Below are 72089 nucleotides of genomic sequence, written 5' to 3' on the forward strand. Positions count from 1 at the left end.
CTTGATTATTACTTGACACAACACACAAAAAGAAACTCAAAATAGATCATTGTCATAAGTGTAAACTTATGATAAAACTTGGAGAATAAAACAGGAAAAAAAAAATCTTTGTGAAATTAGGGTAAGCTAAGATTGCTTGTTACACAAGAAGCATGAACCATAAGAGAAAAACAGCAAATTGGACTGCATCAAATTAAAATTTTTAAAAAAATCTCTTTAAAAGGCATTATTAAGAAAACAAAAAGGTAAACCACAGAGTAAGAAAATATTAGCAACACATATATACATCAGACAAAAGAGTTGTATCCAGAATGTAAAAAAAAATGCAATCAATAAGAAGGCATACAACCTCATAAAATACGGGCAAAAATTTGAATAAAGGTTTCACTAAAGATATGCAAATGATTAATAAGCACATGAAAAGCATTTAAATATCATTAGTCACCAGGGAAATGCTAACTAAAACCACAAAGATACCAACACCTATTGCTGGGCAAAGGGGAACCAGAGTGTCCCGATTTAACTTTTGGAGGTTTTTTTCCTGTACTTTAACATCAGGTCTTTTTAATTCTCATGGGCAAGTGTAATCAGGAATTTTAGGAAGCTAATCTGAAGGGGCATGAGGGCATACAAGATTTCATTAGGACAATTAACAAATTATAATTCTAAAGATACTGTTCTTCTTTTTCATAATGAACTTGGGAATTTCAGGATGCTCAGTTTTGTGTGTCATTTCAGGCTGGAATAATGGGCTCCACTGGGTCCTGCCTCAGTGATGCTACATTTCTCTCAGACGGGGAAACAAATGACACCAACTCACACCCCTGGCTTTGTCATATCCATATGTGAAGATGCTTTTATGTAGGTGACTCCAAAAATATGAGGATTTAACTTCCACTGCTCGAATAATTGTCTCGGAGAAGTGGGATTTTTAGATATTTGATTGTGAGGCTGAGAGGATAGAAAAGATGAAAGGTATTTTTAAATAAATGTCCTATTTCTGCTGTTGGAATAGATATATCATCATCCTGGCTGTCACCAGTCACCACTAAATGAGCGTGCATTTGTCACGATTCATTTAGCGGGCTTTCAGGACTGGCTGGGCTTGAGCCTAGCCAAGATTGTAGACTGCTTAAAGTCTCTAAACAAGAGTTCATAATAAATCCCACCACAAAGCCAGGGCAATGAGCGAAGGGAGCCAGGTTATTGTAGGGCTTCGTGAAGGGGATAAAGATGAGATCAATATTGCAGAAAGGGGCTAGGGAAAGGAAAGAAGAAAGGCAGAACTTTTCTGTAGATCAATCTATACAGATTTTTCTATTTCTGTATGAGCCTTACTAGCTTCAGGAAATCACTATCATCGCTCTCATCGTTATCATCAAGAGCAGCCACTAAAGGTAACGGAAACTGTGTAAATGCCCAAGGAATTGGAAGGAGTTTTTACAAGGGGTGCTGGAGCAGGAAGAGTCATTATAGCTAGTTTATAAATAATACCTGCAAGAAAGTGGTGTGATTCTTTCCTTGAAATCAATTAGAATGTTTTACAGTAGAATGTGCAGATGCCTACTACAAATCTAGAAAAAAAAAAAAAAGATATTGTTTACCAAGCAGCTGATCTCATCTTGAATAGTCTTCTGAGCAGTTAGAATTAGGAGAAGATCCCATCTCAAATCTTCTACATTGTGATGTGGATTTCAACACTGGCAAAGATGTATAGAGTCAAAAAGTAGAGGGGAATCCTCAGGGTGTTTGCTAGAAAGTATGGATGGATGCCAGGTTCTGGTCTGTGAAGCTAGAGGGAGGTCAGATATAAACAATTAAAAACTCTATGGTGCAGCAAAGACTGGGACAAAGCCAGGTACAGGGACCTGTCCAAATCGAGTCTGTAGGGATGGTAAGCCAGAGTAGAAAGAGACAAGTGTAAGGAGTGGATGGGACATAAATAATGTCAGGAGGAGAGGATATAAGGGGATCCTGTAGGTGGACAGACAAGATCATGAAAGCTTCACATCTCTGCTGAGTTTCAACTTCATGCTGAAGATAATGGGGAGATATGGGAGAGCCTTACGACATTAAAGGGTTATAAAAGTATTATAAGGAAATAGTTGTACTTATAGGGTAGAAAATGGATTAGGGAGAGCAAATTTAAAGGAAAGGGATATTGGTGAAGATGGCTACACTGATCCAGATATGAACTGATCTACTGAAGAAAAAGAGGTAGAGAGAAAAAAAGAAGGAGGGTTCAAATTTATTCACATCCTCTTCAGTGATTGTTATCTGTTCTTTTAATTACAGCCAGTTCATTCTAGTGTATGTGAAGTAGCACCACATTATGGCTTCGATTTGCATTTCTTTAATGATTAATGATGTTGAGCATCTTTTCAAGTCCTTATTAGCCATTTGTATATCTGCTTCAGAGAATTGCCTATTCAAATCCATGGCCCATTTTAAATAGGGGTTCTTTGTCTTTTTATTGTTGAGTTATAAAAATTCCACACATTTTTATTGGGTATTATTTTATGAATCAGGTGACATACCAGAAATTGCAAACACGAACATAAAAATATAGGCCAATTCCTGTTTTTATGAACTTACATTCTAATGGAGGTGTACATAACAACAACAACAACAAAGAAAAACAAGAAATGAACAAGAAAAATGAGGACAATAAATGTTCTTGGGTACATTAAATAATGGAAAAATAGAGGTATAATAGTGATGAGTATAGTGGGAATAACATAAAATATGGTGGATATGGAAAGATATTTTGAGTTGAGATGTGTAGCAATAGAAAGTACCTATCATGGGAAGATAAACTACTATCGAAAAGACGTACCAAGATTTCAGCAGCATGGACAAAAAAGAAAACTGTATTCCAAAATAAAGTGAACTACATAGCTGAAAAAAGTCCCTTTTAGCTAGCTTAGTGACATGGCTGGTAGAATTTCTGGTCAACTTGGCCCTAATTGTAAATTATATAGAGATATGTAACTCCTACCCAAGATTCCTTTTACATGTTAACATGTAGGCAAATTATGCTTTGATATATTTTGAAAAAATATTGTACCTCTTGAATTTAGGGCCCACGCAGTGGTTTTTTGTTTTGTTTTGTTTTGTTTTGTTTTTTACAGTTTTTTGGGTAAATATATATCTATTAAATATTTACAGTTCAAAGCTAGTCACCACCAGTTTACAGTAATGAAGCCAAAGGGCAAGGTATAACTTTAAATTATCCTATATATTAAGAAAATAGATGACATGGTAGAAAATTAGACATTTGACAATGTTAGAGCTAGGTTCTATGTTTCTAATACTAAACTTTCTTTAAAATCATTTTCCAAAGCAAATCCGTAAAATATTAAGGTGACTGATTCCTATTTGCAAACAATGCATAAAACATAAAGTAACAGGTACAATATTCTCATTTTAAAAATGCAATTTGGAATGTAGCGCTCCCTTGCTTGTTTTGAAGCCAGCTGCCAGAGGATATGAATAACAAGATGAGAAAAATCCAATAAAAGATAAGAGTGCTTGTGGGTAATTCCCCCTTATTTGGGTGTAGTTCCACCTAGATCAAGGACAGATAACTGAAACCACTGCACACATTTCACTGGAATCTAAGCATGACAAAACAAAACAAAGACAAAACAAACAACCAAAAGGCCCTCTGTTCAAAAATCCAGACTAATACAAGTTGAACTATTCAAATGAACATTCAGTAACACCCTATTATGAAGGCTGGTGCTTCAACTATATTTATTAAGGGCAGAAATTCAAAACTAGAAGTTAACAATGCATCGAGAATAATTAAAATATGAAAAATAATATCTATTATTAGTAGTTATTGGGAAATTTTTTAAACAGCTATTTATTGGCTTCCTACCATGTACCAGATACAATATATAGATGCTGGATTCCAAAGATGAGAAAAAGACAAAATTCGTTCTTAAAAAAGCTTACATTCTAGTGGAAGAGTCAGAAATAAATAAGAGAACTTTGGAACATAGTAAATGCTACAAAGGAAAAAGAATGAGGTTATATATAGTGATAGGAAGAGTTGAGTGGACCAAGATTATATAGGGTGATTAGTAAAGATGTCTGTAAATTTATAAAATCTGACTTGCGATTTGAAAGATTAAGCTTGAATATTTCATGTTGTATTTTTGTATGTCGTGTGTGTGTTTAACTTTGCTACAATTAAAGAATAAACCTAGCTTGTGTTATTTTTCACTACTTTTCTATTCTCATGGTTAGTGTTATGGACATCTAAAAAGCCTCAAAATAATTACTATTATTGGAAAAATACTAGCATATTGAAATATTTTATAAAATCTAACTCTATCATAACGAATGTTGTCCTGTTCCAATGCTTAAAGAATTTGCTTGCTTACTTTCTGGATCAGTTAGCTATTGCACAATAGTGCTATGTAGCAAACCACCCCAAAACTCAAGTGTTTAAAACAATTCTTTATTCTGGTTCGTGTACCTGTGAGTAAACTGACCAATTGGCTTAAATGGGATTGGCTCAAAGCTGCATAATAGATACAGGCCTATCCCATAAGTTTCTCATCCTCCTTAAATCAGTAGCTACCTGAGGCAGGGTCTTTTCTTGTAGAAATGTAGATTCGCAAGAGACCAACAGCATGCATGAAGCACATTTCAAGCACCTGCTCGTGTCACATATACTAACATCCCGCTGAGCAAAGAAAGTCACATAGCCAAACCTTAATTCAAGTGGTGGGGACTATATCCTGCCTATGATGTGGCCTGAGGATGTCTCATTGCCAAGCTCATCAGTGGGGCACAGAAGTAACCCCTCTTTTACAGTAAATGGAGGAACAAATATTTGCTATACAATAACCTAGTCTGTTACACATATCATTTACCAAATATAGAGCAGTTAGTGCATTCAAAACACTGTTATATACTGTGGGGTATAAAACATAAAATAAGAGTACAATCTATGTGCAAAGAAACTCATTTAGGTATGCTTATTTGAGTCAATAACACAAGGTAGCAAGTGAGAAATGTATTCTCAAAGACTCAAGTAAAAGGTTTTGGACATTCAGAGAATGAAATTACAGCTATTCCTCAACTTACATTGTCTTTTCAATACAGAATATCTTAAGTTGAAAAAAACGTGCATATACTCACTACCATGTCTACACATAAACACACACAAACTCATGCATATATGATACATATTACTCAATGTTGAGCATATTTTGTTATAAAAGATGCTGTCGGTGTCCCATGCATTTCCCCTTGACACTCACCTCCCAGTAAGTACCAATGGATTCTTGTTGCAGAAACCTCCAGCCCTCTATCTAAAGGCTTTGTCTGCCCCAAGATGCATGTACAGCCTGTGCATGGGATTAGCTGGAAGGGCCATGGACTTAAAGCTCTGGGAGCTGCCCTTGACCAGTGATGACAGATTTGATGAACAAAATACCTCTCCTTGGCTAATAAAAACTTTCCAGCAGGATAGAACCCTAGTCACTCACAGAGGTACCTGGTTTACGGACCCAACTTCTGTTGGACCCTTCCCTTCTCTTCCCCATCTCACTTCCCCAGTCGCTGCCACTTTGTTTCAGGAGATCACTTCCCAAATAAATTACTACTTGTACTCAGATCCTCTTTTGAGAGTTCGCTTCTGGGTAATCAGAACTAGAATCATGAAATAAACAGAAATAACTCGAATCGATGGTGTTGGACTCTATTTAACCCATTTCCCATGTTCCAGGAATAGTCGCCAGCAGCAGTTGTGGCTCTAGCGTTTACCCTGAGATAACTCGTGGATTACAGTCCTAAACTTGCTTGCAAAGTTTGCCATGAAATATCTCACTTTTATTATTATTTTTGCATCACTCTAGTATATTGTAGTCTTTGGAAACAAATGACATCGTCTGTTTATAGCATTCTGTTTTTAGTAGTTCAATCCCTGAAAATGTCAAATCCTAGAAAATGTAGCATTCCTATGCTGATGTTAAATGAGCCGGCAGCGATCTGCACATTTTTTTTTTTTCTAACCGAGAAAAGGGTTTAAGATAGAAACAGCACACTAACATCAAAAAGCCTTGAGGCAACCAACGTTTGACTTGGTGTCTGGCTTGGAGCTTTTTATTTGTGCTTAGTTTCTGTATAAAAAGCAGACGTTTCCATCTCTATAGAACATATCATATGCCTTATCAAGCAATGCACTTCAAATTAAATTTGCATCACTCAAAAAAGGTGGTACACATCTAACTGAAAGAATTGGGGATACGTTCTTATGTAAACAGCTCATTATTCATGAGGACTTAATAACACCAGAACCAGGCATCTAGAATCCGATCCTTTTCTTCCCTACCACTATTAATTCTATAAACATTTAGTAAAAATTTACTCTGTGAATAATACTATTCTACTTTCTTGAGATTAATTAGATTTAGGCCTGGTTCCTCCAGCCTTCTAAATATTTATAATCCAGTTAAGAGTCAGGCATGGAGGCAGATAATGAAAATTAAACTATAATATAAACTGTAGCAAATGCTATAATTGAGGAATAAACAAACTGCTCTCTGCATGCACCCAAACTCGCTCTAAAAAGAAAGTTGCTAACAAGATAATCTCAGATAATCAAATATAGGTTAAAAAGGATTTTTGAAAAGAGAGAAAAGCCACTACTGAAAATAAAAAAAGTAATTTAATATAAATAAAAGATATGGCTTAATATTCATTTTTTTGGTCAACAAAAATCTCTTTTTTAAGAGGCAGGCTGGTATTGGATTCAACTTTGTGAAAATTTAGCCAGAAAAACAGAATTTCAGATTTTATTCAGAGTTAGGGCATTGGTTGCCCAGACAGCGGAGAGCAGAGGGGTCTATGAGAAAAATTGTGTCTCACTTGGATACAAGAGACTGCAGAGATTTGAGGGAGGCTGCCTTTGAGGGATGTTGTCTGCTGGAGATAAGAAGCACCCTCTTTTCCTCCCTCCTATCCTCTTTCATCAAGTCTCTTATGGGCTGAACCCAGTGAGAAACTGCTGCAGAGGGAGCCTAGGAAAATAAAGGCTGTGAGGGTTGGCCCCACTGCCATGGGAGTTGAGTCAGGGTAGGGTGAAAAAGGGACTGGAGGGCAACCCAACCCAGCACTGGCACTGGAACTAAATTTCACATCTAGGTTATCACAGGTTTTCTCTGCAAATAGAAGATAATGCCCACGTGCCCACTCCTCCCCTGAAAAATTTACATGTATATAATTTATATTTTTATATTATATATAGTTACTATTTATATTTTATATAATTTATATTTTATATTATATTATTTATACTTGTGAGTAAAAGTTAGGAAATATCTACAGATTACCTAAACTTCACATTATACTAATCAGCAAGCAAAAATAATGCTGATCTTTCCCAAATAAAAACATATGTAAGTACTTTTACATCTTTATGCCTTAGTATGTTGACCTGCTTTATATTTTGAATAAAAGTTGTGTTACCCTTGATCAGGCCGTCTAATAAGTCTGAGTCTTGGTAAAGGAGCAGAGAAGCTGAACTTTTACCAGCACAGCAGTCTTAGCTTGTCCAGGTTTGCTTAGCTTGACCAGATTTGCCATTATACCAAGCCAGTGGATTAACTTTTTCTGATGTATTAGCTGACGCTTGAAGTATTAAAAGCCTGGCAGGTCTATACCCGAGTTGTAATATCACTCCTAATTTAGTTAAAATGTCCTGTCCTAACAAGGGACATTTTTAAAACTCCTGCTATAAGATCTGATCTTCAAATTGGCAGGTCAGTGGTGGAGTAAAATAGTTGACCTTGCTTTTTCCTTCTACTTCTATGACTATCGTAGTTGTTGAGAAGGATTTTTCTGCAAATGCAGGGAAAACAGAATAGGATGCCCCTGTATCTAAAAGAAGTTGAATTTGCTTACCCATTAATGTCCAGTCACCTGGGGTTCCTCGGTAGTGATGACATTCCTGGATGGGGCAATGAGGATGGCCCTGGGCCTCTTCAGTCACACACGATTCCCAGACCTGGGCAACTAGTGTCGGCTGGCAGCCCTCCTCTTTGGGAGTGTGTGTGGTGGCTGAAAAATTGACTCTTACTGGAAATTACTGTTTGACTATTGCTATGGGCACGTAGGCCTATGATTACAGGAACATAACATTCCAAACAAGCTTTCTGATTCTGTAATCCCGCTTACGCACCTGACCTGTGAGTTGACAGGTAGTGAATAGAAAGATAGCCCTTTGTGTTTAGACAGAATGAAGAATAGGATTTGGGGCTTAAAATCCCTGTACCTCTACATTTCAGGGCTGCTTAATTTGGGATCTGCGTACCCCTGGCAGACCCAACTGGCTGAATAAAGAGAGTTTCCTATAACTCACTCACTGAGTTCTGGTGGTCCGTGTGTCTTTCGGGGGCTGGCAGCCACAACATGTGGACAGTCAACTCTCCAACGCCAGTGATTAGTACTGGTTTCTTTACAAGTGTGGCAGGGGATTGGGGGCTTTTCAGTAAAATCTTTTGCCCAATGTCCTGCTTTTTTGCATTTGAAGCAAGAACCCCTTGTCTCTTAAGGGATGCTTGTCAGGTATCAAGAATTTGGACAATTGCAACAGCCATAATGCTGGCTTGTAGTTTTTCTTTACGGTTCTTTTTCCCTCTTCAAGATCTCGATTGTTGTAGACTATGAAGGCCATATCTAGTGATTGATTTTGGTTAGTCTGTGGCCCCATTTGTAACTTTGGAAGTTTGTGTCTTATATCAGGGGCTGATTGGCTAATAAAATGGTGGCCTTAAAAAGCTAACCCCTCAGAGGAACTGGGATCAACATTAGTATACCCCCTAAAGGCTTCTTCTAGCCAGCAATAAAAGCTGGCAGGGTTCTCTTCTTTTTCTTGAGTAATGGTCCTCAGCATCTCATAGTTCACTGGCTTTTGTATTTCTTTTTTCATTCCCCCAATGAAGGCCTCTAAAAATCTAGCATGTCTGGTCATTCCCTCTTGGGTACAACAATTCCAATCAAGATGAGCTAAAGGTAACATCTGATCCAGGGGCATGGCCCTGGGGGTTTCTAACAAAGGCCTCATCTGCCTCCTGACTGCCACTGTTAGAATGCAGTCCTTTTTCAATGGTTAGACAGCAGGTGGCTAAAATAAATTGGATGTCTTTCCAGGAAAGATTGAAGGCCAGAGTCAGGGTTTAAAACTTGTCTGCAAACTTGCTTGGATCTTCAGAATATCTTCCTAATTTTTCCTTACATTGTTAAATGTCAGTGATGGAAAAAGACACTTGCACCCTAATGATGCCTTCTGCTCTAGCTACCTCTCTGAGAGTCAGGATGGTAGAAGGGTGAAATAGAATTCCACTTTGACTATGAGGAGGGCTAAGAATAGCCTCTGGCTCCTGTGGTGAAGCCTTTGGAAGAGGAGAATTATATAGGGGTTGCTGAGCTTCCCTCTTAGGGGCAGGCAGGGTATTAAGTAATGGATCATCACTTATATCTGGCTCTGGTTGTATTTGTCCTCACCATGAGGCTTCTGGTAGTCTAGGCATAAAAATGGATCTTGGTAGAGGGTCATGAAGGCCTGAATATATGGAACTTTTGACCATTTGCCCTTCCTTTTGCAAAATAAGTCTAATTGAAGGGCAGTACTATAATTAAGACTTATATTTATGAACCATGGCTCCTAACCTCCTAGTTTATATTGTGGCCAAGCTACACTACAATAAAAGACAAAGCATTCTGTCTCAAATTATTGGAATTGAATTTGTCCCAATGGTTAAAGATACAGCCGAGAGATGAGTCCAGTGGGGCAAGTGTTGACGGCCTATTTCCCATAGTGGTATGTAACAGGAAGGGAGAGTCTAAGAAGAGTTTCATTACCAAAAACAAGGCTCTCCCACAAGGCATCCCTCTGGGTGGTGACCAGGTCCAGGAGAGGGTCTTCCGGGGTGTCCCCATGTGAAGTCCCTAACTTCCGGGGCATCCCTGTGCGAAGTCGGAAATAAATGGTCCAGAAAAGAAGGTCATTGGGAGTCCTTATCCTAGGGAAACTATACTCAAGGTGGAGCAAATGCTACAGGGCGAATTACAGTAGAAAAGCAGATTAAGGAGGAGCTCAGCCTGAGGTCCCCAAAGAAAAGTAGCCAGATGGTAGAAAAGAGCCAGAGAAGTGAAATCCAAGTGGTACAGAGACGTAATGCCATAAGAATAGAACATCCAAGACAAAGAGAAAAAGCTCTCCCTAGAAAGGGTCTTACATCCCAGCTGCTGGCTTGCCACAGAAGATGTAACCAGAGAGTAGGGCTCCCCTTTTGGCGTGCTGTCCAGGCTTTTGATGTCTCAAACAAAGAATTGAAGAAGACCCTGAAATACAGCAGAAAAGAATAGCTTTATTAGAAGAGAAAGTAAGGCAACAGTACACTTCCAGACGTGAAAGCAAGCCAACCAAGAGAAGCGTGAGCCAAAAGGCTCAAGGGCTTAGTTGCAGAGTAACAGAGTCTTTGGGTTGTTATCCCTATTTGCTATGGGTAGTTACTTTTCTTAGAGGCGTGGGCTTTCTTGATTGATAACTAAGATTGACAGGGCTCAGTAACTTATTTACTTTCTGCGCATGTTCTTTCCCAGAATTCAGTCGGTTATAATGTATTAATAAACTTCCAGGCATTATAATGATGGTACAATGAGGCTCAGGTGAATTGAAGGTTGTTGGGGTCTTCATTGAGCAGGTTGAGAGTGACTGGCTGAAACTAGTACCCAATTATCTGCTTACTCTTTTCTTTGTAGCCCCCAAATTCCCTCTGGCTTGCTTAATTGTGGGCAGAAGAGTGGGCCCTTTCTACAATAAGATGACCTCAGCATCTTTTCAGGTAGACCAAAATCCCATATCTAACTTTCCTGTCTAACTCTTTTCTAAGAGCTGTGAACCCCTTTTCATCAGTATGGATGCTGAGGGACAGGTCTCTGCTTCCATATCTGCTTCCTGCTGAGGAGGGTCATGTTCCCTGCCTATTGGAGTTTATGAAACTCTTTTCTTCTCTGTCTTAGTCAGGCCTGGGTCTTGGGTATCCTGGAGAAGTGCCGTCTTTGTCCGTAGACAAGGATAAAGATACAAACTTGTTACTTGAACCAAATATCTACTTAAGTTTCTATCATTAATTTGCCCATCAAGCAGATAAAAGAAAATAGGCCTGGTTAATACTTTTTGTAAAAGGGAAAAAAGAAAAAGAAAAAAAAAACTTGGATTAACAGTCTCCTCCCTTTTTGGACTCTAAGGGCTTGGTTTTGGCCTAAAGCCATTTCAGTCTTATAATGGGCCAAGGAGAATGCTGAGCTTCAGTGATTCTTATCAATAGCCAGAGAACCTGAGTCACCAGTTTCAAGGTAATTATCTAAGTCTGAGGGAGGGGGTCTTCCTCCAAAGAAAGAAAGAAAGAAAAGGCTTAACTAGGTTTACTAAAAAGGTTAAGAATTTTGCAAATGATGGCTTGTATCACCCTTACTGAATGCTTCCTTGTTCTCATTGTAATCACTTCTGCTTTTTTCTTTCATTGAGTTAATTACTTATTAAACCTATGCAGGATTGAGACCCTCCTCCCATTCACCTGAACACACTGAAATAATTTTTTTTAACCTAAAATAGAAATGCAAAGAGGTGAGGGGTAGGTAGTGGTGTTCAAGAAAAAAAACGTTGTTTAAAAGAGGATCCAAGAAGAGCTACGGGTAAAGAAGACAGGTGTCTTAGGGCCCATCTTAGCTGATACACTTTGGACCAACTCTCCTCTAGACTTTCTTTATTTCTATTAATGAGCCAGGCAGCATTCTCACGAGCCTGTGACAAGTCAATGAATGAAGTTTCATGATCTCCAGGCCACCTCCATGAGGAAACGATTATTTTTACTTATCTTTTCTAAAATCTTCATAGTTTCATCCCCAGTTTTCTTACAACATCTACATGCAGAACACACAACTGTGATTGGCATCAAATGCGGCCACTAAATTTGCAAAGAATTGGGTTTTAACCTCCCTCAGCTCAAGAATAGCAGAGAAGTTCATGAACGAAGCAGCAGCTCATCTAAACACAATTACCCGGCTAGAAAGAAAAGTAATTTCTACATTTTTAATAATAATCACAAAAAAGGAGTAGGGAGATATATATATATATATATATATATATATATATATATATATATATATATATATATATATATATTTTAAATACTAGAGCTGTCCCTGTACTTTTTAAAAATCAAAATCTAATCTGACCTTAGGAGGAGCCTTCTTAACATTTTGTTTTCATCTTCTCAGCTTTTCTAGCTATTGTTTTTGTGAATCGTTTGTGAACAAAGCTTTTATATTTCATTTTAATTGTTGAAGATTCTTCAACAATTCTTGTACAATGTGACCAGGAATTTGCAGTGACATCTCAAACTAAACTGAAATTTCCATCTCAATCTATTTCTTAATAACAAATATCAAGCAAATATTTTAGGACTGTATCTGGACTGGGATCTGGATACGTAACCTTATTTTAACTTTATCGAGATCAACATGTGTTATTTTAACTTTATCGAGATCAACATGTGTTTTATTTTCCAGGTCATTTTTCAAAAGAAATCATCCATTTTGTATCATTTCATATCACTTACTCACCTGTAGCGTTGAGAGAAGAGAGGAGGCATCTGAAAGTAAAAATAGATACAAAGAAAAGGGCCTGCAGAAATAACTGACTCGGCTGGTTAAGACTGCTCTCTCTTCTCTCATTCTGCCCTATGCTCTTCAGTTAACATGTTTTCCACGGCTGCATCCCCCACCTCAAGGATTCTGCAGCCCCTTCCCTATCTCTGTAGCTATATAGGAATGTTAAGACTGTGGAACTGTTTGCTGTGTTACAGCAAGAGCTCAGCCTTTGAATAAGGAACCCCCTGAGCAGCAAGGAACCCCCTGAATGGCAAGGAATCCCCTGAGTGGCAAGGAACCCCCTGAACAGGTGCAGACATCAATGAATTCTGCTCTCTGCCTGTAAGCCTAGGAATGCCATCTCTGTTCAAAAACTGGTAAAGGTGCTGATAATACACCAAGGGCCTGGAAATTCCTCCCCTGTAGCACCCCACCTGAAGCTGCCTCTTCCCATTCTGAGTAAAAAGGGACGTGTAAAACCTCAGACAAAGGAATCACATGCCTCTTGCATGGACACTGTGAGGGTATATAAGCTGGAAGAAATCTAACCAATGGGAGATCATGCTTTGAGTCAGTTGAATGGCTCACACTCTCTACTGACATTAAATTCTTCCTCTAACAAAGTTGTCTGAGCATCTGAATTCCTCCATCGGGTGTTACTTCCTGCAACAGCATGAGTTTCCATGGGTAAGAATGAAACACCTGTCCAGAGCCATAGTGAAGGGTATTTAGTTAGGCTCATTAACTTGCTGAGTAATTTCTTCCTACCTGTCAGCCCGAATGGGTGTGGTTCACATTTTCACCCCAGAAAAATTACAAATTACTACTCAGAAGAGAACTTCAGGGAAGTTCTTGATTAAACAACATTAAATATTAAATCTGTAAGTACTAATTTACTGAAAAGGAAATTTTAGGAATTTTCCACTCAAATGATGAACCTTGTAATCAGCTCTTTGTTCTGCTTCTGGAAACATGCTTGCTGCATAGGCCAAAGGCCAGAGGCGTCTCAAGATCAACTGAATACTCACCCTCCCCTTGGGTTGTTCTGTCTATATAACAGATGTATTGTCTAAGTACCTGTTTGAACTGGCTGTAACCCATAGCAACTCCTGCTGTTTGTGGCGGTTCGAGTTCAAACTGACCAATCAGGTTGTGTAAAATTCTTGCATTTGTGGAATGTTGTCACTGAACACACAGCCCAGATCTTCAGAGCACTAGCTCCTCTGGGACCAAGCGTAATAAACCTGGATTCTCTTTCTCTCTGAGTAACTACTTGGTTTTTCGCTGGTCTGATTTTGGACTGGTTTGGGGAGTTTTCCACAACATTGCTAGTGTACATTGATTGAGCTTTACCTCCTTCTTCACTAAGTGAGGGGATTATGATCGCAGGCTTTGGAATCAGATTGCTTGGATGTGAATCCAGATGACACTGATTACCAAATATGGGAGCTTGAGCAAATTTTTTAGCTTCTCTTGGTCCATGTTTTCCTTATGGAAAGGGATGATGATAATAATACATTGTTATTTGAAATACGCATGATAATACATATGAAAGACATAGAAGAGTACCTTGCCTAAAATAAACACTCAATAAATGCTAATTAATTACCTTCATTTCACCTCACCCTTGGGTTGAACATCATTTCCATGATTTTCTAATGACTATTTCCAAAGCATGTTATCATGTAAAATAGATCAAATGAGTTCTATTTAATGATTTAATTAATTAATCATTTGGGTTTTATTTAAATTAAGTCCTAGACTTTTTAATCTAAGATATATTAATTTGCTCGGCCTATTTCCTGGGCTCTTGTGAGAAAAAATGCTTGAGTAAAATATATCCTTTATCCTTGTCCCAAATTACTCTGACTGAAGGCTCTTGGAAATGACATCTCTGTCAGGCAATTCAAAGAAGTTTGAAAACAAACAAGCAAGCAAACCCCCAGCTTGTCTGGCTATACTCTACATGATAATTAAATGCAGCTTGAACAAACTTCTACTGAGTCAGGGTGCTTTAGCACCTTTTAACTTCTTTAATGTCCACCTAAGATTTTAGTAACTTTTATTTAGACTAGAATGCAGTTTTTAAACCCTGAAGCTCTAATAAAAATGAGTGAAAGTAGAAGAGAAATAATGGGTTGTCAAGCTTTGTGGGCTGTAGATGTGAATTTTCTTGTTCTTTCCATTTTTTTTTCTTTTCGGTAATGAATTCAAAACATTTATGATTTGCCAAGATAATGTTCTCTAAAACTGGAAAAGTAACACAATGTAAGAAAAATATTTCAATCCACTGACTATGTTCTATAATGTCATTTGGGAAAGGAAAAATAGAGATTTTTTCCCAATTTGCTCTAATTTTTTAAGAAACAAAGGGGAATTTTTAACTTTTTTATTTTGGGGCTTTGTTCTTTTACCTTTTATCTTTTTACATATAACTGTTAAAATTTAATAATCTCGTTGGATTTTTTTTTTTCCATAAAGATGTATCTTGAGAGAAACATTGAGAAGTCTAATTTCCATTTCTTTGTTTTTGGAATGAAAGTTGTTTTAATTTATATACTTAATCTTCCCACTGAAGATGCTATTTGGAGGACATACTCTTTATTTCAACACCATCCTCCTTGATAAGACATTCAAGGTGGTTCCAAATAGTCCTATAAAAAAAGACAAGGATTTGAATTTATGTGTGGGAACAGTGTAGAAAGAAAAGAGTACAAGAAACAAAAGAGAAATGAGTTTTTTGATATAAAAAGGACAAGAGGTGGGAGGTTTCTTTCTAAAATGTAAAATTAGTATCGTTTTTTTCTACTCTTCTAAAGCACTGAGTTCTTCTTCAAAAGTGGCATTGTGTCCAGGCCAATGACAACCCAAGAATCATAGATGGCCTACTGTATCTCAGATTGTCTACTTGTTCTTGAATTATTTAGTCAAAGGAAAGCAAAATTCATGGATTACATTTCTCCTGCACATTTGGAGATGATGTCTCTGATCTAAAATTTAATGTCGTATCCTCAGACACCTGGGTAGTTGCAATCACTATCCTCTCTTTGAACAGAGATAAGCGTAGACCAGACCAAACCAGAGAATATCTGAAATACCTATATTGATCAATTTCATCATTAGGAATTTTAAGGAACTCTTCGTCTCAGAAAGAGGCAAAGCATGAACATCCAGATTTCATATATGAAGTGATAGAGAACCACAGAAATTATGAGATTTATACAAGATCCCCCTTATTAGAGATGACGTCATGGGCTATAAGTAAAAAGAGGTACGAGATGCTAAATATCTACAATGTCTCTCCCCCAACACAAAAATAATAAAATGGCACTTTTTATTTTGTCCTATTATATAAGAGGAATTATCCTAAAACATCTTCTAAAATTATGTATATTATTTCCTTGGCAATAAATACCACTTAGTACTATGGAACTTCTTATTATGTTAGTAATTTTTCTTGTATCATACATTTTCATAGGTATTTGTTTATTCACCTAGCATTTTCAAGATATTAATATATTTTTGTACTACTCTGGGCACTTAATGCTATGCCTTATCTAAAGCTAGTTGGACTATGGGCAAATATTTATGACTATTCAATTAATAAAGTTGAAATTGTTAGTAAAACAAAAGAGATCCATCTGCCTGCACGTGTCCAAGTCAAAGAAAAGATATGTACAGGTTTTGTGACAAAACAAGTTAGAATTTATTTTATAGAGTGGCAAGTCCCAGAGATATAGGTAACCTAATAGTCCCCCCTAAAGTCTCTAGAGTAGAGATTATGTAGGGAAAACTCAGTAGTCATGGAAACTAAGGGAGCTGGGGATGTGGCTGCTACTGATTAGACAATTGAATGGGGCTGGGGTAATCAATCATTGTGTTTGGTTCTGGAAATCAGCCATGGCGCCATCCTATCTGATCTTTTGGTCAGGTCCTGTGGCCAGTGGGGTTGTCATTCTGCCTCAATGGGCTTGGCGCTGAAACACAGCTAAGGCTAAGATGTTATACTTAGTGTAATAGAAATTGATTGTTTCCATGACTGTAGATCTGAGGCTCAATAAATCTTATGTCTCAAGGCTTAATGATTAAGGGAATAGGCATACAAAGGTAAAGGGAGTAAGGGTGAAAAAAAGCAAGTGAGTCACAATGCCATTATCTGGGCATTATCTTCAATCAGAAAAAAAAAACTATACTAAAAAAATAAAATGAAGTTTGTGTGCAGTTATAATGTGTTTACAAAATGAGCATGACAAAATTATCACTGGGTTGTTTGAGATTCAGATTATATATAGGTCTATATCTTGTGATAGGCAGGTCACTTCATGTATGTAAACCTGAGGTGCTTTGTAGCCCATAGTAAATGGGCAGATAAAATTGGGTACTCTATGGAAATGCTTCAGTAGCTTCCCTCCTTCACGTTCTTCACCTTACATGCATTCTATCTGGCTTTAATTCTCACTAATTTCTCAGAGATTGAGTTAAATCAATTGAATTTGTTATGTGTTGGGTAGAATGGTGAAATTTTAAAAGTAAGGAACACCCTGGACTGTAGCAATGAGACACAAATATGGGACAGTGAATTTGTTACCACTAATTTAAGTACAAATTCATTTTGACTACACAATTTACGGCTTTATTATAATAGTCTGGATGTTGAAAAAAATTACATTCTTTCTCCTCTTTTACCTCATATAGAATTATCCTCTTTGAGGTAAATTCTACTTATTGTAATGAAGAATATATAGGAAAGCTGAACAATAAGAGCTCATAGACTCTTGAAAAATTCCAAGAGGAGCTGATCAACACGGTTCCTCTTGGTTATCATCTAACTTGCCTCAAAAAGAATGTAATAATAATCACCTGATCTACGGAATCCACTGGGAAGGTAGATTCGTTACGTGAATCTCTATGTTAAATGACTCTCTGGAGGACTGCTCATCTTTATCTGGGATTTCAAACGTCAGATTTAAAATGCTGCTTTATTTTCATTGAGATAATCCTTTGTACATGTCCAGGTCTCATTCATATTGTGTGTAACATGCCATAACAAATAGTATATCATCCTCAGCCAAAGCACTAATGCTGAGTTACAGTAATTTTGCCCTGAGTGCTGAAATACTGGCACTTTCAGGATTGTTACCCTATAATGTTATTTCAGTGAAGAAATAATAGCACTTTTCTCTATCTCTTAAAAATATCTTCTGGCATTTTCCAGGACATTAATCATAAAATCTGTGTTTAATAAAAGAAGAAATGGAAAATAAGAAATGAATTAGATTCCGAACAGTACTGGAGAGAACTATGTGAATGCAGAGTATTTTGGGAGGTAAACCTTTTGGACTTTTGACACGTTAAATCAAAAAATCTTAATAGTGAGATATTTTTCTATTCCTTCAGGATAGGAAATGTTGAATAAAGGTGAATGAGAAATATTTCATTTTCTTTTGAATTTTTTGTGCTTCTTTAGTTTTTTTTCCCTGAATTATGAATTTAAAAAAACAAAATCAACAATATATCTTCTCTCCAATAGTTAAAATGAAACTGTTGGCTTGAAAATAGTCACTGTAAGGTAGCAAATAGGATTTAATTTACATTTACAGAAGTAATATTATTTAATTAGCACTGTTTTCATGACCTAAATTTCTTTATACTTGATGCAAAGTCAGTTTAGTATTAACAATAAGAATGAAATAAAAGAATTATGAAAGTATTATAATTATATAAGTAACCTCAGATATTTTGGAGCCCTCCTTTATTACATTTAATAAAAATGTAAGAATCAGAAAGGATAGGCATTCCTAAAAGTGGTTCACAGACAGTGAAATAGAATACATTGTACCAGAAAAACTTTCATAAGATCTATGTCTTGTTTTTGTTCCACCACTTACCAGTTCCAGGGTGACATGGGATAAATTATTTAACCATCATGAATATCAATATTCTTATTTTTTAAATGGTGAAAGTATTAGCTTCTTGCCTCTTCTTGGGTTGGTTGTTGTGAACATCAAACAAAATGATGAATGCAATTGCACTTTGTAAAATGGTGAAATTTCATACCATAGCGAAATGGTATTCATCATCTCTGTTTTCTCTTGGTTCTAATTCTCAGTACGGCAGTTCTTACTAAAACATTTTAAGGGATCTTCAAACTTGCAAATTAGATAGATATTGTACAGTCTTATAATCCCATCTTTTCTTTCTCAGAGGGTGGATTCATTCAGTACTAATCAAGAAAGTCCCTTACCAGAATGTCTAACTGTATGCGCTTTCCAGAGAACCTTTTCTTAGTAAATTATTTAGGTAATATAAATTTTAAGTGGATCATTGCCATTGGGAAATTTCTTGAGAATAGCACAATGCCCTGTCCATAGTATGTCCTTACTATATATTTGTTGATTGAATGAAAAGACTTATGAATTAATAACAGGTGACCTGAAAGTAATCCCACTGCATAGTAACTGACCAGTGAAGCTTTGTGTATTTGTACTTAATAGTGTGATCTCTCCACTAATGACTCATACCCTCCCATGGGCACAGCAGCTCACATCCAGCCTGCATATTTCAACACTCTAGTATGACTGTATTCCAAGGAAGAGTCGATTCCTCAATATTTTACTGAAAGTTAATAAAATCCCCCCTCTCAAAGAAAGAATCAACTCAATTTTGTTGAGTAGTTACTATATATAAAATTTTTTTCACTATGCCCAAATAAATGTAAGAATTACTATTCTATCAACATGATGAAATGAGTCAAGTGGATCCCTACATGAATATAAGCACAAATGAATGAATGTTGTGTAAAATATAAGAACAAAAATGTTCAAACTCATAATTAGGCTCAAAGTGTAAAAAGATTTTAAAAAGCTAAAGAAATCATAATTTACAAAAGTCAGTAGAAACACATAAACATATAAGTAAATACACAAATTGATGCTATGTGTATTGGCCACAGATATAGGTCCTTGTGCCTGGAGCTGGGGGCTGAAGCTTCACTACCCATCTGGGACACAGGGAACATAAATAACTAGATCAGGTAGAGGCCGAAACCAATACTCCTGCAAAAAGCCAGGCCCTAGAAGACATTTTGCTCAACCTATGAGCCCAGGGAATTAGCAACATAGCTTGTCTCTGCTTTGAGACTCTGGTTGACAATTTTAACCCATGTTAACAATTAGGACATGGAGAAGTCTCATTACCTTCTCTCCAATCCTTTGTGCTACCTATTTGTAGCCACACTCCCTTCCCTCAGCCCTAACTCCCTAGTCACCGCTGATCTGGTCATCTCTCCATAATGTCACAAAGATTGAATCAAATAGTCTTTCACTGACCATATGCCTTTGAAATTAATCTCATGCAAATGATATCAGTAAGTCCTTTTTTTATATTGTTGAGTAATATTCCATTGTACAGATGTGCCACAACTTGTTTACCATTGATTCATTGACGAATATTGTGCCTTCTCCAATTTTTCTTTGATTATGAATAAACCTCTATAAACATTGATGTACATTTCTCTAGAGTAAATCTCTAGTAATGGGATTGTTTGGTCATATGATAAGTATATGTTTAACTTTATAAGAAAATGCCAAACTCTTCCCAAAGTTGCTCTACCATTTTGCATTTGTACCAGAAGTGTAAGAGAGTTATAATTGCTCTACATTGTCAGCAGGTCTTGTACTTTTCAGTATTATTTAATGACTATTTTAGTCATTCTAATAGAAGTGGATGTCAAAAATGTTTTACATTGCATTTTTTTTCCTAAATATTAATGGTGATAAACATCTTTTCATGTGCTTACTTGGCTTTTATATATTCTGATCAATCAGAAATGTCTGATCAGTCTTCTGAGCATTTTTACATTGTATTTTTCTTTTCTAAATGTTGAATTTTAAGTTTTTTTTTTTTAAAAAATATTCTGCCAAATAGTCTTTTATTGAACATATGCCTTGAAAATATTCTCTCCCAGTTCTATAGTTTGTCTTCTTATTCTCTTTAACAATGCCTTTTTCAGACAAACTAAAAAAATGTTAACAAAGTTCAATTTATTATTTTTTTTCTTCATATATTTTACTTTAGCTGTTATATCCAAGAACCCTTTACCTAACAACAGGTCACACACACACACACACACACACACACACACACACACATACACATTTAAATTTTATAATTTTGTATTTCAAATTTAGATCTATTTTAAGGTAGAATTTTATGTCCATTGTGAAGTTTAGGTCAGAATTTTTTGTTTGTTCCTCTTTTTGGTATCGAGATTTACAGTGGTCTCTATACCACTTGTTGAAAAGAGTATCTTTTCTCCATTGAAATCTTTTTTCGTCTTGGTCACAAATTGATTACTATATTTGTAAGGGTCTATTTTTGAACTCTGTGCTGTTATATTGATGACTTTTCTATCCCTTTCCAATACTACACTATCTTGATTAGTATAGCTTTACAATAACTTTAAAGTTAGCTAATGTGATTCTCTCCAGCTTTTTCAGTTCTTTTTTTTTCTTTTTAGCTATTCCAGTTCCTTTGCCCCTGAATATATCTGTACTATGTTGAGTCTTCTGATTCATAAACATGGTATGACTTTCCATTTATTTCAATTCTTTGACTTATTTTGTCAGCATTTTATAGTTTTCAGTATATATATCCTGTACATATTTTGTTATATTTATACCTAAATATTTCAATTTTATAGCTATTATAAATGCTATTACTTTTTAAAATTTTGTTTTGCAATTGACAATTATAGCATATAGAAATATAATTGATTTTTGTGTATTCACCTTGTATTCTGTGATTTTTCTGAACTCATACTAGTTCTAAATGTGTTTGTTTTGGTAGATGCCTTGGGGGTTTTCTACACAGATAATCGTGTCCTCTGTAAATAGTGACAGTTTTGTTTTTTTTTCATTCCAGTCTATATGTTTTTTTATTTACATTCTTGCTCTATTGCACTGTCTAGGACTTTCAGTATGATATAAATAGCAGTGTTGAGAATAGACATCCTTGCTTTATTTTTAATCTTAAGGGAGAAGAATACCATCTATTACTACTGAGTATGTTTACTCAGAGTTTTTGTTGATACCCCATTATTTTGAGAAAATTGCTTTCTATTCCTAATTTGCTAAATGTTTTTTTTTTTCTTTTTATGAAAGAGTGTTGAATTTTGTGAAATGGATTTTATGCTTTGATTAATATGGTCATGTGGTTTTTATTCTTCAGTCTATTAATATTATAGATTATGTTGTTTAATTTAAAAAGAAAATCTTGAACCAGACTTGCATCCCAGGAAAAACCCTATTTGGTCATGGTGTATCATTCTTTTTCTATAGTATTAAAATTAATTTGATAATAGTTTTTGAGAAATTTTGTATCTATGTTTGTGAGAAATATTAGTCTATAGTTTTCTTGTACTATCTTTTTCTAGGTTTAGAATTAGGGTAATAATGCTGGCCTCATAAAATGAGTTGTAAATTGTTCCTTCTCTCTACAGAGAATATTGTTTGATTTGTGTTAAGTTCTTTTAAAATATTAGGGTAGATCTGTGAAAACCCGAATTCTTTTTTTTTTTCAGATGATTTTAAATGTAGAACTATTCAAGTTATGTTTCACCTTGAGCGAATTTTGTTGGCTTCCTGTTTTTAAATAACTTGTCACTTTTATCTAAAATATCAAATTTATGTGTGCAGAGAGGTCTGTAAAATTTCTTCACTATCTTTTATTACAGAAATTTAAAACTGATCAAGCCTCTAACTCTATTATTTTACAGGAAATTCAAGAAACATGAATATGTTAATAGACACTATAGTGATGCATTCAGAAAAATCTAGATTGTGGAAAACCGTGTAGTACAAAATTCTTCTTTCTTCAGTAAACAAATTATAAAGAGAAAAAAAGAGGGAAAAGAAACCTACTGATAAAAAAAAACTCAAAAAACAAGTTAAATAATATAGGTACGTTACTTAAATTCAGATTTAAATAAACATAATGTGGAAAAGTAAACATTTATGAGACAATCAGAAACATTTAAAAATGACTCAATATTTTATGATATTAAGGGACTATTTTAAAATCCTTTAAGAGATAATGCTACATTACATTATTTTAAAAATTGAAAGATACATCTTGTTATAAATTAGAAAATTTAATTTAATTAAGAATATAATTATGAACAAATTAATATATAAATAAATGCAATATTAATCAAAATTACATTAGTCTTTCACTATGGAATCTGCTAAAACTTTTTAGAGACATACTTAAAAAGTTACAAATAAAAGATTATAATGGATCACATTTGTTATAAAACAATAATGAGGAAAGGAAGAGTAAAAAAAATTAAAGATACAATTGAAACAAGATTGAGCATGACTTCATAATTATTGAAACCACGTGTTGGTATTCTTCTCTCCACATTTTCCATAATAAATTTACATTATATATATTTATATAACAAATATTTTTCATAATAAGAACTTTAAAAATAGGTTTTCAATAGTTTATAAAAAGTAGTTATTTAAAATACATAATGGAAATAATACAAAACTTCAAAAATTGAAGACAACTAAATGTTATACAATACTTATGGGATGCTGATAGACTGGTATGTAGGGGAAAACACATAAATTAAAAAAGATAAACAATGAATGAGCTAATCAATATTCTAAAGAAATTAGTGAAACAGTAGCAGAAACTGACCATCACCACTAAGAACAAAACAAACTGTTGGAAGTCAATAATGGAGAACATAAATTTATAAAATGTAAAACAAATCTACAAAACCAAAAACTTATTTTTTAAAAACACTATGAAAAGCTCTGGCAAGATCTAGGAAAAGAAAATAATATTATGAACAAATAGGCTTCGAAAAGTCTTTTAATTAAATATAACAATAACATTATTAAGCACTTCATGCAAAAACATTTGAAAGTATTATAGAAAAATAAAAATTACCACAGCTATCTTGTCAAGAACAAAAGTACATATAGACCCATACTCTTTTTCCAGGGCCAGACTTTATTACATTTGAATTTTGCTGAACCTTTAAGAACAAATCATCAATGGCATATAAAAACCATTCTAGAAAAATTTAAGTACAGATGTATCTTTCAACTTATTTTATAAAACTAGAAGTAGCATAAAAAATAATATTAGAAACAAAAATTACAATCCACTCTTACTTATGACAAAGGATGTAAACAAAATAAATACTAACAAAATAAATCCAATAATAAATGTTTAAAATATATTATAAATAAGTTGAGTTTATCTCAGGAATACACAATTATTTATCATTAAAAAAGTGATGTAATAAAATAACAACCCATTCCTTGTAGCAACAAAAGTTATAAGGTGCTCCAAGTTATAAGTTAATAGATATAACTGAAGGGGTATAAGACTTTGATAAGGAAAATATAAAGAATTCAAATAAATGGAGAGACATTTTCATTATCAATTGAAAAATAAAATATAATGAAAATGTTAATCTTATATCTGTTAATCAAAATTATGATTTTTTTCCATGAAACTTTAGAAGTGGTACTAAAATTAATATGGAAGAATGTAGAAAATAGCCAAGATGGTTTTTTTTTTTTAAAGCAAGTTGTTGGAACTTGCTTTTCCCAATATCAAGACTCATTATAAATTAGAGTAATTAAAACATTCTAGGACAAAATAAAAGATTTAAATAAGAAATAATTCCAAAATTATAAAAAGACATACATTCACTCCATTAAAATTTAAAATGAGAGTGTATTAAATTTAGATAACATAGAGAAAAATACTCTAAATAGATGAAAAGAAAATCTATATAACCACATAATAGGAGAATATACTGATTATGCATACAATGGAGAAAGAATTAGTATTAAGAAAATATAAAGAATTCCTACTGAGTGAGAAAAAATCAGCACAATTGAGGAATGGAAAAAGATGCAAATAGTCAACATAAGAATATGAAACCAAATAGCTAATAAGCATGTGAAAAGATATTCAACTTTACTAATAACCAGGGAAAAAGAACTTAAAAAAATGAATTAGTATTGCACACTCATCGGTTAGGAAAAAAAGTTTTTTAAATGTGCGTTTGTGTGTCTGTGAAAAAAAGAGAGTCAGCTGCATATAAGGAAATTGGAATTCCTATTATGCTGGTATGATCAGGGGGATGCTGGTAGATGTCTAAAAACTGGCTTTCTAAAAAAATAAAAAATCCCAACTTGTAACATTGGCTTCAACCATTGGGAGATGACATTACTGAACATAGTTGAGGAGAGGTGTATAATTAGAATTATAAGACCTACAACCTAGTATTCGAATTTTAAGTATATACCATTGAGAAACTATAGTTTATAGAAATAGAGGACATTCATTTTAAAAGAAAAAAGTTGGAAAGAATCAAAATCTAAATAAATAAATCTAAATCTGATCGTCTAAATCATCTAAATAAAATCATAATAAATCAATTACATTACATTTCTATAATACTATTTAGCAGTTGAAATGAATAAGCTGAATCTACCTATAGCTATGCAGATAAATCTCAAAAACACAACTTTAGGTGAACAAATAAAATTGCAATGTGATAGCAGGAATTTAAAATTTTAAAGCAAAAATCTATCATTTATGGATAGTCACATATATGAGTAAAGTATGAAAACATGGGATAAGAAAGACATACCAGTATCTTCCTTGTGGCCACCTCCAAAGAGGAAGGGAAGGAGAGGAGATGGAAGATGATATAAGGCTTTAGTTGTTTTGATAACACTTTATTTCTTCACAAAAATAAAGATCTGCAGTGAATGTGGCAAAACTTATTTTAGATAAGGATAGAGGGTATGTAGGTGTTGAGTCTATCATTCTCTTTCATTGTTGGATAAAAATCCTATTTCTGGCCCATGGATCTTACAGCCTACTGTGGTGAGGGTAAGAGGTTTATAGAAATAGATGGCTTATGTAAATATAAGTTTATGTCCAGTACTACATGAAAGCCCTCAAAGTGACAGTAGTCATCTGAGGGAGCCGTAAGGACTTCATGTTCCATGAACTCTGTGTCTAGTTCCTGGAACCGGAATGTCCCCTAAGAAATGCTCTCAATCTGGGACCACTGGGGTGAAGCATCACTAGGCTCATAAATGATTATAGTGCACATATTCAAGTGAAATATCTGCTTTCATCATACACAAAAGCAAGGATGCCAAAAGGAGCTACCTAAGAATATCATGGGATGTCAACCTAGAACCAACACAGAGAAGGTGACAGAAGCCAGGTAAAACATGATTGCTCTGTTAACCACTGCATTCATTTCTTTTCTTTATGTTAACTAGCTTCACTGAACTGATTTGAACTATAACTCAGGCATCTGCATTCATATCGAGGAACTGCCTGTCTAAGGAAGATGGAATAAAAATGACTGTTTATAGTTGAAAGCTGTTGGTATGTGGATGGCCATTTAGAAATGGGAAATTTCATAGAACCCCAAAATTTTAGTATTAGGAGTCAGAGTTCAATTAAACCACTCTCTTCTTCTTTCAGGATAGGTAATTGAGGCCTCAGAATGATTTAGTTACCAGACATTAATAGCAGAAGAACAAGATCTTGAGATACAAATGATTCAAATATAAGAAGAGAGATCTGCATATTACTGCAAGAAATTATTCTATCACAAAATTTTAAACACGATTTTTGGGCTTCTCCCTCTTTCTTTTTTATTCCAAGCTCTAAATAAATAAATAAATAAATAAATAAATAAATAAATAAATAAATAAATCCATTGCAAATCCCACAGTAACTGAAATTGCTGAAGACAATTAGCTCTTTAATTATGATGTGCAGTGAGCTGCTTTTACCCTTCATTTATCCCTGAAGTTGGATTACCCGGTACCTCTGAATGCTCTCTGACAGGTCCCTGTGATTTGTATCAGCTCACAAAATTAAAAAAAAAATTTAGACTTGCAGCTCCGATTTGCCAGAATCCTTAAGATCTCTTTTATCATGCCCTACTGCCTGGATGGAAAGCAGCATTCTCTTTAGTGGCAATCTGCTCTAATCATTTTTTATTCGGGTGGCAGGCAGGGTTCAGGCAAAACATGAAAGAGAGTGATTGGAGCCCAGTGTCTTCAGATAGCTTAAACCGCATCACTCAGGCCATTTTGCTACTTTTTTATTTAGCCACATTTAAACCAGTTTCTTTTACAGCTTAGGAGACCATACTGCACAGGATATAAATAAGGTGCATCAAAAAATAGCATGCATTTATAGTCTGAAGTTACTCTCTTCTAGATGTGTATGACCTTGGGTTTCTAAATCTCTCTGAGTCCTCATTTCCTCATACGTGAAATAGGGAATAAAAATACACTGGATTTATATGAAGGGGGAATGAGCTTTGAGAGTTGTATATAAAAGTGTTTTGTATATTTTAAAGTGTTACTTAAATGTTAGTATCCTATGTCTGTTTTCTATGTGAATTTTTTTAACTTGTCTAGAAATCAGTAAAAAACATGACACACTAAAAATTCTCCAGTAAATATCTAACTGCTCATGTCCTGAGTTATTAAAAAATTCAGATTATGATTTTTTTTTCTTAGTAGTATTCTGTGTTGTACCAGTCTGAAAGGTAAATGTAAGGATAAATTTTTATGGTTTTGTACACTACAGTTTTCTGGAGATGAGAGAGAAAGTGGCTCTTTATTGCAAAACTATAGCACTTTATTTCGCTTTATGAGAAAAAAATATATATATATGAGAAAAGAAGACAGTTACTACAGCCACCAGGAAGAAATTCAAAATGGTAATTGGTATGAGAGTCCTTGCTAGTTTGGAGAAAGTCTCCCTCTTTTTTGGTGATGTAGTGCTCAAATCCCAGAACGAGATCCATGTGACCTCATCAGTTCTTTTACTCAGTCAGTTGTCTTTTCTTCTTGTTTGGTTTGACTTGCAAATGTTGCGATGGGCTTTAAAGAGTGATTATAGTGCATTGGTACTGTCACCTATAGTTGCCCAATCTCGCAGACTCCAAGCAGCCTGATCTAGCCTCCAATGAAGTTCAATGTATTTTCATCCCTTCATAACACTTTTGTGTGCTCCTCACCAAGGGGAAAATCCTCATGATGGAAACCACAGTGGGACATTCTCTCATTGTCCTTAAAGAAGTAGTGACTCAGATCAGAGATAATTGTTCAGACTACTGTTGGATTAATATTGCTTTGCCAGCTGGGACTCAAGAGGCAACCAACCATAAGTCCACCTTGACACCCACCATTGCCATTTTTCCTAATGCCTAACATTCCCATGAGCTCATTAAGAAATGTTTATAATTATAGACTTTGTGCTAGGCAGAATGCTAATTTAAGTATAGAGATATAATACTCATTCCTATGTGATATGGAACCTGTGTCTTAAAAGTCTTCTTAATGACACATGTACATTTTAGTGGCTGAGGGCATTAGACTCTGTAGAAATGATGTATTATTTGGGTCACAAGGATTGGTTTGTTTGATATAGCCATATGTTTTCCTTCCCTTTCGACATTGGGTAAATGAGGGGAAACAGAAGAGAAGATATACATCAATGAACTACCATCCAATGAAAATATCAAGAAAAGGGTACTGAGTAGCTGGAGAATATCATGAAGTCTCTGAAGCCACCAACGTGAACTAAAATTCAGGTTATCGAAGAGATAAAGCTAAGAATTGCTTGTTTTGGGATTCTGTTGTTCTGAACTGATTGCAGAGCAGGCTATAAATTGAAAGTGAATTCAAATCACATCAAAGCTTCAACCACCTAGGCCCATCACCCTTTCTAAGGGACATGCTGAGGTGGCTTTAGCCTTGTTACTCAACGTGTGGGCCCTAGACCACTAGCATTATCATCATCTGGGAGTTTGTTAGAAATGCAGAGCCTCAGACTCACAACCTATATTTCAACAAGATCTCCATATGATTCTTAGGCTCTTTAAATTTCGAGGAAGAGATGGGATGTAACAGGGAAAACGGCATATGGAGTTTATTGTAATTCTTCTCAAACTATCCCCAGACTAGATAAAACCGGGCACTCTTTAACAGCTCCTCTATGCCAGCATTTTCCAATTAGGGCACTCCTTAAGCCTTCCTTTGTTTCCTTCTCCCCTTTGAGTCTCTGCCAAAAAAGATGGGGGCTGACCCTCTTGCCATAGCAAGCTCTGAATGATCAGCTTTTGTTTGTTCTCTTTTGGATGGTCTTCATTTATTTCCCCATTTCCCATCCTCTTTACAATATCAACTCTGTAGACCTTCAACTCTTGATGGGAAACATTTGTTCTCTCTTCTCAATAAGAATATTGACAGTAGATATAATAAGTAATAACTAATTAATTTGTTTATTTGATTATTTGCTGAGCCTACTCCATGGACAATATATCCCTGGGTCCCATAAATAAAACTTAGGTGAGGTGGAAGACTGATAACTCAAGGTTGTGAAATCACAATCTCATTGAGGAGATGCAAATTACACAGGTGAAAAGAGAACCCATTAAAGCAAACCCCAGGTTACATTCCAGATCTCATCAGAAAGTTATCTAAAGAAAATGCCATTCCCAAGAATATTTTTTTCTTTATTTCCATATACATTCTATTCCAGCCATTAAGCACAAGCTTATTCAGGCTTTTCATTGTTCTGAACTTTTATCAGTTGCCCCATAGGGGTGGTTTCCAACACATCTCTCCAGATTGGAAGTCTCCATATCTACCATGTGGCTACTCTAGTTGTTGATAGATCCCAGGAGTGAGACTAATGTCCATTTTCCATTCACATTATTATCTCTAGTGCCTATGTGTGTACTCATAAAGTATGTGTATATTAATTAGTCATATACTAGTTTCTATTCTTGTTATCATTATAATCATCACCTTAATTACTATTAAAAGTAGTGTATGTAAAATAATTAATTTTAAGTATTACACTGGACTTCGCTATCTTTATTTGAGTGCAATATTTTATCAATATATTTTCATGGGTTTTACAAGCCTTGCAAATTTCTATTTTTCCACCAATCTAAGCCAAGTGAAAGTAAATGCTTAGCAACAGGTAAACATTAATATACTTATTAGTCTCAGGATTGCAGTAAAATATAAAGAGGCTCCCCATGTACTTACAACAGATGGAAATGTTATGATTACAAATAAACTTTTAAACAAAAACTCAAAATATTAGCCCTGGAGTCTTTTTTTTTTTAATTTTTAATTTTTTTTTTTTATTACTCTAAGTATCTCACTACCAAGTAAAAAGGAACTGAGAGGCTATTCAGGGTGATTTGCCTCTTGATAAATCTCTTAAGAATGATCTTGGGCCTCAAGCTACTTTAGATCAACACTAATCATACTACATGGTTTAATTCTTTGATAACCATGAAAAGAGGGACACTTCATCAGTGCTCTCAGCTCGGAGTAAAGCAGAGAGGCTACTATCCATAGACTTTAAAAGCATATTAATTTGCTTAATTGGTGGCATTTATAGGAAATCTACTTCCCTCTATTTGTGTTTACCTATTAATTTGTTCGTATATTTAAGTGTCTATTCTTTGTTAGGCACCATTTGCTAAATACTGAGAAGAATAGTATTTAACAAGACCTAATCCTTATCTCCAATGCATTTAGGATATATTTAAAGAGATAGAAAAGAAAACACTAAAAACGTAAATGTGTAGATATTCACAACCTTTCTTTCTTCCTCTCCTCTCCACTCCATCTTACCACATGAAGATTCCTACTTGCTAGTTAAATTCACATCTCTTAGCAAAGCAAAAAGTGAAAGAAATCCAAAGGATGTAAAGAAGCTAGGCTGATCATCATAATAAAGATCTGTATTAAAGATTAAGAAAGAAGAAAGAAAAAACACATGGGCTAGGTTTGGCAGAGAGTTTTGGAGAAGAGAAAGAGATAGCAATGGAACTAACTTGGTTTTGTGTTATTTGCTCCTGTTGTTTTAAGCATCTCTCAGGCATGAGAAAGGTATTGAAAGTGAGAGATATATCTAAAGAAGGTGTTCTAAAAGTGTTTTTTTTTTCTTTTCTTTTTTTTTTTTTTACTTTAAACACACCCACTGGTACCCTTGTTATTTTTGCAAGAAAGTATTTGTTGCTCTCAGCAGTTACTTTTGAAAAAGTAATGCTCTTCAGAGACTGGTCCAGTTATATTCCAATTACATAGGCAAAAGAACAATTACAACCAGAGAAATACATGCTTTCATAGGGAAGACATAAAGTGCTGTAGCATAAGATAGGGAAAGCATCTGGTGGATCAAGGAACAGATTCTCAGAAGAATAATATATAAGCTGAGATCTGAAGCATAAGATATACAGATAAACCCGGACATGATGGGGGATCAGGCAATAGAGTCAGAGGAACAGTAGAATTGCAAAGAACTAACCGTTATTCATAATGCCTAGAATAGAATGTATACGGAAATAAAGGGAAACATATCCTTGGGAATGGCATTTTCTTTAGATAATTTTCTGATTAGATCTGGAATGTAACCTGTTTGCTAACTTCTAACATCATTTAGTAAGAGTAAGAACATCTTAGGAGTTAGGAAGACTTTGTCACTCACACATTTTGTGACCTTGGAAATATGATTTTAATCTCCCTAAGACTTTGCCCCTTATCTGTAAAATAGGAATTGAATGGGTACCTGTTTCATGGGTTATGATCAGAATTATATGAGCTTACTTAGAAAAGTAGACATACCTGGCATATAGTCAGCCAGTACTGCATTTTAAATCTCCTTCACAGACTTTCTTAACCTCAACTTTATTCTAAACTGTCTCAAATTCAGCCTATTTTTGTCTCCTTTTTATGGAAATTTGCCCCCCTTATAATCCATATAGTTTACTATTCGAAATGGCCCCGGAGTCTTAAATTTACAAAAAGCCAGCAGGTTTGGCATGTGTATCATATGTATTTGATGATAAACCATCATATTATAAAAAATATATATTCAAGATTTCCTAATCTCTCATTTTCTGAATGAAAATGAATTCCTTTGTTCTCTCAAGACCCCTATGGTGGAAATAATCAAAAGATTTACACTCTCCAGAAAGTACCTCTATGCTGACATTAAGAATTCATGTCAGTTTACGCAAGAGGTGACTACAACACCACTAGAGGCTCAGATTAGTTCTGAGTCCCCATTATCTCCTCCTTTCACCCAGTTAATTATCAAAGGGACAGTAAAGAGAGGAAATAAACATAAAGAAAACATTGTACCTTTAAGAAGCATGTCTCTGCTAGTGCCTCTCAGGTCGATGATTTTGATCTTAAGAATGCACTGTCTCAGAAGGCTGCAGGAAGCAGAGGCAAATGTCACAGTAAATAATATATTATCCCTCGATACCCTGAGCACCAAGCTCAGACCCCAGGCACTTCTTTCTCATTGTGTTGAAGAGGAAATGCCAGCTCTAACGGAGCCATATTGCAAGATGAATTGGAGAATCTTTCTTTTCCTGCTGACTGAGCTCTTTAGGTCTGTGACAAGACCAAGCTGAAGATACCATTTGGGACTGAGGGTTGGTGCAAACAACAGTATAAACAGTTAACATGACTCAGGAATAAAGTACCAGATATTTTTGACCTGGGCAAAACTGCCCAGAGGAAACACATACACACATACACACATACACACATCTAATTGAGGACTCCAATATTCAGGAAGTAGAATTAAAAGTTAAGTTTGTGAAAAGATAAGAAATTTGTATGAGGCTTTAGGTCAGCTTTCCTGGAAGCAGAGCCTGAGAAGGTTATTTCAGTGCACGTGTTTTATTGTGGGAAGGCTCACAGGAGAAAGGAGTCAGAAAAGCAGAGCAGGGCACGGAAGACTGTTGAGCAAGGGTGTGGTCTTTTCTGGAGATTAATCTCAGCCTCTTTACACAAAGAGCTCCAGAGCATGAATTAAAACCTCATAGTTGATTCTACCTTGAGGCAAAAGCCCAGGCACTTTGCATCCTTGCAGGCCACTCCAAGGGTGATGATATAGACCCTCCCCACTGAGACAACTCCTTTATGGCAGAGAGCAGTTTCCAAAAAAGTGTGTAGTCTAGAGATATTCAGCAAGAATGCTCTCAGTGGGAGATGGGTACACCTACTGTGTAAAGGACATCTAGGGAGGGGATCAACAAAGTTCACTACACTTGGAGTAACTACTTTTTCAACATACGTGTACCCGTGTGTGGATGGAGAGTCTCTCTGTGTGTGTGTGTGTGTTTGTGTGTCTCTCTCTCTGTCTCTGTCTCTGTCTCTGTCTCTCTCTCTCTTTATCATCTATCTAATCTATTTTCTAATTTGTATTAGTCTATTTCACAATTTCCTTAAATGTTGCTGTACTTACAGATCATTTCCATTTGTTCCTACCTACTGATAGCTACCTCTGTCATTTTCAAAAGCAAATTAAAATATAGCATAGCTATATTATACAATTATACAATATGCTTTTGGTCCTTCCTTATGCCAAGCCAAAAAATGACAGAATTTTGCACATCAGCTGATAAAACAGAACTGCATCACAGCTATAAAAAGAAAATTTATCCTTTCCTTGTCTGTCATAATTAAGAGCTTAAGCATTTGGTTTGCAAGATTTTATAATCTAAAAAGAATATTTTTATATGCAAAATAAAGCTATTAAATAATAAATTTTTTTTTCAGAAACTGTATACAGAAATCAGCCTTAAAATTTTGATATTCTTTCCATTGCCATGGGCCTGGAAGTGAGGAAGTTGTCTGCAATGCTTCTCACTGTTTTTTTTTTTTTTCAGTCCATCCTCTTTCCCTGCTCCCTAAAACACCCACGTGTAAATTTCATGTTATATTGTTGTGTATTGTCACAACAATGCTGCATAACAGGCCACCTCCAAAACCAGAGGCTTAAAGCAAGATCATATACTTCGTTCTCAGATGTTCAGGTTACTGGTTTAGCCTGAAGTATTAGTTATTTATATCTGCATAATAGAGTATCCCAGAACCTAGCAGCTTAAAGCAATACACATTTATTATCTCACCATTTAGGTCAGGAATCTGGTGCAGCATAGCTGGGTCCTCTGGCTCTGGGTCTCACAGGGTAAAACCAATGCACTGGCCCTGTGAGTGCTGGCAGGCCCTAGGTCCTTGCAGGAAACATTGTTACCATATGGGCTTCTCCAAGCACTACTCACAATACAATAGTTTGCATCCCCTAGAGCAAAGGTCATAGGAGAGAAAGCAAGAGTGAGCAAGACAAAAATTAAAGTTGTTTCGCAAACTGGCCCCTGTACATGGAAGGCAAAAAGAGATGGAAGAAGCAGACCACACCAGATTGGTAGGTGCCAGTTTTAATAGGCAAGGAAGCTTACATACGAAGTTAATATTGGTGGCTGCAAGATGAGTGGATGTCCACAGCTGACCACCAGAATCTTAAAAGTTTATACAGAGGCTTTGCTTGGGTTTAATCATGTATACTGTCCAGATGGTCTCAACAATACATTATTCTCCCAATACTGCATTCTTGAAAATGGATTTCACTGTGGGAATGGTGGATAGAATGTACATTCCAAGGACAGGAGAGTGGCGAGGAACCTCCGATTGCCTGGGTCCAGGTTGTGGGTCAATCGGCGGTCATGTCCTCTCTTCTAACAATACTCTGTACCTAACTCAAAAGTGACGTTTCATCAGTTTAGTTGTATTCTATTCATTAGAAACTCTCACTAGGTTCATCCTACACTCATGGGAATGGAGTTGCAGAAGGGCATGAATATCAGAATCATTGAAAACTATCTAAGATACTGACCAGCACAACCGCGTTTGGCTAATTACTTCCCTCTAGTCTTGACTATATTCACCCTATATCTGGGGGTCAGTTTCCATTGGCTGATCTAGGATGGTTTTGGCTGTGGTGACTTAGCTCTGAGCCTTGTGTCATTCATTCTCTGGAAAATTAGCTGGTGCTTGTTCTACTGGTAATGGCAGAGGTATAGGAGAACAGGCAAAAACATCTAAAGACTCTTGAGGCTCAGGCTCAGAATTGGCACACCAACTCTTTCACTTCATTCTGTTGGCCAAATCACTTCATAAGACCAGCTCAGACACTATGAATGGAGAAACGGATTCCATACTGGACAAGAAATGCTGCAGGGTCACATTTGAAAAAGACCAGCTCAGACACTATGAATGGAGAAACGGATTCCATACTGGACAAGAAATGCTGCAGGGTCACATTTGAATACAGGGAATGGCTGGAGAATGGAGGTCACTGATACAATGAAACTATTACCTGTCAGTAGAGTCTCATTTCATATTCATGAAAGTGTCATTCACCCACCTAGAGATTGCTCCCCTCATTTCTTGAAGTTTTTGTCACTCGTTGTTCTGTACAATTCTATTTCTGTTGGAATCATTGGGGATATTGATGTCCAAAGAATCAGTGTTCTCAAATGAAGGCACCAATTTCATTTGGGGAAAGAAAAGTCTTCATTTGTGTGAAACCATCCCTTGGGCTGCAGGACATTTAACTTCTCCAAATCCTGCTCTCTAAATGCTAATAATGCTTCCAGGTTTGAAAATGCTCCAAAGAAGAGGGAGGTCATAGATAAACAGGTAGAGGAGATTAGAATAATCTATATGACACTGAATTAGAGTCAGAGACATCACAATGAATTCATGTTTAGCTTAGTATAGATAGTTACATGTAGAAATGTTAATAGATATGGGTATACAGGTGTGTGCATATATATGTTTGTGTATAAGTATATATGCATATATTTGTATGTATATATATATACATATATGCATATGTATATATGTATATATAAGTGTATAAATGTGTGTGTGTGTGTATCATTTAATATACACATATATTTTCTTGCTCTATCAGCTGAGGGGCCTTAAGAAATAACAGCACTGCAGTAGCAATGAACTAAACAGAACTTAGGTCTTGATGTTTAATATCATTCTCCAAAAAATGAATCAGAACTCCTTAGACAAATGGTTGATGCTATGACTAGGACAGACTTATACAAGATGAAATTGGAGCACATTGTAGTATCAAAAGTAAGTGCTAAAAACAAACAAACAGAAAAACTTTACAATGATGGGGGTATGTTGAAGGAACATATGAGCCAAATGAAAGGGCCCCAAAATCTGGAATAATTTGAGTAACAACATAAACAAAGTAGTATTGAATTATAACACAGAGTATAAGACAGATGTCCATAAGCCCATATAATAAAAATAAATGATTGAATAAGTAAACAAATAGAAGAAAATAGATAATTTTTCATGTAGAATTCAAAATAATTTATGTAGCTACTCTCACTCCTGTATAACTTCTTAGTCCTTAAGTTTGGGTAGCACAATTGTTAAGAGTCAATTTGTAGTGGAGAAATATGACAAATACGACTTCAGTGATCAGCCTTGTTGCTAGTGTATGCCCTTTATGTAATGTGACGAGAATGGCACTTCTCCTCTGTAAAATGGATCTTCCTCTCCAAAGCCAATAACCCCAGTATAATCAAAAGGAAAACATCAGACAAGTTTCAAATGAGGAGTGTTCTACAAAATGCCTGATGAATATTTCTCAAAATTGTCCAGGTCGGCAAAAACAAGGAAAGTGTAAGGAACTGTCACAGCCAAAAGGAGCCTTGGGAGACATGATGACTAAATGTAATATGGTATCCTGAATGGGATCCTAAAACAGAAAGAAAAATATTGGGTCAAAAATAAGTGTGGATTTTAGTTAATAATAATCTATTAGTACTGGTTAATTAATTGTGACAAATATTCTATGGTAATATTAGATATTAATAATAGAAAAAACAAGAAATACTATATTATATGGACATACTATATTACCTTCATAACTTTTATATAAATCTAAAACTCTTCTGAAATAGTTTATTTTAAAATATGCCCTAACACATTTTTTTAAAAACCACAGGTAATACCACGCTTGTTTGAAAGACACTGACATAGATATCCTTCCAATACCTGTTAATTCCTTGACCTCTTTTCCTCCAGTGACCCTGTCTACTACCACACCTCAACCATTCACTCGCAGTCATACTCAAATATTATCATCACTACAGACACAAGGCCTTCATGATATCAGTCTCAGGCATCTCTCCCTTCTCTGGTCATTCTCTCTAGTACCCATGCTCTAACATTCTTCAACTTCTGGGTCAACATCTACGGTTCTTTTCTCTTATCACCTTTTCACTGTCCCAAACTTCCTCATGATCTCATATCTCTCTACATGACTTAAATTCTAGAATTAACTATTAGAATTGTTACTTTGGATATACTCTCAACTCCTTTGTTTCTTTCTTGCTTTGACCTATCCTCTTGGCAAAATGCCAGCCATAATTAAATTAGATTCTCCACCTATTCATCTTATGTACTCATTTAGCTGAGCGCAGCTGGCCTTTAATGTTGCCTGGCAATAATGCCCTACTTCTCTAGTCAATTTATTCTCCTGCTCTCTTAGGTAACTGTTTCATGCTTTCTCCTCTCTTCTCAAGCCTTCAATACAGCTAGCTTTCCTTGTCCTCACTTTCAGCTGATGATATATCTTCTCGTTTCAATGAGAATAGAAGCATTCAAAAGAGAACTTGTAAAAGCTCTCACCATTGCATTTACCTACTCACCTGCATCTGTGCTCTTTAAATCCGATTTTCTCCTCTGTTACTCTGTAATATTCAATCAGATTTTTAGCTGAGGCTAAACTGTATCCTTATGTGCTATATCCCATCCCCTCATACTTTCTTTATAAATATGAATTATTTTTCCTCTTTCTCTTGCTTCATCAACTTTTTCCTCTCTACTGGATCTTCATCATCAATATGTTAATATGTTGTTATTTACTCTGACTGAAAAACAAAACTCTCTTGATCAAATTCTACCTGAAGCTACTGTCCCACTTCTTCCCTTCCCTTTACAGTTAAACTCCTTTCAAAAGTGTTCAAAACTCTGCCTCTCCAATTGTTCACTTTTCATTCCCTCTTAAACCCACTCTAAGGCTTTTTCTCTATTGCTCCACCAGGGTAAAACTGCTCTTGTTAATGTCACCAGTGACCTCCACGCTGCTAAACCTTGTGGTGGATCCTTGGCAAATATTATTCAACATTTTGCACAGCAGATCACTCACTACTTGAAAACACTTTCTTCATTTGGCTTTCAGGACTTCACACATTTAAGATTTCCTTCTGTGTTATCGGCGGCAACTTCTCAGCCTTTTGTATTTCTTTACTTGTATCTCTCCAGTATCTCAATATTGGAGAATCTCAAGGCTCAGGATTTGTACCTTTTCTCTATCCATCTATACATTCAGGCTTTTTGTTTCAAAAATATCTATACGCTAATGATCACAAATTTATAAGTGCAGTAAGTACTTCTACCCTGAACTCCATACTCATAGATTCAACTACCTGTTTAACTTTTCACCTGCATGGCTAATAAACATCTCAAACCTAATATGACAAGAACTATTTTTTTTCTTTTTCCTGATGTTCCTCTACTATCTCTAGCCATGCTTTTCTCAAAAACTTTCCATCTCAGTCATGGAAATCCTATCCTTCTAGTTTCTCAGACCAAACACTTCATATTGTTATTGACCCTTCTATTTTGCTCATACTTCAATCCCATGCCATCAGCAGATTATGTTGGCTCTACCTCCAAAACTCCCAAATCTCACCATTTCTCACCATATCCTATATAAAGCACATTGGCCCAAGTCATCATTATCTCTTAGTTGGATTCATTTCATAGTTTGCTGACTGATTTCCAAACATCTGATGGTGCCCGCTTTGTTCTATTCTCAACAGAGGTGACAGCTTGTTCTTGTTAAACAAGTCAAATCATATCACATCTATGCTTGAAGCTCTCCAGTGGACCCCCATCTCTCCAGAATTAAAATCAATGTCATCACAATGGTCTAGAAGCCTATAAGATATATTTGGTCAATTTTTAAAAACATTCCAACTTTGGTCCTTCTGAACTCTGTATACTTAAACCCTGTTTAAGTGGTTGGTGCCTTTGTGAGGCTGAAAATGCTCTGAGCCCCCTTAGCAGATGCAGCCTACATCAGAGCCCTACACCTCACTGCTGACTGGATGACAGCTCCCTTAACCAGTGTCTTTATGCAGTACACATACTGCACAGCTGTGTCAGCTCTATCCAACAGTCTCCCGTTACCTCTGTGTACTAATTCCCTACCACTCTCTCCTACTTTTACTTTGAATAGCCACATTGGCCTCTTTGTCATTCCTAGGTCCTGACAGGCACAGTCCCACCTCAAGAGCTGCTTGCACTACCCCAACATTTTTCTTCAGGAATTATCTATTAGGTAATAAATAATTCTCTCACCTGCTTTAGGACTTTGTTCAAATTTCACCTCTTCAGTGATGTCTCCCCCGGCTCCCTATTTAAAATTATATATATTTATATAATTATTTATATAATTATATATATTTATATTTAAAATATTATATATATATATTTGTTAATTACTGTTTCCCAAGGACTTTATAAGAGTTCCACCTGCAGCACAATAGGCATTTAAATCCCACATCATATATGCAGACAATATATCACTTTTGTCTCTGACTCATTCTCCTTTACTCAGCAAAAAAGTTTTTCCCCCAGTATTCCATTTGTGCCCGAATATATATTCTTGTACCCTCTTAAATGCATCTTTCCTATCTGCCACATACACTCATTGACTTTGCTTTATATTTCTCCTTTATTTCCCAAAGGAGGTTCCTAAATCAAACACTCGCATAGAATAATTAACTGGAGGAAGCTTCTACTATATAAATATTATATCAGTAAACAATAAAAATGAAGACATTTAATTTTTAAACTCAGCATATATATCTGTTACTGAGAGTGAAACTTGTGAAAAATATCCAAAGACAATGGAAAATATAAGTAAAATGGTGTTTGAGGATGATTTCAAATTGCAGAGTAACTCTAGTTAACAATGAGTACAATGGTTGTTTCTGTTGATTTATAATTAAATATAAAGCAGCTGTAATTGTCTTAATAGGCTTTTAATCAAAATCCATTGGCTTCAAAGACATTTAGAAGAGTGTTTCTTCCTCACAGTATTGCATTTTCCTCTTTGGCTAAAAAGTGTTAAGTGGAACAAACATGAACTCTCTATTATCTTTGGCAAACATCATTTTCATTTTTTAGTCAAGTGGCTGTGATGGCATTCTCTTGGTAACACCTGTGGCCTTGCAAACTTTGGCTTAACTTTCTTGATCTCTTTATGTATTTACAACAAAACAAACATGCTGTGTTTGTGGAAATATGTCATCTGTTGCTTTTTTTTTTTTTTTTTTTTTTTGAGCTCAGCTGGTGAATAAAAAGAGAAATCAGGTTTTGAAGAAAGAACAACAGTACCATTTGCACAGCTGTAGGCATGCATCTCTGAAGAGGACAGCGGGCCAGGATATGGTTCAGTCTCTGAGCATCTTTGACATCAAAATAAGACTTAGAAATAAAAGAGATGGGATGGTATGAGCCGAGAACCTAATGTGTTAGTTGTTAAATTCATAACATGTCTATGCTGTATCAAAACCTATTACCTTCAATGAGTTCAGATAGCAGGTTTTAAAGTTATTTCTGGGTTTCAAAAAGACACCATTGTTACAGTGGTTTGAGCCATATAGGGATGCAAAATATGCTCTCTATGCCTATCACAGGAAAACAGTGATTCCTTACCTTGCAGCAGTTGCAAGCATGAACAATAATAATAAAGTTCTTAAACCATCTGATTTCTGTTCCCTATATAAGTGTCAACTCAGGATGGTTGATATTTTTGATTGATATCAATTTACTTAAGTGCTACCTTTTTCTGTAAAGGATTTTGATATATCCAGATAATATTTCTTGAGTCCAGCTGAGAAACAGAATGTGCTAACTTTTTAAAGAGACATATGCCTTTCAAATTAAAAAAAAAAAAAGTTGTTTTTAACTCAAACATATAGAGTGTCATTTTACCTTCACTATTTACCCCTATACTAACTACCACTCTTAAAAATATGCTGAATCTTTATTATTTTTTTAATAAGAAATATCAATTAACACACTGGCTGTGATTTTTGTTATCAGATTCAGAAACTAGAAAGAAGAATACAAACAGAAACCCTACTTTTCAGCTTGTATACCTTACCTGACTATGAAGGTCAGGAATTGGCCACTTTCTCTGAAGCCTTTTTACTTCCACCCAGGTAATGGGATTTGTCAGAACTGTCCACATTCCTTTCCTATGAGTAGGCAAGGCTGGTTAATATCAGTGTCAATTAAAAGTGGGGATGGTATTATTTTTTTTCCGAAAGGATTTTCTTGGCTGAGTTTGCAAGATGCTGCATACAAGTCTCCTCAGAGATTTCATAAGGATACATAGCATATTATTGGTTTTTAGACATCCTATAATGTCTATTTAATGTTATTTTGTCCTGAAGTTCTCATACTTCATTAGCCAAGAAGGAATATGTAAGATTTAAGCTTTTCTCATAGTAAGATGAGGAAATATTGGAGGGTTTTGAATGGAGGAAAGACATGATTTGCTATGATTTCTAAGGTTCGTCTGACTGCTGTGTAAGATGTGACTAAAGGGGGTACACAGAAACACATGTAGGGAGATGGGTTAGGAGGCTATTGCAATAACACACAAACAATGTTAATTTAAAACAAATGGTAAAGGTGTAGATGATGAGAGGGCATCACTTTCCAGATGTGTTCAGAGAACCAAGCTTTCAATATTTGCTGACAGGTAGAATGTGAGGTATAAGAGAGAGGTCAAGGATGACTCCACTGTTTTTGCCCTAAATAAAAGACTACAGAAGGAGCAGATTTGGACATTTAGGGATAAATCATGAGTGTCATTCTGGAGACATTAAATTTAAGATGACAATTAGACATTCACCAATAGCCAAGGTACTCTCTTTGGATACCTGTTCTGAACTTGAGTCAGTTCAATGCAATGGTTCTCAACCTTGGCTGAGGAAGATGTAAAAGTTCTGATGCCCCGGATGCTCCCAAACCAATTACATAAGAATTTCTAGATGATCCAGGGCATTAGTGTTCTCAAAATCTTCCAGGTGATCTCTGTGTATAATGAGTATTGAGAACCATGGGTTTAGTGGCAGTAGTATTTCTGAGTTTGGGATGGTCACGGCATATTCTATTAGTATTCAAGAAATATCTATCCTTCTTGCTTAAGACACCTTGTTTCACACATTCTTTACTTAAATCAGGCATCATTGATGGTTCCTGGACATCTTTCTGACCCAGGGCTTGAGCCTTTTCTGCTGGTCTCTGGAGATCCATGATACATCATCGAGTTACCTGAGAATATAAGAGCACTTCAGAGTCTCCTTCAGCCCAGCCAGCAGAACACACCATTGAAGCTAATCTAAAAGAAGTAGGAATTCAACAGCAATGAATGGAGTGAGGGTGGGAAAGCTTCAGAATAATACAGTTTAAGCAGCTTTTGGTCACAGTGGCCAGGTCCTTAGGGAGAAGGCAGAGATATTCTCAGAATCTCCCTCAGTGAAACCCACACATGCAGTATCACTTTAATAGCCAGAGTCCTCATGTAAACACCTTCACATACCACATACATCACTCAACACACACACACATATGCAACAGGCAGGCCACTCACATACATACATAACATATACCATATAATCTCCCATTATACACCAACACACCTCTCACCCACTACCCCTCTCATATCAAACGTCTCAGGAAAGAGTTTCAATGGGTTTATTCGTGCTGCAGATGAATGAAGATTTTCCATTTTCCCCAGTTTAATAATTTAACTGATGCACAGTGGAATTTCAGTTCTCATGGTGCTGGGAAGGGAAAAGTTGGGAAGACAAGTGCCCTTCCATGTTCCCTTGAAGTCACATTATTTAGGCACCAATATACATTGTTTATCTACAAAACCAGTCTTGAGTGAGGAAGGAATCAAGGTGGAAGAAGGCCCTTAAATTCCTTTTCTCAGTGGACAGTTTTATCTAAGGCAATGTCTATTAATTCAAACTTGAAGAAAATCCCTGAGGTAGCACTGATTTTTCTTCCCAGGTACAGTGGATGATCTGAATGCCTACTCACATCTCATGCCATTACCTTATCAATATTCAGCAGCTCAATTTTCAAAGCTCACATCAGCAATTTTTTTTTTGCCTGAGGGCTTTCTCTGGACTAACTAGCGCACTTTTCCCAGTTCTGCATTAAGCTCGAGGTTCCAAGGAACTGACACCACCGAAGAGCAGCTCTCCATTCATGTCTGGTGGGAAATGGCTGTTCCTCCTTTGAGTGGGATCATTCTGAAGCATGCTCTATCTGGGCTTCCAGTATTCTCCATTGGGATTGAGCCTGCAGTGGTGACTGGCTTGATAACACACCCTTTTTTGGCTGCTTTCCTTTTCTGTCCCACTTTCCCATAATTCTACCAATGTTTTCTGGAATCAACTCTGAGATTTATTATTTGCATTTGAATTCTTTGTCAGAATTGGCCTCTGGGGAAACTTATACTAAGACCCTATAATAAGAAAGGCAGAAGTCCTCTGGAACTATAAATTACAAAAGATGGACAGAGGTTAGTTTATATAAAAGAGATCAGAATTACAGATTTGTCTGTAAAAGTGTCCTGTTATCTAGATTTGATTTACAAGAACAATTTGGGAAATTTGCCTTTCAGCTGGGGTAAGGAACAGAGTGACCATGTAAAGGGAAGCAGATGCATGCAGCCTATGGCCTCACACATCTGCTGGATGAACAATGACTACAATTTTTTTTAGAATGGAGACGATAAAAAAAAATTACATAAAACTTTTTATTATGTAAGTGACACTGGTTATTATAGTCAGCAATCAGAAAGCTACCCCGAGGACAGAACTTGTCTGCTTATTAATATAGAGAAAATGGCTAGCCTGCTTCCCAAGTCTCAGAGTGTAAGTAACATTGGAAATGCTAGGATTCATTCCAAAGGAGTTATAATACCAGTGGAATGTAAAAATATGGAGCAAATGTGTTGCAGGAAAGATGATAAAATAAAATCTAAGCATTTCAGAGCTCTTGGGACAAATTGAATCCATGAGAATTTAAAAATAAAGAACTTGGGGAAAAAATACAGTCTTTTTACAGAGGACAGGAAAATAATGTATTTCTTCTTTTTATGAAGGATAAGTTCTTTCAGACCCAAAACTACTGCTAAGACAATTTCCAAACATTCAAAAAAAATTTTTTAATCAGGATATATACTTTTGTTACTAATAAACAGATCTTTCTCTAAAGATTTCCTTTTCAGTGTGGACAGATGTCAACACATGAATACAATTTGTAAACAATCCTTATATGAGAATAACCAACATTCTCCTATACCTGCTCCCATCACCCAACTTCTCCTTCAGTGTTAGTGCCATTTTCTTTACAGCCAGACTCTGTGGAGGCAGCCGGAGTGCCAATGTCTTCATTGACTCCACACCCTCCATCTTGACACAGCTTGATGGGGCTCTGCATTCATTACTCACTGGGTTGTGACACACCTTTAAATGAGTTAGGAGTCAGTTTTACTATACTATCAGCACTAGAGTTTACATAACTTTTTTTGTGGGATACCCAGGTGTGTTAGTTCAGATAGCTCAACAAAAGTGCTGTAACAAAGACCTGCATCTGCAGTGGCCTTATTCCCCAAATCCTGATGTTTAACAAAATACAAACTTTTTACTTTTGTTTATATTACAATCTGATACATGTTAGGGGATGGGCAAACAGAAATAGTTTATGAGGTCATTCAAGGACTCAGACTCCTTTCATCTATTGTTTCCATAATCCCTTAGGATAGGGGTTGGAAAACTATGTATGTATGTATGTATGTATGTGGATGGATGGATGGATGGATGGATGTATTGACTACCTTTTAGAGCAGTTTTAGATCCCCAGAAAAAATTGAGCAAAGGGTACAGAGATTTCCCATATTCTTTGTGTCTCCCACACATGCACAGCCTCCTCCACTATCAACATCCCTCACCAGAGGAAGACATTTGTTATAGTTGATGAACCTACATGAACACATCGTAATTTCCCAAAGTCCATAGTTTATATTAGGGTTCACTCTCGATGTTGTATATTCTGTGGATTTGGACAAATGTATATGCACATGTATTTACTTTCATGGTATCATATTTTTCACCGTCCTAAAAATTCTTTGTGCTCTATCTCGTCATCCCTCCCTTCTCCCTATGCCTGGCAAGCATTAATATTTGTACGTCTCCATAATTTTATCTTTTTCAGAATGTCATATAGTTGGAATTATGTATTATATAAACTTTTAAGATTGACTTCTTTTACTTAGAATATGGCCTGGTAGATCATTTCTAAAGCAATGAATAATATTCCATTTTCTGGATGTACCAGTTAATTTATCCATTCATTTACTGAAGGGCATCTTGGTTGCTTCCAAATGTTTGGCATTTAACAAACTTAACTTTTAAAAGGCAAGATATTAATATTTTTAGCTTCATTAGTGATATAATCTCTGTCGCAACTACTGTCATTGTAGTTCAAAAGCTTCTATAAACAATAAACAAAGAAATGGATGTAGCTGTGTTGCAAGAAAATTTTATTTACTAAAATAGGATGTAGTATCCAAACTTCTGCCCTATGGCCTTGAAGTCCTCCACTGGCTCTCCTCAGCAGAGGAAGGAAAAAGAAGTGAAGAATCTAGATTATTGTGGTAGATATTTTTAGAGGACAGCCCTAGACATATCACATGTTATTTTTACCCTCATTGCTTGCTCAGTTCAGGAGAACTCACCAACTGTAAGGGAGCCTGGGAAGTACAGGTTACCTGTGTGCCCAGAGGGAAGAGGAAACAGGATTTTGCGAGTTGACAGTATTCTATGCAAACCTGTGAACTAATGACTCTTTATGATAAAGCGTCTCTGAAAAAGATTTCTGAGATCCTAAATAACTGATTTAAAAAAACTTGAAAACAATTCCTTTGCAATTTGGAAACTTCCTAAATTGGTGCTGAAAATTTTTTGCTTGCAAATGTATAGTATTAAGTTTCAGAGAAGTGTTGTTTAGGCAATGTCAGAAAATCAGCTATTTTCTTGGACTTAAGAATATTGTGTTCCATATGAATAATTTCTTTATTAAGAATTCTGCTTGTAAACAATTGGTTAATAGAGTATAATTTATACATAGGAGTAATAAATATATATATTTTAAAGTTTATAATTTCTTTTAATGGACTTTGATCTTCTTTCAAGTTCTACCAAATTAAAGAGATTCGATTGCTGTCATGAGCTTGTCTAATAAACCAAGTTTTTTTTCCTTATGTAACTTTAGGGAACAATATCATCAAATCCACATTTTATTTCTCTTCAATAATTCCTCAGAGTGATTATTTTAATGAAATATGAAAAATAAAAAAATGGTTATTTTGTACCATTCCAGGTCTAAAATGTGACCATTTTTAGGAGTATTAGCAAACCCAAGGGGCTAAAAGAGTATATATGAAATTTCACTGGGAACTCTTGTAATGAAGAAAAAAGAAAGAAAATCCACTGTGATTGTTCTGGTGTCTGATTTGGGTCAGAATAAGTAAAAACCAAAGAAATAAATCTAATGCTCTTGTCTTCATTTTTCAGCCTTCAAGCCTTCTAATGAGGCAGAGCTGTGCAGATAAATCTAAAATTTTAATAAGGAAAAATGAAAAATACATAGCAGTTGTATCTGCAGTGCCCTTCTGGGTCACCCTGGAATTCTTAAAGTTATCATGATTGCTCTTGATTCTGGGTATATTTCCTTTACTTTAACAGCAGCTTGTTTCAAATATTAAATCACATTTAAAATTGCCTCTGTTTGTTTTGGTTTATTTTAGAAGTTCATGGTTTTTATTCCTTTTATCAATAATGTTGGCCTCTGGCAGGTTAAACTGATGTCTCATGAGGGCAGTGGTTTTTGAAGTTTAGCAAGTATAAGAACCATCTCTAAGTCTAGTTAAAATACAGATTCCTGAGCTTCGCTCTCAGAGAGTCCAAGTCAACAGGTCTGGGTGGAGCCTTAGATTTTGCATTTTTAACAAGCTCCCTGGTGATGCTAATGCTGGAGGTCTGATTGACATCAAGTCAAGAGTGTTTCAGTTGGAAACCCTACTCGAACTGGCTTAGCAAACAGAAAATTCATTGACTTGTAAAAATTAAAAACCTAGGCTATCAGTCTGACTTTGGCCCTAGACATTCCATCGGCTCAAGTAATATCCTGAGGCTCCAATTTTTCTCCCTTCCTGGTTCCATTTCTCTTATGCCGGCATTTCCCTCATGGCCACAAATGGATTTTGGTGCTCCAGACCTTACATTCTCATGTTGCCAAGCCCAAAGAAGAAAAGAGACCATTTTTACTTCCCCCAATTGTGGAAATTTTTTTTACTCTTATTGGTTATCATCTTGAACCAATCACTGTTTTCACTGTAGCTCTGGGGACGTAATATCCAATCAATTTAAATTAATCTGGACCTACTTTTCGACTTAAGGGATTCAGACACCTGCCATATCTGTTTTTCTGCATCAGGGATTTCTCCAAAGCAATGAAGGCTCTCTCAGCTTGAGCTTAATGCAGCCTAGAGGTGCACAGGTATCAATGTTCTTGCATTCCCTGACAAATGGAAAATGGAGTTCATGAATAGTGGCCCCCACCTCCCAGCTTTCAATTATTAGGTGCTTTCTGTAAGGCTTCCCAGAAGTTCCCAGTAGAATTATGTCTCAGTTGTCCACTGTGGAAACCAGCTCTATGATACAGATGTTTCCTCTTTTTTCTATCACTGTCTCCCCACCCTCACCCTGCTCCTGAAATTACCTCCCAAATAAACGACCTGCATGCAAGTCATTGCCTCATGTGCTACTTTTAGAAAAATCTAAATGATAACCCTACCTAAACCACGTGGTCTGGCACTAGAGAGCAGTGGTTCTCCAGAGGAACTTCAGAGGTCTGTTTTATCAAAAAGGGGATGAAATAATGCTGAGAAGGAAAAACAACATATTTTCCCTAAAAACCAGTTAATTTCTGGGTTTGGGTAAATCCACAAACAAATAATACTAAATTCCTTTTTAATCAGAATATGGATTTGGAGTCAAAGGACTGCATGCAATGAACTGGAGGGTGGCATGTCAGCTATAGACACTACCCATCCTATAGCTAGATTTGGGAACCAGGATGGAAGCATGAATCTCGTGTCCTTTTTAGACATGGTTTTGGTTAATAAAAGTTTAAAAAAATAAATATGCATTTCTATGCTCAATCTCAACTAACCTTATACCATCTCACTCAAATTTCTAACACTGCCATTTCCCCAACACACCTAGAATTGTGTATCCCAAGCTTCCTACTGCACTGTGTATTTTAGTCTTCTGTTTCTTAACTGAACTCCACTTCTCAAAGCTGTCCTGTGTCCCATCTGCTAAGGACAAAGCTGGGCTAAAACCTGCTTATGGGCCAACTGCATTAGTTATTTAGCAATGAGTGAGAATGGATATTACATGCTAAGTCTTATCTCAGCCAGGAAAACATTTTATTATTATGTCTTTCTGTAAAACATTAGCCAAAGGCTTTACAGAAATGCACTCCAAAGAACTTTTCTCTCATGAGAGGAAATATCATCTAAATTTTAGAAATTCTGCGAATTGCTTTTTTCTTCCAGAGTCACAATGAGCATTAGCTTATTAAAGGCTCTGATATAGTTGAGTTGAAAACAGTATTAACCTTATTTAAACTATATTTTTCTTAAGTGGACTCTAGTGTTGTTTGGATTTTTGTTGGTGTTGCTGGTTTTGTAGTTGTTCTCGTGTATAACCTTTAATATCTCAAAATTCCAAGCATTGCTGGAGGTTCTGCTTGAGACTAAAAGTGATACCCAAAGAAGGAAAATCTGTTATTCCACAGAGAAATTAAAAGAGATCTTTTGGAAATTCATCCAAGGTGGTAGCTGAGACTTCACCCACTTACAGGTCTGACTTCATTCTCTTTTCCAGGTCTGCCCTAGATTTCTCATTGCTCACCCCTGGTGTTGCCACTGCATGTTATTTCCTTGAAGACAAGGAAAGTATTGAAAAAAAAAAAGAGTAGTTTCTGTAGTATTTAATAGAATCAGAATTTGAGCCATAATTTCTGATGTTGCATCCAATGTGACAGATGTACTATTTTTTGTAACACGTTACCTAAGAAACTTATGTCATTGAGCAAAGCCCACACATTTGGAATAGAATGACTGTTGGTGGCTTATGCATGTGCTTCTAGCTGCATATGATTAAAATACATAGCCCTTTATTTACAACACTTATTTAGACACAGGAATAATTGACTAGAAGTGACTATACATTTTATATTTGTAATAGTGAGGAAAGAATGTTATTTTAGAAAATAATATTAAATTCACTAATGAAAGGATTTGCACAGGAGTAGAACTGGAAAGTTCAGCAGTGACTTCAAGGGTACTTTTTGAATGCACTGTAGTAATTTTTTCTAATACGTTGTATTACAGGGCAACAGACACTAAAAAACTCAAATCCCTGAACCAGACTTTCTCTGATTACCCACCTCAAATGGTATCATCTACCCCACCCCCCGCATTATTCTAAATTTCTCTTTTCTGCTTTATTTTTCTCTAACATGTTATTACGGTTGTCATATTTATTTGTTGTCCATCTTCTTTCCCACACCATAGAACGAAAGCTACATGAGAGACCAGGCTTGGTTGTGTTCACTGTTTAGCACCCACTAGGCTGGCCATAAATATTTTTTAAATTTATGTATACAAGTATTAGACTATTTTCCTACTGGTTTTATTTATAGAAACCACATACAGGTCCAGTCCTACATATGAGGAGGTAAGTGAATGTATTTGGCAAAGAAGTTGAGGTTATGCTCATGATTTTATTTCCCGCTTTCTACTTTAAGCACTTAAACTTTTTTACAAATGGATGTTTTTTGGAGCTAATTTGGAAATTTCAAAGTATTGTTCTGTCTTGGTACTTGGCAAGTTTGAGATCAAAAGGATGAGAAGAATTTTACAAAGTAATCGTCATTTATTGTCTGCAGAAACTATGACTTGCCTAGAGAAAGCAAATATGCTACATGATTATAGTTGTTTATTATAGAGAATTGTTGAAGTTATACAGAGGATTTATTGGTATAACCACAGATACTTTTTGTTTCTTTAGTTTGAGTCATTCTCCAGGCTTTGGTATTATTAAGACCTGGCTCAAAGCTCTATGCTGGGCCACCTGGAATATTTTCTTAAGCTAACTGAGTTGCAGTTTGCTCATTTATAAATAGAGGTAAATAGAGGTGATACCATCTACTGTGTAGGATTAGTATAAAGATTAAAAATAAAATATGAAAGAAACTAAATTCAACAGACAATAAATGGTAATTATTATCATTGAATCAACACATTTCATGAACTCTGTATTAGTATTGTAGCTCTATGGTGATAAAATGCCACAAATGAGGTAGCTTAAAATAGAAATTTGTTATCTCATAATTTTTGTGTTTAGAAGGCCCCAATGAAGGAGTCAACAGTGTCGTGTTCCCTCTGAAACCTGTAGGGGAGACTCCTTCCTTGACACTTCCTAACTCTGGTGGTGGCTGTCAATCCTGGCATTCCTTCACTAGAAGCTATATCATTTCAATCATGGCTTCTGTCTTTGCATGATGTTTTCCCTGTGAGTCTGCCTTTACATGACCATATTCTTCTCTTGTAAGGTCACCAGACGTATTGGGGTAATGATCCATCCTAATAACCTCATCTTACCTTAATTACATCTGCAAAGACTTGGTTTCCAAATAAGTTCACATTTACAGGTACCAAGGGTTATGACTTCATGTATTTTGGGGGGCAACACATAACAAATTCATACTAATTCACAAATTCTTCTCCCAGCTCTCTGCCTATATTTCCATCTCTGCTCTAATCCTTTTCAACTCACCAACTTGTTGCCATGGCAGTACATTTTCAGCCCCCAAAGAAATGAACTTTCTTATTTGGAGACAACTGCAAGAACAGCAACTTCCTAAAACTTTCTGAATGAATGAGGGAGCTTGACATTGCCAGGCTCTAAACACCAAAAAGCTCGGAGAAAGATATAAAGCTCATAAATATCAAAGAGATTATAGAATATTAGGGGCAGAAAGAACAATCCTAAACACAGTGAAACATAAATAAAGTTGGATTGGGTTCATTGGTTTCACTCCAAGGGCAAAATTATCCTCCTCTTTCCAAAAGTAGCATTTAGCACACCATTACTTTGGAATGGCTACTGTCTTTGTGAAATACATTATTTTTTATAGCTGTAGCAGGGGTTGATGCACAAAGTTACATTATTCTGTGTTTCCACTCAGATTCATGCAGGTAGGACTATAGTTCTGATGGGCCTTTTGAAGCAGATCTAATCTGACCCCTACCCCAAACAAGGTCGTTTTACCTGTCTTCTATGATAATCATCTTATCTGGTTCCCTAACACTAGCATTATTCTTTATAATTTATATATCTTTTTTGATTAGAGAAGGAATAAATCACCATTTTACATATAGAAAAAAAACTCTATAAGCTCATTGCTTTAAAAAAAAATCTATTACCTATTCTCTGAAACCATGATTTTTAATGACTTCCTCATATGTGGTTGTCTAAATGCCATAATTGTTAAAGTCAATGCCCTATTAGTGACCATTTATGTTGCTGCCTCTTTTATTCTTACAAAAATTGCCATAATGACCATCTTTTTACTCAAGTTGTTATGCGCACTATAGGATTATTTCTAATTTCATATTCTCAATTCTAAAATTTTTAGAGGCCAACAGTCAAAATACATACATTTTCTGACATGAAACTGATAACTTTAAAAGAGGAAGTAAACACACCTGCAGCCATCTTGGTCTCAACAACTTTGATTCGTTCTTATATGGTAGTCCATAAGTGGGAGCATTGATAAGAGGGTGAAAATAGGCACTTTTGGCTTCAATATTCTAAGACTGTGTTCACTCATTTCTCTACATGCACAGATAAGAGTCTACCTGGGGTTGTTCTCTGGCTCCTGGTGGAATCGAATGTGAAATCCTCATCTCTTACTCTCAGAGGTCTTGAAAAGAGATGTTGGGAAAATCTTGACCTGCAGCCCATATTGCTTTGTTATAATCTGCCAGAACGTGGTTTTGTCGTGGCTTCCCAATGTGGGAGCAGTGTGCGGTATATAGATCATGCTCCGCTCAACCGCTGTGCCTCAATCAACCAGGGCTGTTAGAGGTCATGTTTTTATATCTCCTTCCCATGAACACCCATCTTTCAGACCTCAAGAAGCAGGAAGTGGGCCTACCTTTAATCCAATTCAAACGTGGCTGGTTTCCAGTAAAATTTTTTACTGTTTTTTGCTTTTCCCCTCCATAGAAGAACCTCCATTCTTTAATCATGTATTTGGCAATTTAAATGACTGATGTCTTTTTGCATGTCATTATCAGGGCTCAGAGAGAAGGATAACTGTACAACCCCTCGGATCAGGGCAATAAGATAAAGAATTTATCTGGAAATCATTTTGCCAGATGGCAGAACAGAAGCCAAAAGCCAAGGCAGAAAACTTCTTATCCTGGGTTTGCTGAGTGTACATCGCAAAAAGGGGGATTCATTCATGCTTTTTTGAAGTTTATTTTTTGTTTTTTAAAGTGTGCTGCATGAGTAAGTAGCCTCAGCATCACTTGGGTACTAGTTAAAAATGCAGATACTTTGGCCACACCCAGACATCCTGAAACAGAGCATGCATTTTAATAAGATCCCCAATGTGATTCCTATGCCCATAAGTCTTGGAAAGCCCTGGTCTATTATATAAAAGGTATGTGCATTTAGTTGCCTGGAGAAAGCCCTTTAAAAAACTAATTCTGCTTACAAACCAAACCAAATCAAACCAAAACAAAACAAACAAAATAAGAAGCCATTAAAAAATTTCTACCTGAAAGAACATTTCAGTTCTTCCAGGATTCAATTGAACTGTTTGTGGGATTAACACTCAAAAACTAATTTGAAGGGAAGGCATTGGTTTGCCTGGCTCTTTTGTTGTTAATTATATAATTTTAGATAGTTTAATTTATTGAAAAGTAATATAGGCCCATGATCATATTTTCAAAGAGTATAAAAATTTATGCATTGAAAAGTAAGACCTCATTAGAACTTATTTTCATTTCCAGAGGCAATTAATGTGTGAATTAGTGTGTGTGTGTGTCTTTAAATATTCCATTATATTTAAATATAGTGTTTATTTTAATATAGTGTTATATATGCTATTTAAGTATATTTAAATTTAGTTTATATATGCTATTCTGTACTAGCTTTTTAATACCTTTTAAATAATCCATAACAGCACATAGAAAGGTCTTCTTCATTGTTTTTAATATTTACATAATAATTTTCTTGTATTTGCATCAAAATTTGTTAGTGTTGACTATCATTTAGAATGTCTCCAACTCCTTTGAGCTAATCCAGATGATACTACAATAGGTATCTCTGTGCATATGTGTTTGCACATGTGTTAGTCTATTTACAAAATAAAAACCTAAGTAAATTGCTGGTCATAAGGAGAGGAACATTTGAATTTTTTGATAGATTTTGCCAATCTGCCCTTCAAATTCACTAGCACTCCTATTTATTATTTCACCAATGATTCATGAGACTCATGACCACCCTATGTTCCTGTCTCAATGAGATGCCAAATTAGGAAATGTGTAACCCGAAAATTGAAAATTAGTATCCTTTTACTATTTTAATATGCATTTTTAAATTATGAGTGAATTTGAGCATATTTTCATGTTTAAAAGTTATTTGTGTTACTATTTTGTGAAATGTGTATTCATTTTCTTTAAGCTATCTTTTTCTCTTTTTTTAATTCCAGCTTTATTAAGATATATTTGACCTACAACATTGTATAAGTTTAAGTGTATAACACTATGGTTTGATATATACATATATATTGCCAAATGATTACTACAGTGAGGTTAGTTAACACATCTATTACCTCGCATTATTACCTTTGGGTGTGCATGTGTGTGGTGAAAACATTTAAGATCTACTCTCTTAACAAGTATACAATGCAGCATTGTTAACTATAATCATCGAGCTATAAATTAGGTCTCCAGAACTTTTTCATCTTATAACTGGAAGTTTGTAGGCTTTGACCAGCATCACCCATTTCCTCAGCTTCCAATCCTTGGCAATGACTAATTAATTCTGTTTTTATGAGTTTTTTTTTTTTAATTCCAGTGTAAAGTGAAATCATACAGTGTTTGTTTTTCTCTCTCTGACTTATTTCATTTAGTATAACGTCCTCACGTTTTATCTATGTTGTTGCAAATGGCAGGATTTTCTTCTTTCTTATTGCTGAATAATATTTCTTTACATATATATTTTCTTTATCCATTCATCCATCAATGGACACATAAGTTGTTTCCATGTCTTGGCTATTGTTAAGTAATGCTATGATTGATATTTCTTTGAGATAGTGATTTTATTTCCTTTGGAAATATATCCAGAGGTGGAAATGCTCGATCATGTGGTAATTCTATGTTTAATTCTTTTAATTCCTTTAAACTACTGTTTTCTATAGTGGCTGTATTAATTTACATTTATAACAAAAAAAATGTATAAGGGTTCCCTTTTCTTCACATCTTTGTTATCTCTTGTCTTTTTAATAATAAGCATTCTAACAGTGTGAGGTAATATCTTACTGTCATTATGATTTGTATTTTACTGATAATAGTGATGTTAAGCATCTTTTCATACACTTGTTGGCCATTTGTATGTCTTCCCTGGAAAAACATTTATTCAAGTCCTTTGCCTACTTTTTAATCAAATTATTTGAGTTTTTATTTGTTTTGCTTTTGCTATTGAGTTGAATGAGTTCCTTGTATATTTTGGATATTAACCCCTTATCAGATATATGATTTATAAATGTTTTCTTCCATTTTATAAGATGTCTTTTTATTTTGTTGATCATTCCTTTTGCGGAACTTTTAAATTTGATGTAGTTCCACCTTTTTATTTTTGCTTTCGTTATTTGTGATTTTGGTGTCATGTACAAAAAAAAAAATCATTGCCAAGAACAGTGTCAATGAGCAGGAGTACAGTTTAACATTTGTCAACTTGCAGATGTTAAACCAACCTTACATTCCAGAGACAAATCTCACTTGATCAAGGTGTAAGATCCTTTTTTAATGAATTTGGTTTGCTAGTATTTTGTTGAAAAGTTTTGTATTTCATTTACCAAAGCCTGTAGTTTGGTTTTCTTGTTGTGTCCTTATTTGATATTGGGGTCATGGTAATGCTGGCCTCATAAAATGAGTTTCGGAGTGTTCCATTCTCTTCAATTGTTTGAAAGAGCTTGAGAAGGATTGGCGTTAATTCTTCTTTAAATGTTAGTAAAATTCACCAGTGAAATCATCTGGTCCTTTCTTTTCTCCGTTGGGACGTCGTTGATTACTGCTTCAATCTTCTTTGTCATTATCGATCTGTTCATATTTTCAATTTCTTCATGATTCAGTCTTGGATAAATTCCAGGAATTTATCCATTTTTTCTAGGTTAGCCAACATGTTGGCGTATAATTTGTTCATAGTAGCCTCTCACTGGGTCCTTAAGCTGACAATTATGTGCTATGCTGTGGCTGGGAGAGGATGAAGCCAGGCAAAGTGCACTTCGAGGATCTCTGTGGGTACAGACAAAAGTGCCTCCCACTGGGTCCCTGGGCCCACAGAACTTCTGGCAGACTGTGGCTGTGAGGGGGCTAGAACTGAGTATAGGACACTTTTAACCATTTTTTTCTAAGGAGAAATAGGCTTTTTTCTGATTAATTTATCAGAGTTTATTTTATATTAATGACTTCAGAAATCATTCCTTAGAAAGTGATACATGTTTCAAACATTTTTCTCAGTTTGGAATTCATCTTTTTCCTGTTTATATTTTATATTATAATTTTTTAATAGATTTTTACATAGTTAAAATATTGGAACATTACATTCACATTATGAGTTAAGAAGCCTTACTTCTATAACTGTGCCTGTCTACTCCATCACTCACCTCCTCGAGGGTTACCATATATATCATGTCTTGTATATTCTTCAGTATTTATATAATTGCAAGTAGTTATGTATAGATGATGTTGTTTCCTTATCATTCTTATAAAACATAGAATGTCACTTATAGTATTCTCGTTTTATTTTCCCCCCCTGGAGAAACATCTTGGATATCTTTTCATATCAATGGAAAAGAATCATCATTCTTTTTTTTTTTTTTTAACTGTATTGTAATCCATCGTGTGGATATGACATCCTTTATTTCATCAAATTTGTAGTGATGGACATTTGTGTTGTTTCCAATATTGTATTATTAAAAGCAAAGCTGCAATGAACAACCTTGTAACTATATCATTTCATATGTAGCATATAAGTGAATGTAAGTATAAAATATATTCACAGAGATAAAATTACTGAAACAAAGTATAAATAAATTTGTAATTTTGAGAAATGTGCCAAATTTCCCTACAAAATATTTTGCATTCTCACTAGCAAGGTATGAGATTGCCTGCATTGTCCAAATTGTGAATTATTGCTGAATGATGAATAAAATATGTATCTCACTGTGGTTTTCATTTTAGTTTTAATGACAAAGAGTGCAAATCGTTTAAAGACCATTTCTATTTCTTTTATTCTGTGACCTGTCATTTATCCGTTCACATTTTTGCCCACTTCCCTGTTGAATTGCTGTTTTTTAACCCATTTATATAATTTCTCTGTATATTCAGATACATGTCTATTGTCTTTTCTATGAGTTATCAATTTTTTAAAAGACCATTCTTCTTTTGACATTTCCTGTTTTTGTATGTAAGAATTTAAACTTTAAAAAATTTATTACCATTATTGATTTTTTGCATTTTTTGTTTTTGAATCATTTTATCAGGCCTTCCTTACTTTAAATTTATAGAGATTTAACCATATTTTCTTTTAATTTTTAAAAATAATGTGCTCTACCTGAAGTTTATTTTAATGTACTACATAAAGCATGAATCCAATGCCATTCTTTTTCCAACAGCTACCTGACTGTACTAATATAATCTGTTAAATTAATCTTTAACCCACTAGTTTGAGGTACCACCTTAACCAGATAATAAAGACTACATGTATATGAAATAAATTCTGAATTCTATTATGTTCCATTCATCTGACTATTCATGTTGCAATACTGTACTGTTTTAATTAGTGAGGCTTTATAGCATATCTTTATCTTGAGGAGGGCTTGGTCCCTTTTACTGCTTTTCAGATTTAGAGACTTCTTGACTATTCTTATTAGTTTCTTTTTCTTTTTCTTTTTGTATAAATTTGGAATAAATTTAACTAGTGCTAGATAAAATATCTGTTGACATTTTTACCATAGTCATGTTAAATTTATAAATTAACAGGGAGAATTGACCTCCTGATGACATAGAATCTTTTTACCCAAGAAACTACTAAGTTGTTCTATTTGCTCTCATCAATTTTTTTGGTCTCATTTTAATGTTTTTCTCCTACATAGTATGCTTGTTTCTTAATAAGGTTATCCTTGGTGCTACTGTAAATGGAATCTTCTCTTTTATTGTATATTCTCACTGATTTTTATTTGCATACATGAAATAATTATATTTCCTACATGCGTTTTATATTTTGATGTCTAAAAATATATTTTTGTTGTTTGGTAGTAGTTTTTTAGTTGATTCTCTTAAGTTTATTAGATATTTGATCATAGATAAACATGATAATAGATTTACCACATTCTTTTATATTTTTTCTTCATCTACAAACATAGAATAAAAGTTCTAAGAAATTCCAAAAATATTTATGGGCAGGAGCCAATAAATCTTGAGTTGTTCCTAGTTAAGAAACAAGTGCCTTTCTACCCACAGGCTGGCGCTGGGGCTCACAGTAAGGGCTTACAAACTGTCCATATTTTGGCATTCATTTTCTTTGGGGATCAGTATATAAATATTTTTTTATAAATCATCCATAGATATTTGGAGAAAATGTATTTATGTTTACTCAAGTCATCTATTTCCTTATTTATCTTAGTGTCAAAATCTGTCAAAATTAAGGAAGTGTAATAAATTCTCCCAAATCTATTGTGTTTCTGTGTATACCTCTTTTTTCCTCAGTTGAGGCCATATTTATTTTGATGTCCTCTTTTCCAGTAAATATAGTCTCATGAGAATTATAACTTATATAAAAGAATATCTGTGCCATTTGTATGCTTTCTGCCTTGTTTTTTACTTGGTCTAATATTAATAATGTCATCTCTACTTTTATTTAGATTTTATTTTTATTTTTTGGTTAACTTTGCACATCACCTCTTTTTATCCTTTTTGAATCATTTTGTTTTTATAGTAGTAGGCAGTAAATAGTTGAGTTTTTGATTTATAATCTATTTGTGAATGTCTAGATTTTAATATAAGAGCTTGAATCGTTTGTGTTTATTGTCAGAATTGATATAATTATATCTGGAAACTTTTTAAACTTAATTTTTCCTTTATTGTGATTTCATTTGCTTTTTTTTGTTTGTTTGTTATATAGCTTACTCTTCATTTGATTTATCTTTTCCTCTTCTTTAAAAAGAACACATCTTCTATATGATATCCCTCATGATTACATTTAGATTTTCAAAAATTTTCTTCAACTTAAAATTTTTTATGCATAAAGTGAAGGAGAAAATAATAAACTTTCATTTTCTTTTATGTAAGAAATACAATCTCATACTTTTACATTTTTCTGCTTTCTATTCCCCAACATTCATGTATTTATATGTCTGATATATATACTCAGAGCCAGCTAAGTATAATTAAACCATATTTTAATAATAAAGTATTATCTTTAAGAAGACAAATTTGCAATTCATATTCAATTGTGTGTTCATATTATTGCAACTTTATAAGCAATGTCATTTTAACTTGTCTTAATACTCATCACCAGTAAGTATGTACCATAACTTCTCCGTTCTTGAATTGTTGATTATTTCTTTCTTAGCTATATAAAACCCATGATCAAGTCATTTTTCAAGGAGAGTACATAGGCTTTGTAATATCTGAATCCTTTGATAAGTAAAAACATCTTTTTCATGGCTGCTATACATTAAATAAAGAGTAGCTGTAAAATATGAATTGAATAACAAACTTTTCCCAACAAAACTATGTAGATGTGATTGCATTGTTTTCTGTCATTTACTATTGCACAAAAGACTATCTAGCCTTGTATTTGTTTCTTTGTAGAAACCTATTATTTCTCTTTGGATGTCAGTGAAAATAGTTTTCATAGTATTTAATTAATTTTTCTGTGTTTTCCAACATTTACTTAAAATGGCTTAATGTATTTTAATGTCTTTAAGCAAATCAGTTTTGGGAAGAGAAAAGATTTTTTTTTCATATCTACTTTTAATTTTTATATCTATTTTAATTGACATTGTTTTATCTTCAGTGACACCTTCAACTGTTAGGCTAATTGTCCTAAATTTGATCATTTTATATCTTTTCATTTCAATCTCTTTTTCCTCTAACTTAAAGAGAGTCTCAAGTTTGTTTTCCACATTACTAATTTTTAAATTCTAGTCTGTGTTGAAGTCAATTGGGAAATGGTTTAAAACTGTGATATCTACTAACATCTTGAAAATAAGACATAAGAAATGTAAATATTCATGATCAAGTTGTAGACTCAACTAATATCACATGCCCTTTTTTATCACCAACATATTCTGTATCCCATAAATGACGTAGAAACACGATCAGAAAAAGTAAATGATTGAGTCTTTAACATTTATTTGGGTTATTTTATGCTAAATACGTACAGTACTTTCTCCTTATCCATAGTTTTGCTTTCCACAGATTCATTTACCCTAAGCGAACCTCGGTCAGAAAATATTAAATGAAAATTTCCAGAAATAAAGAATTCATAAGTTTTAAATTGTGTGCTGTTCTGAGTAGCATGATGAAGTCTCATGCTGTTTTACTCCATTCTGCCCTGGGACGTTAGTTGTCCCTTTGTCCAGCGTCTTCACGCTGTATGTGCTCCCCACCCTTTAGTCACTTAATAGCCATCTCCGTTATCAGATCAACTGTTGTAACCTTTATTTTACTTAATAATGTTCAAGAGTAGTGATGTGGCAATTAGGATATGCCAAAGAAAAGCTGTAAAGTTCTTCCTTTAACTGAAAAGGTAAAAGTTCTCGACTTAATAAGGAAAGGGGAAAAAAATATATGCTGAAGTTGCTGAGATATATACTGAAAACAAATCTTCTATACATGAAATTGCCTAATTCATAAATTGAACTTTATTATATCATAAGTATGTATGTATAGGAGGAAATATAGCATATGCAAGGTTTGGTATTATTGGAGATTTTAGGCATCCCCAGGGGTCTTAGAATGTATCCTCTGCAGATGAGTGACTAGAATATACCCTTGAGTAACCTAACATCTTGTGATATGTTTACCTGAAAATATCACCTTAATAACCACACAACACACCTGAGTGTATACAACATTAAGTCTAGTATAACATCATTCATAAATCCTCCATGAAACAGTGCTCACTCATCAAATAAAAGACAGATACCAATATTGCATGATTCTAGAGACCAGAATATAAGTGGTAGATCCCATTGCTTGCAATTAAGCAAATCTTAATCACCAAATTACCACAAGGCAGAGGGTTCAGAGAATGTCTTCACAGAGTCCTATCTTTAAGTAAGAAAATGCAACATGTAATAAAAGATGCTGTCTATAATAAAGATGCTGTTGGGAATCTCCATATCATCTTGGCCCTCACTCACACACCAAAGGCAGCTGGCAAAGAACACCTGTGCCTCTTTGGCTGCCTGCCTGCCTGCCTGCAGGAACACATTTGACCCATATTGTGAGAAAGCCTTGCAAGGCTTTAAGAATTAATGACCCCAGAAGCAGCTCTCCACCAATAATGGATGCGGATTTGGTGGATAAATAACCTAGCTTCCTCACCCTTGGGGGTGAAACCCTGTTCATGGGCACTTTACTGTCTCCCAGGGCTCCCCAGATGACATTAAGGTCCCCAGAGTAGTAAAGTCTTTATGAGCCTGCACTTTATTAGCTGCTTTCTTCTCTCTGTTTCACTTCTCCCCTCCTGTACTAGTGTTTCCCAAGATCATCACTCCATTAAATTATGTACGCTGGAAATCTTTCTGGGTCTGATTTTGAGAGAATACAAACCCAAACAGACTCCATCCAGAAAACCAAAACCAACAACAAAAATACTGGAAAAACATGAGCGATCCCCCGTAAGCTGTATAATCAGTAAAATATCCCTTTGAGCATCCAATGATTTAAATGTGCCCAACAAACAACACATTTAAGGTTTTTCCTTCTTTTAATTGTTCAGAAAAATGTTCCCTTTTCATATTTCATAGACTATATGCAGTTTTTACTTCTCTTTATTCATCCTCAGAGGAGACATACAGACAGGCCCTGTGTGTGGAACTGTGCTGCTTCTCCCCTTGGGGCTGGTCATTTCCTGGTTTCAGGCCCACAGTGTCAGGACAGGCTGCTTGTCTCAGATCCCAAGAAAATTCTGCAGATCTACCAAGGTAATATGTGATGGAGCTCTATAGCCCTGAGGGGCTATACTCCCCACTTCATTTTGTTCCACAGTACTCGGATATAAGCGAAGGTTTCAGAATTCTTTCTCCACCCTTGTTTAACAATGTTTAAAAACACCACATTCACTCTAATATTTTATCTTGCCATTTTCTCTCTCTCAAATGTTCTCTCTATTTTACTTGCTGAGAATTCTCCATTTCTTCTGCTAAAATCTGATGCCCACAGGATGCCAAGCATTCATAGTTAGTAGCTACTTCTCAGTGCTCCCTATGCTTCTCTTCAATGCTTCCCAAGACTCATTGTATTCGTTCTCAAATCTAGTATTGGCCAGCCATACTTGTTATTATATGTAACTCAATTATTATGCAAAACAGTGGAATATGAATGCTATAAAATTATTGTTTCTATGAAAGCAAAGTAGATTGCTTCAGAAAGACTCAAAGAGAAATTGTTTTAAAAAATTTACATTTTATTTAGAGATGTGTGAGAAATTGAAATATTTAAAAATATATTTAGATGTGTATATGTATGTATACATGTATATATACATACACACATTTGTACATATATGTCTTCTGGAATCATATTTGCTTTGTAAGTGCTGCAATTTCTTGCTCTTCTTTAAAGAGACAAAAACCCTCAGAGATTCTGACCCTATTTATCTAGAGTGGGGCCAGGCATCAGGCATTAGGACTTAGTTTTTAAAGCTCCTCATGGGATCTAATGTGTAGTAAGGGTGCCAGAGATATGAAACATGTTCACTCAGAAGTGTGGCCACTCTAACGCATAATACAAGACGTAGGACTCAACTGATTATTTTTCCTTAATATTACTGCATCAGTCTAAACTTAGTGGCTATTCTTTCAGATACTGGCAATAGATCATTTGCCATCTAAGGTTCCACTGAAGTTGAAAGTTTCCATCTTTCACTCAGTCCTTACAGGAATGTTAATGTAACACTGAGGGAAAAAGGTCAAATGCTTCTAGACTGGGAATCTTTTAAACTGGAAATGGTGAGAAAAATTTTAGAATCATGTTGAATCTTTCACTGAACAGGTAATACTTGCTTGCTTTTTGCTACTTCCATTTCTTCACTGACATTATTTTTTAAGTTTTAATTCTTTGTGGCGGTGATGCATGTTATACCATACTTCATTATTATTATGGATACAAGCAATAAACATTTGTAACACATATAAGAATAATGGGATGAATTCGTATGTGCCTACTATCCAAGTTAAGAACCAGAAAATCCTTGAAGCCTTTTAAACTCTCTTTACCATTCCTTTGTTAAATTCTCTTTCTCCCACCCAGAGTTAATCCATTTCCTAATCCCATTTCTATTTATGCTTTATATTTTCAAATAACTTTAACATATATTGATTTATCTTTAAGTATGCATTGTTTCATTTTGCATATTTGGCCATTACGTACACAGAGTCTAATATACCTTTTTCTGGTACATCTGGAACTTGCTTCTTTTATTCAGTATTATGCTTTTAATATTTATTCATGACAGTGTGTCCATGTGTAATTATTTCATTCATACTATTGTATGTAATTCCATTATAGGGATATATCTCAATGTATTTAGTCATTCTGGGGGAATGGGTATTACATTAGAATAGTTTGCAGGGTTTTGTTTTGGTAAACAAAATTTTATTTTATTTTTTAATGTTTGCCTAGTGCAGTCAAAAATAGCTTCTCTGTTTGACTATTAATGGGATTTCTGAATCATAGGGCAGTAACACCTTTAACTTTAGTGTATAATTTCAAAGTGTTTTCTAAACTAGATCTAATAGTTTACACTCTCAACAGCAGCAATGTCCTAGCCAAATCCTGATAGACTCTGTCTTTTTACTTTTTACCAAAATGTGGGTTGTAACATACCACACTGGATCTAATTTGTATTTCCCAAGTAATTATTGAAAATTATCATCTTTCCCAATGTTTATTCCCAAATCTGTGAAATGCTTTTTTATGTCTTGAGCATTTTTGATTATTTTTCTATTTTTAATTATAACTCAAAGTTATTAAAATATTCTAGAAATTAATCCTGTGTTTTTTTTCTTGGTATATGTAAAAATTTTTACACCACTTATTATTTTTATTTTTATTCTTGTCAAGATTTTGTTGATGAAAAGATGGTCTAACTTTTGCATAATAATATAACTTTTCTTTAAGATTTGCAGTTTTATTTTTTATTTTACCTAAGAGATTTTCCCTTACTCCAGGGTAAAGAAAAAAAAAAAAAAGATATCTATATTTTATTCTAAACATTTTAAAATGTGCCTTTAATTTTAAAGTCTACAATTCACACAGAATCAAATTTTATCTATGAATTGAGGTAGAAATCTAATCGCATTTAATTTTCATATTGAGAAATTGTTGTCGGCACCATATAGTTAGGGGCCAATATATCCCTATAATCTGCAATAAAATTCTGTCATATAGCAAGTTCTGTGCTTTGTATTTTGTCTCATTTATCTATTTGACTGTATTGCATCAATGACCCACTGTCTTAATAACTCTAGTTTTATAATATCTTCATTTCTGATAGGATAAGTAATTTTCCTCTTTCCTGCAAATATTTTGCTCATTCTTGGGCCAGTACTCAGTAACAGGAACTTTAGAATTAGCTTGTTGAGTTACACACACACACACATAAACACACACACATGTATACACACACCCCTCTGTTTGTGAATAAAGTTTTATTAGAACCACAGCCAAGTCAATTCCTTTACTACTGCCAATGGCTGCTTTCAAGCTCCAAAAAACAAGAGTGGAATGTGATAGCAATTGCATGTCCCACAAAACCTAAAATATTTATTATCTGGTGCTTTGTAAAGTTTGCTGATCCCTGATATAGATCAATTGGGGGAATAATTAAATTTTTATGGTTTTGAGTTTTATATCCCATAACGTGATATAAATTGGGTTCATTAATTTTTCTTAGATATTTCTTAATAAAAATTTATAGTTAACCACCATAAAGACCTTATACATATATTGTTAGGTTTATTACCAGGTACTTAATTTTTTCTTCTAGCCACTATAAATTATATCTTTTTAAAAATTGTAATCTTTAATAGTTTGTTGCTAGTGAATATAAATGCAATTGTCTTCTATGTAATGATGTATAATGATTTTATAGCCATATAATTTGCTAAACTGAGTTATTAATTTTAGTAAGTCATCTATACAGTTTGTATTTTCTAAGTTCATGTATGAGTAATAATTGCTCTATTTCTCTTTTCCAATCCACATAAAATTGTAGTATCCTTTACTTGTTTTAGGGCACAAAATATGATCTCCAGAACAAAATAAAAAAGAAGTAATGATACTGAGCAAGCTCATCTTCTTTCTTCTGTAAAAGGAAATGCTTAAAATTTTCAATATTAACTAATGTGTTCGTAGGTTTCTTAAAGGGCAATTTAACAGATTAAGGAGTTCTCCTCTAGTGCTCATTGCAATGAATTTTTACCATGAAGGGATATGGAAATTTGACAAAAACACTTTTTGTATCTGTTGAAGTAATCATTGGGACTTTTAAAAAAATCCTTTAATTTGTCAATTAATAGAATTTAGTGGTGGTGGTGGTGCTGGTGGTGGTGTGTGTGTGTGTGTTTTCATTCATTTCATTTTTTTTCTCCACTAGTTGGAAGGTACAGAATTTATTTATATTCTTTTAGTAGGTGCCCTAGGTATTTTATCACTTATGAGTAGCTTAAGAATATCTAAGATTAATCAATTTTTCCCACTTTCTCAAAAACATAAAGACTTGGAATATTTTAACCTGAATCAGCCCCCATTTCCATTTGTATACTGTCATTAGAACTAAAATACTTAATCACTTATTTTTTATGTTTTCATAGATTAGAGTATTGTCATTAGTGTTTTGACACATAATGTTTGGTTGTATTTACCCACATCTTGAACATTTTATTTCCTCATCATTTTTTCTTACATTTTCCTTCTTCCAAAGGCTATCTTTCAAAAAATTCTTTGGTGAGAGTCTTTTAGTAATATATTTAGTTTTTGTTAGCGTTTAAGACATCTTTATTTTGCCATTATTCTCAAAAGGTAATTTCGCTGTTTAGAGAATTCTAATTGACAGTTTCTGTTCTCTCTCAATGATATCTTGACAATACTACCATTCACTATATCTGGCTTCCATTGTTAATGTTGAACAATCAATTGCTAACTTAGTATCTATTATTTACCTTTTCTCTAAAGTTGCATTTATTATTTTTTCTCTTATTTTTGCTGCAAATTTCATGCTACAGATTCAGGTGATAATGTCTTTTGTTTTGTTTTTAATTATTCATTCTACTTGGGATTTACTGTGTCTTAAATTTAATGACTACTGGGCTTTCATTAATTCTAGAAAATTAACAGATTATATTCTAAATACTACCTTTCCACTATATTTTCTTTTCCTTTATTCATTTTTTAAAACATATCCTTACCATATTCACTATGTTGATTTATTGCTTGACTTCACTGAATACTCTGCATATCCTGGAAAATCTTTTCAGTGCTACATTCTAATTCAAAATTTTCTAGTTTAGCAGTATTTAAATCTATGGTTCCCAAAGCAAGGAACTCTGTGTTTGATTTGTCTCATTGAATTCATAGGGCCACAGAATATTTTGACTATTTGAGGGGAACACAGCACATCTCAACACTGTCTAGTAGTAAGACATCGTACTGCTACTGCTACCTACAGGTAGCTCAGTTTCAACATTCCTTCTGATAAGTCGGTCAGGTCTTTTGTAGTTGTGATCAAAAGCAAATACCATACACAATCAATGTGAAAAAGGAAATGAGGTTAGCCATATCCAATCTAAATCTAAAGTTTGAAAAGTTGTGCAGTGCCCACCAGATACACATATTTCATTTGTTAAAAGTGGCTATTTAAGAATTAAATAGAATTGTTAATTTTTGTTTAATTTATTCTTATTAATTTCAAACAGCTACTAAGTTTTTATGAAAAATACTTATTAAATATTTGATACTAACCTAGCTACTTAATAAATCAAACTGTGAGACATTTTTTCAGGCCTATAAAAACCTTTAAAAAATTACTTGGATACTGAGGTCACCATGAAATGCAAAAGTTTAGAAACCTCTTGTTTAATATGCTTTTCAACCTTTAATTTTAAAATGTTATGTTTTTCTTTCCATCTATATAAATTTGATTTGGTTCTTTTTTCCAAATTACTTGACCATTTAATACAATCTCTTGCTTATTTCTCATATTTACCCACTTTTCTATTTTTAATAAACGTATTTTGCATACTGACATGTATATACATCTAAATTTTCTTTAATATTTATGGACTTCTATTATTTACATTTTTAGGTACCTTATTGTGTGTGTGTGTGTGTGTGTGTGTGTGTGTGTGTGTTTTAAACTGGTCCATAAGCATACCATTTCATTTCCTGAGTGTGGTTGAGATTGCTTCACTATGAATCAGTCTTTGGAATTTTACCTGTGACAGTTATTTAAGGACTGGTTTTATTGCTGCCTGGCTCAAAGGAGCACCGCCATCTCTGGAGCCCATTAAAGTAAATTCTTAGCTTAAAAAATTTTGGAAAACATAGGGAGTAGGAATTTGGATCACAAATCTAGTGAGGAATGGCTCATGGTTAGAATTTCTCCAGACATTTTTTCTTCTACTTTAGCAACAAATTATGGACGAGCAAATTTCTTTACTAGTACTTTATATGGGAGGGTATTTTTTATATATATCTAATTCATTCTTCAAATGATAGTAGGCCTTTGGAATTCTGGCCTTATTCTGGTGTAGGTGGTCTTTAGGTTTATCCTTCTTATTTGATATTAAAATAAAAACTTAGAGTAAATGGGGAATCGGGTTAAAAATTCAGAGCCCCATCAGCTTTACTCTTCGCTTATCCCTTTGAATTTCTATTTTTACTATCTTGGCTAATAAAGGTTTCTCTTATTTTCGTAATAGCATAAAAATATATTTTTAATTTTTTAACTAGCTTTGCATGAGAAGATGTTCATTGTATTAACAAATTTAGGTCACCATACTGCTAGAGGAAAAAAGTTGTCTCTTCTTTGAGTGAAGAGAGATTCATCATGGTGTTTATTAATGATGTTTATTTTTTTATTTTTTAGTATGTATGTATGTATGTATGTATGTATGTATGTATGTATGTATGTATTTTACTGATGTTTAGATCTCCTTTGGTTATCTCTATTTTCTACAGGGGAGTGGATAAAATTCCACTAGCAGTTCCTACATTTCCCTGTGCATAATTCTCAGCCAAATTCCAGAGTCTAGTAGGCGTTCATCTGGTTTGGCACTGCTGAATCAAATTCTCTGGTAACCTCAGGAGGCAACTGCATGTAACATGGGTAATAATCATGTGTTCACATTGGTAATACCCTACATCACTAAGCTAAAGATGAGAAATGGTGCAGACTGAGCTTCTTGTCTAAGTCAAGCACTGATAATTTTGTAATTACATCCTATTTAACTCATTCCTCAGTTAATAGAACCCCTCAATACTGGAAAAATGTCATAATCTTATACTTCTAACACTACTGTAATTTCATTCCCTTTTTTCTTTGGGGAAGGGTTATTTTAAAGAGGATTTAAAAGAAATTCTGGAGAGAACTCTTAAAGGATGGTTAGCTTGACTTGACATAAACTCAGGAGTTTGAATGCCAGTTAATGGGGCCAACTGAGAGCTGACACTGGTTTCTTACTACATTTCTCTCTCAGTGAAGAATTTAGATTTTGTGAATGCTTAGTGCTGACAGGCAATGTTCTGGCATCATGAAATAGAATGCGAGATACAGTTATCAGTCCCAAGTTCTTCTCCATATACCAAACCAGAGCATGAAAGAGATCAGCTTCAGACATTTTAAATTCTCATCTATCTATAAGAAAATATTCAAATTTTTAAAAAGCACTGTCTATAGAAAAAGACCAAACTAAACAAGTATATTTAAGTTACCTTGAGTTGGGAAGAAGAGCAAAAGGCTATATTATTATGATAAAGCTGTATGTGAAGGATAGAACTTAATCCACAGTATCACCATAGTTATAGAATGTCATAAAGTCACCAAATGTTAGAGTTTAATACCCATTACTAGAAATAGAAACTGAGTCCAATAGATGTTATGCATTTTGTCCAATTCTTTATGACATATCAAAACACTTTAAAAAATGATTGCCATGAATCCTTGTGCCAGAAGCTAAGATAACCCAGGTAATAGCGCATGTTTGGCTCAGTCGTTTTTATGCCTCATGGTGAGTGATCAAGAAATTAGCTTGCTTGCTAATCATGAGCTTGTTTTCTCTAATGAATTAAATATAGTACAATGAAGTGCCCTCTTGGGAAGGAAGCCAAATCTAATGCAGCTAAAGTTGAGTGTGAAATAATGAAATAATGAAGTCTACATAGACATGGCTTCAAATGGTATATTTGTCTGAGAAGGCAAGAAGGTAAAGCACACAGGGGAATGGTTTACACTAAATACAAATTTCAGTTCTGAACTGGGTTCTCCCTTTAATGTAACCAAAAAGGTATATATTGAGCACTTAGTGACACATATTTGAATAAATATTCTTAGTGTCTTCAAAAACTTTATATTCTACTGTTATTAATACTTAATTCTTAATAGACTTGACTAGTTTCCCATTTGCATGAGTGAGATAATACTTCCAAAATGTGTTAAAGACAGCAGAGACAGTTGTGCCTCAGATAGTAAGAATTTCAGTTTCAAAATAGCTTCAGAACACACCATTTCCTATATTTCTTTGTACTTTTGCAGTGCTAGACACATGGTAAATGACTTCTGTTCTCCCTCAGTGGCTAAAGAGAGAACAGTCAAATGCAAATTCAATGAAGCTAAACAACTGATTTTACCTTATATTCTTACACCTACTTTGTTTTACTCTTAAGTCTTAATGGAACTTATCTCTTCCTACCAAAGTGCTTTGACAAGCTCTCTATCTAAATATTTAGATCAACACACAGGCAGCTGGAATGGAAGACTTCTTATCACAACACTCAGCTCTGTTTGTTTTATTCTCTACAAAGACATGATGGAGAAAAGTGCATTGCAAATAAGAGTTACAGAGTAAAGAAGGAGAAAGACTTTTTTTTTTTCTATTGCTGGGGGTGGAGATGGGGACTGGGGACACAATGTGTCCAACACTGCTAGTTGCAACTTCTCTTTGCCATCAGGTTTTAAATTCCCTGATCAAGGGCAACAACTTCCTGAATTCTTCCAGGCTCATTCATGTTCTGCCTCCTCCATAAAGCTTTATCTGGCCATTTTCACTCTTATTCATTTCTCATTCTTTAAACTCTCTTATTAACAAAGAAAACTATGCCACCCATTTCAGCACTTAATTTAGGTCAAACTCTGTTGTTCTCCATATTTTTCATTTGAATTTTTCTATTAGTCTGCAATATGAACAACATGATTCAATATGCAATTAATCACACCTTTGTTTGTATTATATATGCCAAAATTTTATTGGTAAAACTAAGTTACATGGCCAAGCCTGAAGCCAAGGGTCAGTAAAGTCAATTCTGCCCCTGGAGTGGAGAGCTGAAAGTCGCATGGAAAATAGTGTGAGTACAGGAAAGACTGAAGAATTAGAACCTTTTCATTCAAGTATTTGTATTAACCTCCTAATTATATAATCTCGGGCAACACATTTAACCTCTTCAAATTTCAAATTATTCATTCATAAAATGAGTGGACACTACCTCCTTCTTAGTCATAAGTTTTTATCATATAAGATAATGAAATAAAACAATGAGCACTAGGCCTGGCTCTTCTGCTATTGACAGCACTTGATATGTAAAGTACCTGATTAGCACTATATTGACTAACATTGAGAGCTCTCCAGCCTAAGAATGGTCTACTGCATGCAGTGTGAAACAAAAACTAGAAATATTGAATCAGAGTCTGGGCAATGAGGGAGGGAAACTGACCATTGCCAACTCCCTGATGATACAATTCTTCCCATATGGATTCTGAGCTTCCTCCCACCCTTAGAGCTGAACATGCCATATGCTTATTTTCCCTTTCCCCTTGAAGCTGGACTTGGACATATTGTGAAGGTCTGCTGGTCAATCCCACTCCCATCCCCAGGAGGTCTTTGACTATAGAGCTAAAAATAAGAACCACGGAAAGTTCTCCAAGGACGGCCTTAGCAACTGTAGCCACTTCTGAGCAGCTTTGACAGTAGTGTGAGCCACTGAGGTGGATGCAAGAGAATCTAGTTTCTGGGGGTAGCAATAGCAGCTTCACTAATTGCAGCAGAGATGCTTCCATGTCGAGGGCATGGCAGTACCTATTTCTTCCACATCCGTATAGTGTAGGTATCATCCTCACCTGCAATGCTTTAAGTGTGGTTCTCCAGTGTTTCACAAGCTATTTAGCATTCTCTTATAAAATGTATTTTCTACCTAACTAATTCATCCAGATTTTATCATAGCTTGAAATTAAGAACACTTATTGATATGGAAATTGGTAACAAATGCAGGAAAGTAGCAGAAGTAGGTGATCAATAGAGTCTCTAAGAAATTTGGAAAATGAGAGATTGGTGTGGCTGGGACTATGGGCAGTGAGAATTCAGTTAGTGCTAAGGAATAGGCCCTGGGAGAGCATGGAAAAAATTAATTTAATGCTCCTTTATGATCACTAGGGATAAATGCACAGCTTTCGGGGATCAATTGCCTACTTCCCTAAAATAGTATAAAAGGTTCAAAGACTGAGGGGTTACATATTGTGAACTTGAGAAAAGAGACCAACAAAGTCATATTTCTTAATTTTCACTTAAATATATTTCTTTTACTGATAGAATCACTATCACTTTCTATATTACTTTTAATCTCTTATCTTTTGCAACTCCAGGTCTAAAAATTAAACAAAAAGTTGAATCTTTATGGTTGCTCTATGGCAATGCCTACTAAATTTTCAGTCTCATCAGGTCTTTTAGGGCACTGGCTAGCAAAGATGAGCAGGGAAATTTTGGGAACTTCAGATAATTTGCAAGATTTCAAATCCTCCATGCCAGTTAAGCTTTCCTTACTGACATAAAGAACTTTTCACCTCTGTCTGATAAGGCTATTCAGAAATTGAAACTCTCCACTGCAAAAGATTCCTTGCAAGAAGTAAATTCTCTTATCACTTTCACCACACCTACACTCATTGTCTCTAGATTTCAGGTAGAGTCAGATTCTAGCATATCTCAGAGGCCATCTCTGAAGCCAGTTATAAGAAGGGATGGCCACATAATAAACAAGGTGTAACAGTATGCTAATTTCTATTAACAAAAGCTAGCAAATAGGAGTATGAGTTTATTTCAATGATGTGAGATTAAAGAGAAAAACAATTTTTGGCCTGCCTGATATTATCAACATTGATGAATGTGCTAGAAATGTTAATTCACCCTGCTAACTGCCAGAGATGCCAAGGGTATTGCTGAGTGAAATCTCGACTCAAAAGTTAAAGCAGATTTATCATATGTGACCCTTTGAACCCTCTCAAATGATGCCCCCCAAGAGAGCCCAGAAGTTCTTCCTTCACCGAATCTTTGAAATATATATTAGTGAGAAAGAGAACTATAATGTACAATCTTGGAGCACAGTGAGCTGATGAAATGTACTGCTGTAAAAATGGATTTTTTGATTTCGGTTGAGCAGCCAGGATCCTAGGT

Source organism: Rousettus aegyptiacus, unplaced genomic scaffold (assembly GCF_014176215.1).
Source record: "Rousettus aegyptiacus isolate mRouAeg1 unplaced genomic scaffold, mRouAeg1.p scaffold_m13_p_12, whole genome shotgun sequence".
NCBI classification, from domain to species: Eukaryota; Metazoa; Chordata; class Mammalia; order Chiroptera; family Pteropodidae; genus Rousettus; species Rousettus aegyptiacus.